At 45.3% G+C, this 60,948-nt stretch overlaps 2 protein-coding genes across 3 annotated transcripts; one reads left to right on the forward strand and one right to left on the reverse strand.

Annotated features, from left to right (window-relative positions):
• Nucleotides 1–21,883: 21,883 nt before the first annotated feature.
• On the reverse strand, nucleotides 21,884–46,849 carry BAG5 (BAG cochaperone 5). Its single transcript, XM_044272174.1, has 2 exons — nucleotides 46,714–46,849; nucleotides 21,884–26,113 (listed from the first exon to the last, which is right to left on the reverse strand). The coding sequence occupies exon 2, from the start codon at nucleotides 26,081–26,083 to the stop codon at nucleotides 24,725–24,727; it is 1,359 nt and encodes a 452-aa protein (XP_044128109.1). The 5' UTR covers nucleotides 26,084–26,113; nucleotides 46,714–46,849; the 3' UTR covers nucleotides 21,884–24,724.
• Nucleotides 46,829–58,556, forward strand: LOC122921881 (cytochrome c oxidase assembly factor 8). 2 transcript variants are annotated; one of them, XM_044272175.1, is made up of 5 exons: nucleotides 46,829–47,084; nucleotides 51,778–51,975; nucleotides 55,169–55,232; nucleotides 56,060–56,150; nucleotides 58,410–58,556. In XM_044272175.1, exons 1-5 carry the CDS (start codon nucleotides 46,974–46,976, stop codon nucleotides 58,495–58,497), a joined length of 552 nt encoding a protein of 183 aa, XP_044128110.1. In that variant the 5' UTR covers nucleotides 46,829–46,973; the 3' UTR covers nucleotides 58,498–58,556. The 2 variants fall into 2 exon arrangements, with proteins under 2 accessions (XP_044128110.1, XP_044128111.1); XM_044272176.1 differs by lacking the exon at nucleotides 56,060–56,150.
• The last annotated feature ends 2,392 nt before the right edge of the window (nucleotides 58,557–60,948 follow it).

Here is a 60,948-nt window from a genome sequence, read left to right on the forward strand (position 1 = left end):
TGCTGCACTGTGGTATTTACTACTGCTGAGGTAGTATACTGTGCTGCACTGTGGTCTTTACTACAGCTGAGGTAGTATACTGTGCTGCACTGTGGTCTTTACTACTGCTGAGGTAGTATACTGTGCTGCACTGTGGTCTTTACTACTGCTGAGGTAGTATACTGTGCTGCACTGTGGTCTTTACTACTGCTGAGGTAGTATACTGTGCTGCACTGTGGTCTTTACTACTGCTGAGGTAGTATACTGTGCTGCACTGTGGTCTTTACTACTGCTGAGGTAGTATACTGTGCTGCACTGTGGTATTTACTTCTGCTGAGGTAGTATACTGTGCTGCACTGTGGTATTTACTACTGCTGAGGTAGTATACTGTGCTGCACTGTGGTCTTTACTACTGCTGAGGTAGTATACTGTGCTGCACTGTGGTCTTTACTACTGCTGAGGTAGTATACTGTGCTGCACTGTGGTCTTTACTACTGCTGAGGTAGTATACTGTGCTGCACTGTGGTATCTGCTGGGGTAGTATACTGTGCTGCACTGTGGTATTTACTTCTGCTGAGGTAGTATACTGTGCTGCACTGTGGTATTTACTACTGCTGAGGTAGTATACTGTGCTGCACTGTGGTATTTACTACTGCTGAGGTAGTATACTGTGCTGCACTGTGGTATCTGCTGGGGTAGTATACTGTGCTGCACTGTGGTATTTACTTCTGCTGAGGTAGTATACTGTGCTGCACTGTGGTATTTACTACTGCTGAGGTAGTATACTGTGCTGCACTGTGGTCTTTACTACTGCTGAGGTAGTATACTGTGCTGCACTGTGGTCTTTACTACTGCTGAGGTAGTATACTGTGCTGCACTGTGGTCTTTACTACTGCTGAGGTAGTATACTGTGCTGCACTGTGGTATTTACTACTGCTGAGGTAGTATACTGTGCTGCACTGTGGTCTTTACTACTGCTGAGGTAGTATACTGTGCTGCACTGTGGTCTTTACTACTGCTGAGGTAGTATACTGTGCTGCACTGTGGTATTTACTACTGCTGAGGTAGTATACTGTGCTGCACTGTGGTCTTTACTACTGCTGAGGTAGTATACTGTGCTGCACTGTGGTATTTACTACTGCTGAGGTAGTATACTGTGCTGCACTGTGGTCTTTACTACAGCTGAGGTAGTATACTGTGCTGCACTGTGGTCTTTACTACTGCTGAGGTAGTATACTGTGCTGCACTGTGGTCTTTACTACTGCTGAGGTAGTATACTGTGCTGCACTGTGGTCTTTACTACTGCTGAGGTAGTATACTGTGCTGCACTGTGGTCTTTACTACTGCTGAGGTAGTATACTGTGCTGCACTGTGGTCTTTACTACTGCTGAGGTAGTATACTGTGCTGCACTGTGGTATTTACTTCTGCTGAGGTAGTATACTGTGCTGCACTGTGGTATTTACTACTGCTGAGGTAGTATACTGTGCTGCACTGTGGTCTTTACTACTGCTGAGGTAGTATACTGTGCTGCACTGTGGTCTTTACTACTGCTGAGGTAGTATACTGTGCTGCACTGTGGTCTTTACTACTGCTGAGGTAGTATACTGTGCTGCACTGTGGTATTTACTACTGCTGAGGTAGTATACTGTGCTGCACTGTGGTATTTGCTACTGCTGAGGTAGTATACTGTGCTGCACTGTGGTATTTGCTACTGCTGAGGTAGTATACTGTGCTGCACTGTGGTATTTACTACTGCTGAGGTAGTATACTGTGCTGCACTGTGGTCTTTACTACTGCTGAGGTAGTATACTGTGCTGCACTGTGGTCTTTACTACTGCTGAGGTAGTATACTGTGCTGCACTGTGGTCTTTACTACTGCTGAGGTAGTATACTGTGCTGCACTGTGGTCTTTACTACTGCTGAGGTAGTATACTGTGCTGCACTGTGGTCTTTACTACTGCTGAGGTAGTATACTGTGCTGCACTGTGGTCTTTACTACTGCTGGGGTAGTATACTGTGCTGCACTGTGGTCTTTACTACTGCTGAGGTAGTATACTGTGCTGCACTGTGGTCTTTACTACTGCTGAGGTAGTATACTGTGCTGCACTGTGGTCTTTACTACTGCTGAGGTAGTATACTGTGCTGCACTGTGGTCTTTACTACTGCTGAGGTAGTATACTGTGCTGCACTGTGGTCTTTACTACTGCTGAGGTAGTATACTGTGCTGCACTGTGGTATCTGCTGGGGTAGTATACTGTGCTGCACTGTGGTCTTTACTACTGCTGAGGTAGTATACTGTGCTGCACTGTGGTCTTTACTACTGCTGAGGTAGTATACTGTGCTGCACTGTGCGGGTTCCAGAGGTCATTAAAGGGATAACCCCTTTAATGACCTATTCTCAAGTTGGGTCATCAGTATCTGATCAGTCAATCAATTGACTCTGTGGCGCTTCGGTAATTACTGTGGCCTCTTCCTAGGCCAGTGATGCTCATCGGCGCAGCTTAGTCCCATTCATGTGAATGGGCCTGGGCTGCAATACCAAGCACAGCCACTGTACAATGAACGGCACTGTGCTTGGTATGATGTGAGGGGGCCACAGCACTCACAGGAGCACCGCGGCTTCTTCAAACAGCTGATCGGTGAGGGTACCATGAGCTGTATCCCCACAAATCAGATACTGATGATGAGACATCCTGCGGAGAGACCATTAATACTTTACTTCTGGTAAAACCCCTTTAATTGAATGGTAAATTTTGTTATCTTGGATCCAATGTTAGCATTGAATGAGGTTGTGCTCTTCTGGACCATTATAGTGTCCGAGCCTAGGCCTACTGGAAGAGGGTCTGGTACTTTGGAGGGTCAGTCTAACCTTGAAGTAAGGATTGAGGTCACTAGATTTCTTAAAAAAGGAAATATCCTCCCAGTTGACTTCCTCTCTAGGGCTGATGTCACCCGTCCAGTGACACGTACCATCCGAGTGTGGATGAGTTTATATGACTTTACCACTAGAAGTCAAGTATTATGTATTGGCTATAAGGGCCCAGTTCACACGACTGATTTTGAAAAACACGCTTAAAAAAATCAGCGCGGAATCCACATGACTTTTCAGCATGTTTTTGACACGTTTCTGATGCATTTTTTTTAACCAATAGGTTTAATACAAAGCTGAATTTTCAGCTTGAGGTTTTTGAAGCAGATCTGCGCTAAAAATGCATGGACTTACTTGGAGCTGTTTTTTTTTTCTGCTTCCTATTCATTTCAGTGGGAGAATCAGCGCTGATTCTGCCCCAGCTGCATCTTTTTTTCCACCTGTAAACAACGCGCTGCCTCTCATAGAAATGAATGGGTTGTTTTGAGGACTTTTTCAAGCAGATTTTGAGGCAGAAAGGCTTCAAAATCAGCGCCATGAATAGCCCAACCCTATGAATAGCCCAACCCTATGAATAGCCCAACCCTATGAATAGCCCAACCCTATGAATAGCCCAACCCTATGAATAGCCCAACCCTGCAATGCTTGCAACACAAGATAACGTGATTATATAGTTGACTGTATCATAGATAGAAATATCCATATTTTCTACGTCTAAGACTCCATGGACATCATTGATCTGTGCACATTGACCGGCGTGAGCTGGCAGGCGTCATTCATCTGCTCATGTTCACATATCCATAAAGATTAGCCTTCGCCAACAAAGACAGAGCTTCCTGAAAGGGAACCTTTCACCTCCTTTAGGCCTTCACGCGAGCGAGTCTTCCATCTGGACGCAATGCGTGTTGAGAACAGACAGCATCCGGACTGAATCCTGACCCATTTATTTCAATGGGTCTGTGCACATGCGTTTTTCATGCATCATCTCTGTTTTCAAGAAATTTAGCAGCTAGTTCTATATTGTATGTTTTTCTCGCAGCCTTGGCCCCATAGAAAAGAATAGTGCTTGCATAAAAAAAAGTAAGGCATCCGGATGCAATGCGCTTTTCACAGATGGTTGCCAGGAGATGTTGAGTGTTAGGCCTCATGCACGCACACCACCGTTGTTTTGGTCCACGTCCAAACTGCATTCACTTCAACGTCTCTGCAAAAGATGCAGACATTGCTCCGTAAAAACAAAAATAATAGAACATGTCCTATTCTTGTCTGTTTTGTGGAGAAGAATAAGCATTTCTATTATGGGCGGCAGACCGCAAAACACGGCACGGTCACGTGCATGTAGCCTTATTCTTCAGTTTTTTCAAGCGCTTGATAAACGGATTGCATCCACGTGGAAGAAAAAAAATCATAGACAAAACTGATTAAGGCTGGGTTCACACGGGCGTCACATTTTTGCTCAGGATGCGTCCCGGGTGCATTGCGGCAAACCCGCGTGAGTAGGTACGCAATTGCAGTCAGTTTTGACTGCGATTACGTTCCGTTGTTCAGTTTTTATCGCGCGGGTGCAATGCGTTTTGCACGCGCGTGATAAACTGAATGTGGTACCCAGACCCGAACTTCTTCACTGAAGTTTAGGTTTGGGTTCAAGGTTGTGTAGATGTAATTATTTTCCCTTATAACATGGTTATAAGGGAAAATAATAGCATTCTTTAATACAGAATGCTTAGTAGAATAAAATAGAAATTAACTCACCTCCTCAAATTGATCGCGTAGCTGCCGGTCTCCTGTCCTTTCTTCAGGACCTGTCAAAGGACCTGTGGTGACGTCACTGAGCTCATCAACTCACGCATCGCATCCGCGCTGAATACTTGCCCGTGTGAAAGGGGCCTTAGGCCTGTTTCGGAGGAGTGTGTCCAGTGTGGGAATCGCACTCCGTGTGTGAGCTTGATCCTCCGTATGATCCTGCAGAGGCACACAGCATTATAAATCAGTATAATGCTGTGCGCTCCTGCAAGAAGAGCCGTGTCCAGAACGGAGGATCACTGCGGACATGGAGCATAATTCCCAAACTGGACACGCTCGTCTGAAACAGCCCTTATACATTGCACACTGAAATCAGCGGTCTGTCACTTATCTGGTAAAGCCACACTGCTGCAGAGAACTTAGTTTAGTGGGGGCAGTCCACCGTCAGAGAGAAGCCATGAGCTCCCTCTCTCCTCACATCCTGCTGATGGTTGACAGCTCTCTACTTTGCATTCTCCCTAGGACCGAACTGTCAATTATCAGCAGGTGGGCAGGGAGAGAGGGAGCTCATGAATAAGCCGGACTCTTCTCTGACAGCACGTGACTTATCTCTGGTATGAGCTGATAGAATTAAAGGGGTTGTCCTTTTAATTTTCCTATTCATAGCATATCCTCGAGAAAGGCCATCAATAGCCGATCAGCAGGGAGTGCAGATTGTCAGGACCGTACTGATCAGATGTTCTGCAGGAGCTCAATCGCTGGAGCTACACAGCGCCATCCGTTGTGTAGTGGACGGAGCTGGGTCCTGCAGCACTGCTACCATTCACTGCAATGGAAGTAGCGTTGCATTAACCAGCTCCGTCCACTACACAATGGACAAAGTTGTGTAGTCCCGGCGCTGGAGCTATGTGGGAACAGCTAAAGGGTAGGGATATGGGATGTCGGACCCCCACCAATCAGACATTGATGACCTATTCTGAGGTGGCCACCTCTCACGGCTTGGATGCAACGGCCATCAGGGAACCCCTGTTATAGGGATAGGCCTTAGAGGTGGGACCTGTATCTATCTGACTTTTATGGCATATCCACATCTGAGATTATAATAAGCCTTTAATGCTGCTGTTGATTTTAGTAAGATACAAAATGGACATTGGAAAGCTTCCTTGTGCCGATATCATTGGCTTTCAGAAGCCTATAGCTCCCATATCCGTATAAGGAAGGTTCAGAAACCTCCTAAGCTATCAAAAATCCATCTAGTGTAAAACGGTAAATAGGGAGAGGAGGGGGATGCAGCTGCAGACATCTTATTGGCTGAGCGCACAGCGCAACGCCTACATCACACCAGAAGGGCCGGGCCACTCCTAAGGGAAAATGTGCCAAACCGGGGATGGTTAACATCCATGCCCCGTGTCCCAGGAGGCAGCGCACAGGGTGCCAGGAGGAGGGAATAAAGAGTATCAAGCTGGAGACTTATTGTAGATGCTTCAACTGGGTAGTGGCCACCAGAGAGGCGCTTTGTCCTTCTCATAACCCAGGAAATCTAACAGTCAAGCGAAACCCCTTTTTTCTACACAATGTGATTTGCTGAGACAAAGGCGATGTATTTTATGCAAAACCACAAAGCTTTTCCTACAAAGCCGGGCCTGGATTCCCCCCAACTATGTGACAGCTGCAGTCTACATGATTCGTTAGCTTCCCACTTGCTCCCCAGTCCTAGTGTAAGATGCTCAGTGAATACAGCTGGAAAGTGATGTATTGGGCCATGTGATGAATGGAAGCAAAACAAGGCGCATTATAGCAGGCCAGGAAACGTGGCGTCATACTGCCATCTGGTGGAGGAAACATGCACTAGCGATTACAAAATTAGACTGGTACAACGTAGAGGTCATCCATGATGAGCCAAAGCCTGAGATGCTCGTGCATAATCTACTTATCCTACAGCACAGCTCAACCTACCCAAAAAAAGTATATACTTGTGAGCAAAGCGGGTTTTCTGAGATCTTGATATTGATAGCCTTTCCTGGGGTCATTTAAAGCAGCCTCTTCCCAGATCAGTGACGTCGCCTTCATTGGCCACATAGCTTGGGCTTGAGCTGCAATACCAAGCATAGATGCCATCATGGATGGTGCTGTGAGTGGTAAGCTGTGAGGAGGCCCGAAGCACCACAGCCTCCTCAAACAGCGGATCAGCGGCGGTGCATACGAATGTCATTTTTGTAAGCATCCAATATACATTATTTGCAAGTCGGATGCGGACCCAGTCACTTCAACGGGGCCGCAAAAGATTCGGACAGCACTCCGTGTGTTCTCCACATCCGTATGCCTGTTCCATCCTCAAAAATATAGAACATGTCCTATCTTGTCCGCCTCAACGGACAAGGATAGGGCTGTTCGATTGGGGGCCAGACGTTCTGTTCCACAAAATGCGGAACACACACGGCCGGTATCCGTGTTTTGGGATCCACAATTTATGGACTGCAAAACAGCCAACGGTCGTGTGCATGAGCCCATACCGATCACATGTTGATGGACTATCCTGAGAATAGGCCAACAATATGAAAATCTTGAAAAACCCTATAAGGGGTGATTGACTGTAGCAGCTTGCTGACAGGTTTAGGCCTCTTTCACACTACCGTTTGTTCTGCGGGCCGTTTTTTGCGTTCCGTATACGGAACCATTCATTTCAATGGTTCCGCAAAAAAAACACGGAATGTACTCCGTATGCATTCCGTTTCCGTATTTCCGTTCCGTTGAAAGATAGAACATGTCCTATTATTGCCCCCAAATCACGGTCCGTGGCTCTATTCAAGTCAATGGGTCCGCAAAAAAAACGGAACACATACGGAAATGCATCCGTATGTCTTCCGTTTCCATTCCGTTTTTTCTGAACCATCTATTAAAATTGTTATGCCCAGCCCAATTTTTTCTATGTAATTACTGTATATGCCATATGGAAAAACGGAACGGAAACACAACGGAAGCAAAAAAACAGAACAACGGATCCGTAAAAAACGGACCGCAAAACACTGAAATAGCCATACGGTAACATGAAAGAGGCCTAACTGGTATATCTAAGGACAGTTTTTTTGTTTGTTTTTTGTGTGTTTAGAGGTGTAGTGTCCCTTTAAGCCAGGTTCACACAGTGCAGTTTTGGGACAAATTGGGATATGATTTTTTTTTTTACTAATGATTTATCCTCCAAACCTGACTTTTGATTGCTAATTTTAAATGTTTTTAAAGATGCAGAAATGAACTTGTCCTATCTTTTTGCGGAATGGACGGATCGCAGTCCCCATTCAAGTGAATGGGGTCGCGATCCGCATGCGGCTGGCCCACGGTCGGTGCCCGTGCATTGCGGACCGCAGCACGGGCAGGACATGTTCGTGTGCAAGAGGCCTTATACCTAATCTGTGTGAAGGCTTCACAATCACTGATGGAAATCAGTAACCAAAACACTGACGTGTGAATAAAGCCTAACCCTGGGTTCAGACCTGAGCGTTTTACAGCGCGTTCCTACGCGCTGTAAAACGCACAACAGGCAAGAACCAATGCTTCCCTATGGGAATGGTTCTCACCTGGGCGTTTTACAGCGCGTACGATCGTGCTGTAAAACGCCCGACGCTCAAACAAGTGCTTGAGCTTTTTTTTGGGCGTTTGTCGCGCGTTCCCGCACATAGAAATTCGGGAACGCGCGACAATGTGTGTACGCCTGTCTCTGTATGCGCGATTGTAAACGCCCGTACAATCGCGCATACAGAGCGCTCGTTTCAGAACGCTCAGGTCTGAACCCAGGGTTAGGCCTCTTTCACATGAGCGTTACGGATTCCGTCAGGAACTTTTCAGGAAAAAACTGATGGTTTTGCATGCAGGTTCAGTCAGTTTTGCCTGCGATTGCGTTCAGCGGTTCCATTTTTTCCACACGGGTGCAATCAGTTTTTGATGCGTTTTTAACATGTGTGAAAAAACCTGAAGAATAAAGATTCATTCACACATCAGTGTATTTGAGCCAAAACCAGGATTGGAGCCTCCACAGACAAAGTATAAAGGAAAGATCTGCACCTGTTCTGTGATTAGAGTCGCACCTGGTTTTGGCTCAAAATCACTGACCGAACACTGACGTGTGAATGAGGCTTATCAATCTACATCTCCTAGCAACCACCAGTGAAAAACGCATTACATCCGCATGCAATCCGTTTTTCAAGGAAGCAGCATTCACGTCTTTGAAGCCAGAGCTGTGTGAAAAACGCAGAATATAGAACATGCAATTTTTCCTGAATGCAAAAATGATGCGTGAAAAATGACACTTACGTGCACAGACCGACTGAAATAAATGGATCAAGATTCAGTCCGGATGTTACGCGTTTGCTTCACGCATCGCACCCTGACACTGGGTTCACACCTGAGCGTTCCGAAAGGAGCGCTCTGTATGCGCGATTGTACCGGCGTTTACAATCGCGCATACAGAGACAAGCGAACGCTTATTGTCGCGCGTTCCTGAATGTCTATGTACGGGAACGCGCGACGAAAACGCCACAAAGAAGCTCATGTACTTTTTTGAGCGTAGGGCGTTTTACAGCGCGATCGTACGCGCTGTAAAACGCCCAGGTGTGAACCATTCCCATAGGGAATCATTGGTTTCTCCTTGTTGAGCGTTTTACAGCGCGTAGGAACGTGCTGTAAAACGCTTAGGTGTGAACCCAGCCTGAAGGAAAACTCGCTTGTGTGAATGAGGCCTTAGGTGCAAAAGCATACACTGGGATTCAGATCTGTGCCCTCTGGACATTATAGAGAAAATTCCATTTTACACTGGCAATGGTATAGGTATAGGACTATCATGGGCCCATGGTGAGAGGACCGAACTGCTGACAGTTCAGTGAGATCCCATAGTGATTTAGGGTATTTTCACATATAGGGGTTAAAATTGCATAAAAACTGCATGCATTTTTTTCACCCCAGTTTGCTACAGGTTTCACCAGTAAAAACTGCACATGCAGTTTTTGTCTGATGCGATTTTCACTGCACCTCAACTGCTGAGTTTGAATATACCCTTATACAGCTCCCATTGAGTTCACTGCTAGCTGTATAAGGCCTAGTTCACACGTCCGTGTTTGTGAGCCCAAACCAGGTGCAGTTCAAAAACACAGAACAGGTGCAGATCTTTCTCTTATACCTTATGTCTGTGGAGGCTCCACTTCTGGTTTTGGTTCACAGTCACTGAAGTGTGAACTAAGCCCAACTCCATATGAAGAGGTGACTGCAGGCAGCCATAAAAGCAGCCATCCCCTAGAAATGTTATAGGGTTAATCAGAGTTACGTTGTGGCATTGAACACGTAATTCGCTGTAATAATACATTTTGCTTAGAGCTAGTGTTGAGCGAACTTGTGTTTTAAGTTCGGCGTCTAAAGTTCGGGTTATCGAAGAATCGCGTTATGGATTCCGCTACCCCGGACCATAACGGAATTTAGAATCCATAACGCGATTCTTCGATAACCCGAACTTTAGACGCCGAACTTAAAGCACAAGTTCGCTCAACACTACTTAGAGCCCTATGATTTCTGTTGAACATTGCTAAAAAGCCATTAGGGTTCTGCCGCTCTACATTTTTTCCTGGTGTGTCTTTTTGGTTTTAAAGAAAAAGTCACACAATTTATGCATAATTTTTTTATAAGTGTTTTTGTTGTGTTTTTCTTTAGACTTTATTTTTGTCCTAGAGAGAAGTCTATGGTAAAACGCCTGAAAAAACCGCCACACTCCCAGCATGCTGCGACTTTAAAAGGACTGTCAAGGGACCGAAAAAACACACCAAGAAACTGTTTTAAAACAAGATATAAATAAATATATATATATACACACACACACATCTATGCAAAGTTAGTCAAATTTTTTGAATTGCTCATAACACCCAAACCTCTGCATTTTTATGCCCCAATACCTGTTTCATGTTGTAGGACTGGTTTGTTCAGTTTCTAGCTTATTTTTTTTAATGGAACCCAGGATGCTTTGCAGTGTGGTCTGTCATCGGCCTGGCCCTACCCATTGGTCAGTCTGCACTAGCCCTTCCTCCTACACCTCCTCCGGCCATGTTGGTACACCCATACATGATCTCTGCTAGTCTCCTGTGTTTTCGGCTGCATAATCACATCACTAGGGCTATTACGTTAATATCTGGGCTACAGGCAGTCCGGTAGTCTAACAGACAATCCGGATAACACCGCACACTGCCGGATCCACAGTGACTGTGCAGGGTCCCCATTAGATCCCATTACAGTCAATGGGGATCCGACATTGTGCAGTGGTATCTGGGGTAGTCTTCTCCCATGCTGGAACAGACTACCGGATTACTTTTACCGCAGATGTGAACCTACCCCAACCCTAAGGGCTCTTTCACACGAGCGGATCCCATGCGTGGAAGAGAGCCAAGCCCCTCTCTGGACAGCAGAGACACGGAACAGTTAGGCTACATGCACACGTTCAGGATTCATGTGCGGAGAATCCGCACTGAAATCCGCAGGCAAATCTGTGCGGTCAATCCGCATTCATTGATGCGGATTTGCGTGCGGATTTTCCGCATTCGGATTTCATTAAGTGAATGAAGAAAATCCGGTCAGGAAAAAAAAAATTTATTGACATGTCGCGGATTTTAAAATCCGCACCGCAGGTCAAAATCCGTGCGGAAAAAATCTGCATTGTGTGCATTGAGAATTTCAAATTCTCATAGAATACAATGTACATGACCTATGGTGCGGATTTTCCGCGCGGAAAATCCGCACGCAATCCTGATCGTGTGCAGGGGGCCTAACATGGTTGATAATGCTCTTTGCCTCTCTGTGACCTTTTTACAGAAAAATCACGGTGACAACTTTATCTCACTGTGATTTTGTAGTAAAAAGATCACAGAGAGGCACGGAGCATTATCAGTCATGTTACTGCTCCGTGTCTCTGCTGTCCGGAGAGGGGCTTGGCTCTCTTTCACGCAGCAGATTACCCGCACAGGATCCGCTTGTGGGAAAGAGCCCTAAGGCCTCTTTCACAAGAGCGTGACGGATTAGGTCCGGATGCGTTCAGGGAAGCTCGCACCATTTTGCAAGCAAGTTAAGTCAGTTTTCTTTGCGCGGGTGCAATGCGTTTTGATGCATTTTTCACGCATGTTAAAAAAAACTGAAGGTTTACAAACAACATCTCTTAGCAACCATCAGTGAAAAACACATCGCATCCGGACACAATGCATTTTTCACTGATGGGGGGCCAGGGCTGCGTGAAAAACGCTGAATATAGAACATGCTGCGTTTTTAACGCAACGCAGAACTGATTTTTGAAAAAACCGCTTATGTGCACAGACCAATTCAAATAAATGGATCAGGATTCAGTGCAGGTGCTATGTGTTTACGTCACGCATCGCCCCTGCGACGAAAACTCGCTTGAGTGAACGGGGCCTAAGGCTGGGTTCACACCTGAGCGTTTTACAGCGCGTTCCTACGCGCTGTAAAACGCACAACAGGCAAGAACCAATGATTCCCTATGGGAATGGTTCTCACCTGGGCGTTTTACAGCGCGTACGATCGCGCTGTAAAACGCCCGACGCTCAAACAAGTGCTTGAGCTTTTTTTTGGGCGTTTGTCGCGCATAGATATTCGGGAACGCGCGACAATGTGCGCACGCCTGTCTCTGTATGCGCGATTGTAAACGCCCGTACAATCGTGCATACAGAGCGCTCGTTTCAGAACGCTCAGGTCTGAACCCAGCCTAAGGGTAAGGGGCCACAGGATCAGGTTTCTGCATGTATCTTATCTTCTCCATTCAGACCAGACCGCCATGATGGTTTGTTTTAGACATCTTTTGTCTCTGCAGAGTTTGACAGACATCTTAGGTACATACTTTTCCATCATCCACCCACATTCTGAACATCCCATCTTTCCACCCCCAATAATATACTGCATAAACAATCCCCTTAAAAATGCTAGTACCACACCACACATATAGTGGCCCCTTCAATAATTACTGGCACACAGTGTCCTAAAAAGTAACCCTGACACTAATAGCATAAGCATAATGTCCCCCAAAAATAATTGTGCTAAGCTGATACTGTGCCAGGGTGCCCCCCACAGTAATAATGCACCCCAAAGTGCCACCAATAGAAATAATTATCTTCCAGAGTGCATAGCGTTAAGCACTGTTAAGTGCCCCAAATAATAATAATGCCCCAATTGTGCCCATACTAGTAATCATGTTCCCCATAACCCCCAGGTATTAAAACTTCTGCTTATAATGTGTGTCGGTAGAAAAATGCTCCCTAATGTGTACCAGTACAAAACATACCACCTTACCTTTCAGATCAGACTCACTCCCATGTCAGATCCTCAGATCAGACCCCCATATCAGAACCTCAGATGAAAATTCCCTCAGACCTTCATGTTAGACCCCCCCCATATCAGACCCCCATATCCGACCTCAGATCAGACCCCTATTGTCAGACCGCCCCCAAAATATCAGACCTCAGATTAGGACTCCATGTCAGATACCTCCCATATTAGACCTCCGTGTCAGCCCCCCCCCATATCAGACCTCACACCTTAAAATAATTCAGTTACCTCTCCTGCTCCGACGCCCCTCTCCAGGTCCAGGGATCTCACGTACATTCTTTGCTCCCTGGAAGTGCTCACTAGTATTCGCTTTATAAGACGCACTGTGCCTGTATTTTATAAAGTAAAGAATACAGTAATTGGCAATGCACCACTGTTTATTGGGGGGGGTTCAGTGGGCCCCCCTGGCTTAGAGGCCAGGTCCAACTGCGACTGCTGCTAACCCTATAGCTACACCACTGCGAGCAACATGTGGCCTGGCATTATCCTGTTGAAATATGGCTCCTGGGACACTTTGGAGAAATTACTGTACCACTGGGTCCACGACCTAATCTATGTTACGCCGAGCTGTTAGTACCTGAAATGAAGACTAGAGGGTTCCTGCTACAGTACATGATTCACCCCACACCATAATCCCGGGAGTAGGACTGGTGTAATGTTCCCTTGTGAAGGCCTCTTTATGGCGTTGCCCATATGGTCTCCAGACCAATCTCCGGCTATCATTACGTCTGAGACAAAAGAGCATAGACCTCCATTCCAGCCCCATTGCCTCCTTGCTTTGCACCATGATCTCGTCTTTGAGAGCGGTGGTGTGAGCTCACTGGAACACCTGTACCTGGACGTCTGGCTCGTAGCCATTCTTCTAATCAGACGATCCGTCCAGGCAGAGTTTCGCCTCTCTGCACCTGCTGAAAAATCACGATTTGCCCGTGGCAGACCGCGCTGTCTAATCACGATCTGCTGCTGGCAAATACAGTCAGGTCCATAAATATTGGGACATCGACACAATTCTAAAATTTTTGGCTCTATACACCACCACAATGGATTTGAAATGAAACAAACAAGATGCGCTTTACCTGCAGACTGTCAGCTTTAATTTGAGGGCATTTACCTCCAAATCAGGTGAACGGTGCAGGAATTACAACAGTTTGCATATGTGCCTCCCACTTGTTAAGGGATTAAAAGTAATGGGACAATTGGCTTCTCAGCTGTTCCATGGCCAGGTGTGTGTTATTCCCTCATTATCCCAATTACAATGAGCAGATAAAAGGTCCAGAGTTCATTTCCAGTCTGCTATTTGCTATTTGCATTTGGAATCTGTTGCTGTCAACTCTCAAGATGAGATCCAAAGAGCTGTCACTATCAGTGAAGCAAGCCATCATTAGGCTGAAAAACAAAACAAACCCATCAGAGATAATAAAAACATTAGGCGTGGCCAAAACAACTGTTTGGAACATTCTTAAAAATAAGGAACGCACCGGTGAGCTAAGCAACACCAAAAGACCCAGAAGACCACGGAAAACCACTGTGGTGGATGACCGAAGAATTCTTTCCCTGGTGAAGAAAACACCCTTCACAACAGTTGGCCAGATCAAGAAGACTCTCCAGGAGGTAGGTGTATGTGTGTCAAAGCCAACAATCAAGAGAAGACTTCACCAGAGTGAATATAGAGGGTTCACCACAAGATGTAAACCATTGGTGAGCCTCAAAAACAGGAAGGCCAGATTAGAGTTTGCCAAACGACATCTAAAAAAGCCTTCACAGTTCTGGAATAACGTCCTATGGACAGATGAGACCGAGATCAACTTGTACCAGAGTGATGGGAAGAGAAGAGTATGGAGAAGGAGAGGAACTGCTCATGATCCTAAGCATACCACCTCATCAGTGAAGCATGGTGGTGGTAGTGTCATGGCGTGGGCATGTATGGCTGCCAATGGAACTGGTTCTCTTGTATTTATTGATGATGTGACTGCTGACAAAAGCCGCAGGATGAATTCTGAAGAGTTTCGGGCAATATTATCTGCTCATATTCAGCCAAATGCTTCAGAACTCATTGGACGCCGCTTCACAGTGCAGATGGACAATGACCCAAAGCATACTGCAAAAGCAACCACAGAGTTTTTTAGGGGAAAGAAGTGGAAGGTTATGCAATGGCCGAGTCACTCACCGGACCTGAATCAGATTGAGCTGCATTTCACTTGCTGAAGACAAAACTGAAGGGAAAATGCCCCAAGAACAAGCAGGAGCTGAAGACAGTTGCAGTAGAGGCCGGGCAGAGCATCACCAGGGATGAAACCCAGCGTCTGGTGATGTCTATGCGTTCCAGACTTCAGGCTGTAATTGACTGCAAAGGATTTGCAACCAAGTATTAAAAAGTGAAAGTTTGATTTATGATTATTATTCAGTCCCATAACTGTAATTCCTGCACCGTTCACCTGATTTGGATGTAAATAATTAAAGCTGACAGTCTGCAGTTAAAGCACATCTTGTTCGTTTTATTTCAAATCCATTGTGGAGGTGTATAGAGCCCAAAATGTTAGAATTGTGTTTATGTCCCAATATTTATGGACCTGACTGTGAATAGAGAGCATGGGGGCAAGCAATGGCATAACGATGGCTCCTCACCATGCAGTGGAGGAGATCGGTGCATGAAATAACAGCGGTCCCCTCTGCTAGCTAGCAGGAGATTGCTGGGAAGGAACCCTTCATTCCTAAAAAAAAAAAAAATCGCCTGCAGAATATGGCAACCATAACTCTTGTGCAGATCGGCATGCCCCCTCCTATACTGCTGTAGATACACTGCCAACTTTTTATCTCCTGCATTTTGCAGAGCATTGATCCTGGCCTCATTACTCAAGGTTATGGCTGGCTTCAGGTGTAACGCTTCATCCTTCTCCCCTTGCTGGCTTCCATCTTTTTTTATTTTAATACTAGAACGATGCCTCAAAAACAACTCAGCCGCTCTGCATAGTTGTCAGGGGAACAGCAAACCTTATAATTTACAACCATGTATTTTCTATTGTTTACAGTATGGCATGTACTGTCCTTGTACAAGGCCCCCACCCACTCCGCGTGCAGTCCTAATGTAACAGATGTGATAAGGGACAAGCTGTCCATATGGTACAACCATTTCCTGGGTCACTGTGATACCTGTTAACAGGTCATAGATCTTCTCAGGCGAACGTGGCATCTTCCAGCAGACTCTCCCTGCATACAGCCAGTATAAAGCTCACCCATAGTAACTGAAGACAAAGGAAGGAGGAGAGGAGGGGATGAAGCTGCAGTTCCTTAACCTCAAATTAAGGGCCCATTCAGGCGACCGTAGTGTTTTGCGGATCTGCAAAAATAAAAAAGATGCCGGCACGTGTGCATTCCGCAATTTGCAGACCGAACATGGCCGGCACTATCATAGAAAATGCCTATTCTTGTCTGCAATTGCGGACAAGAATAGGATATGTTCTATATTTTTTTGCGCCACTACAGCTGCGGACAGCATATGGTGTTCTGTCCGCATCTTTTGCGGCCCTATTTAAATTAATACGGCTGTGTGAATGGGTCCTAAGGCCTCATGCACGCGGCCGTATTCATTTCAATAGGGCCAGAAAAGATGCGGGAGCCGGCCTGGTGGTGGCTAGACCGGAGTACTCCAGCCACCACCTTGCTGGGCTCCGTTCTCGATATAGGTGTGGGTCCCAGCGGTGGGACCCGCATGTATAAGACAATGGGGGGCATATCCTAGTGATCTGCCCTCATTGTCCATGATGAGACAACCCCTTTAAAGAGTCACTGTACTTTCACACAATTTAATTTCACTTAATAGAGAATGGCGTAACTAGCAAATTGCGGTCCACAATGCATGGGCAACGACCGTGTGCCTGCCGTCTGTGGACGCAAACCCATTCACTTGAATGGGGTCCGCGATCGTTAACCGGCGGTCCGCACTGCATAAGGCCTAAATCTGATTGGTCACAGCACACAGAGCAGCCGATATCACAGCAGGCGGACTGCCTGCTCAACACCAACGGAGAGAGAACACTTACACTTACAGAAATTATGTAGAGGGGAAAAAAAGTCCTAAGATATGGAGGTTATACTCATCCACCTATATCTATTTCCAAAATGACAGGGAACTTTTAAATGGGTTTTCTGGGATTATAGCCCTTTTTAACTAGCTGCAGAGCATGTAGTACCATATGTAAAAATCATACTCACCTATACCCTGCAGCACCGTTCTGGCTCCCTAGATCAGTCTGGTGATCTTCTGATCTCCGGCCTGTTTATTTCCATCTGGGATCATGTGCACCGCTGCAGCCAATGACTGGCCTCAGAGGTAACGTGTCCCTAAGTGGCATGTGACCCACCATGCTGCTTAGGGACACGTCACTGCTGAGGCCAGTTATTGGCTGCAGTGGCACTTGTGACCTCATCTGTACCCCGGCTGGAAGTAAATAGGCTAGGGCCTGGAAGATCACAAGACGAAGCGTAGAGGAGCAGGGGAGCGTGCTATTTTTATTAGCTTCCACACACTCCAGGGGCTAGTAAAAACAAGCAATCCGGGGGAAAAAAAATATCTAATGACCTATAAACCTTTTATAAAATGTGTGTATCCAGCTTTAAAGGGAATCTGTGACTGCATACAGTACTGGCAGAAGGGAGATTCCCCTGCTTCTGAAATAAATGCATCTAGCTGTGCAGCAGAAAGACAGAATAATATGGTTGAAAGTCTCAGGTATGCCCAAAAAACACCAGTTCATTCACAGTTATGATTGTACAAAGAAGCACAGCCATTATGCAACCTTTTTTTTAAGCTCAGGTATGCTTTAAAGGGTTTCTACCACTTAGGCGTCACATATTTGGCTGTCAGACACTAGCGATCCGCTAGTGTCTGCTCTGGCCAACCATCCTAATATAATTGCTTTTGGGACGGTGGTTTGGCTAAAAAAAACTACTTTTATTAATATGCTAATGAGCCTCTAGGTGCTATGGGGGCGTCATTAGCACCTAGAGGCTCCGTCTACCTTCAGAAACTGCCGCCGCCGAGCGCGTCCCTCCAGCCCGCCCATCTCCTCCTGAATGCGATCCTCGTATGTATTCTGCGCATGCGCAGTGAATGTCTGACCGCTTCCTTGCTCAGACATCTCCACTGCGCCTGCGCGATGACGCCATAGTGCTCCGAGGAACAGGCGCAGTGGAGATGTCTGAGCAGGGAAGCTGTCAGACATTTACTGCGCATGCGCAGAATACATACGAGGATCGCATTCAGGAGGAGATGGGCGGGCTGGAGGGACGCGCTGGGGGCGGCGGTTTCTGAAGGTAGACGGAGCCTCTAGGTGCTAATGACGCCCCCATAGCACCTAGAGGCTCATTAGCATATTAATAAAAGTAGTTTTTTTAGCCAAACCACCGTCCCAAAAGCAATTATATTAGGATGGTTGGCCAGAGCAGACACTAGCGGATCGCTAGTGTCTGACAGCCAAATATGTGACGCCTAAGTGGTAGAAACCCTTTAAAGGGACACTGACAGGCCGAATAAGCATAATTAGCTGTCTATACAGTACAGACCAAAAGTTTGGACACACCTTCTCATTCAAAGAGTTTTCTTTATTTTCATGACTTTGAAGGAATCAAAACTATGAATTAACACATGTGGAATTATATACATAACAAACAAGTGTGAAACAACTGAAAAGATGTCATATTCTAGGTTCTTCAAAGTAGCCACCTTTTGCTTTGATTACTGCTTTGCACACTCTTGGCATTCTCTTGATGAGCTTCAAGAGGTTGTCACCTGAAATAGTCTTCCAACAGTCTTGAAGGAGTTCCCAGAGATGCTTAGCACTTGTTGGCCCCTTTGCCTTCACTCTGCGGTCCAGCTCACCCCAAACCATCTCGATTGGGTTCAGGTCCGGTGACTGTGGAGGCCAGGTCATCTGGCGCAGCACCCTATCACTCTCCTTCATGGTCAAATAGCCCTTACACAGCCTGGAGGTGTGTTTGGGCTCATTGTCCTGTTGAAAAATAAATGATGGTCCAACTAAACGCAAACCGGATGGAATAGCATGCCGCTGCAAGATGCTGTGGTAGCCATGCTGGTTCAGTATGCCTTCAATTCTAAATAAATCCCCAACAGTGTCACCAGCAAAGCACCCCCACACCATCACACCTCCTCCTCCATGCTTCACGGTGGGAACCAGGCATGTAGAGTCCATCCGTTCACCTTTTCTGCGTCGCACAAAGACACGGTGGTTGGAACCAAAGATCAGACCAAAGCACAGATTTCCACTGATCTAGTGTCCATTCCTTGTGTTCTTTAGCCCAAACAAGTCTCTTCTGCTTGTCGCCTGTCCTTAGCAGTGGTTTCCTAGCAGATATTCTACCATGAAGGCCTGATTCACACAGTCTCCTCTTAACAGTTGTTCTAGAGATGTGTCTGCTGCTAGAACTCTGTGTGGCATTGACCTGGTCTCTAATCTGAGCTGCTGTTAACCTGCGATTTCTGAGGCTGGTGACTCAGATGAACTTATCCTCCGCAGCAGAGGTGACTCTTGGTCTTCCTTTCCTGGGGCGGTCCGCATGTGAGCCAGTTTCTTTGTAGCGCTTGATGGTTTTCGTGACTGCACTTGGGGACACTTTCAAAGTTTTCCCAATTTTTCGGACTGACTGACCTTCATTTCTTAAAGTAATGATGGCCACTCGTTTTTCTTTACTTAGCTGCTTTTTTCTTGCCATAATACAAATTCTAACAGTCTATTCAGTAGGACTATCAGCTGTGTATCCACCTGACTTCTCCACAACGCAACTGATGGTCCCAACCCCATTTATAAGGCAAGAAATCCCACTTATTAAACCTGACAGGGCACACCTGTGAAGTGAATACCATTTCAGGTGACTACCTCTTGAAGCTCATCAAGAGAATGCCAAGAGTGTGCAAAGCAGTAATCAAAGCAAAAGGTGGCTACTTTGAAGAACCTAGAATAGGACATATTTTCAGTTGTTTCACACTTTTGTGTTACGTATAAAATTGCACATGTGTTAATTCATAGTTTTGATGCCTTTAGTGTGAATCTACAATTTTCATAGTCATGAAAATTAAGAAAACTTTTTGAATGAGAAGGTGTGTCCAAACTTTTGGTCTGTACTGTGTGTATGTACAGGTCTTCTATTGTGTAATAAAAACATATAAGTTTATCCCCTGTCCACCTTATAAAGACTGTAAAATGATGTTTTATAACCTGATAGAATTGCTCGTCTTTCTGCCCAAGGGGCGGCGTTTCAGCTTTACTTCTGCCCAGGCAGCCTCCCCCCAACCGCCGTTCTGAAGCGCCGCCCAGCTCATCAATATTCACTTCGCTAGGCGGCTTCTGCTGTCCCCGACGTTCCGAGATCCGGCGCATGCGCCCGGCACCCTCACTGGCCGGGATCACATCGCGCCTGCGTCCCCTCTGCTTTGAGGCCGCGTCAGCCTCTGCGTTCTGCGCCGGGCACTTTTCTCAGCAGCGCAGAAGCCGCCCAGCGAAGGGAATATTGATGAGCTGGACGGCGCTTCAGAACGGCGGTTGGGGGAGGCTGCCTGGGCAGAAGTAAAGCTGAAACGCCGCCCCTTGGGCAGAAAGACGAGCAATTCTATCAGGTTATAAAACATCATTTTACAGTCTTCATAAGGTGGACAGGGGGTAAACTTATATGTTTTTATTACACAATAGAAGACCTGTGCATACATATATACAGCTAATTATGCTTATTCGGCCTGTCAGTGTCCCTTTAAGCCTGTGCCCCTCAGCCTTTTCCCAGTTAAAAATGGAAGACATCAGCAGAAAATAATCCTTGTCCTAGGGTTTCTACAAGACTGTTTCTGGCTCCTGTAGCATATGCTACAGGACAACAGACCTGTATAATTCATTTATTCTTTATGTTCCTTTCATAGTCCTACCACTTTACAAATCATTAGTCAGACCACACATGGAGGACTGTGTACAGTTCTGGGCTCCTGTGAACAAGGCAGACATAGCAGAGCTGGAGAGGGTCCAGAGGAGGGCAACTAAAGTAATAACTGAAATGGGGCAACTACAGTACCCTGAATGATTATCAACATTAGGGTTATTCACTTTGGAAAAAAGACGACTGAGGGGAGATCTAATTACTATGTATAAATATATCAGGGGTCAGTACAGAGATCTCTCCCATCTATCTATCCCCAGGACTGTGACGAGGGGACATCCTATGCGTCTGGAGGAAAGAAGGTTTGTACACAAACATAGAAGAGGATTCTTTACGGTAAGAGCAGTGAGACTATGGAGCTCTCTGCCTGAGGAGGTGGTGATGGTGGAGTTACTAAAAGAGTTCAAGAGGAGCCTGAATGTATTTCTGGAGCGCAATAATATTACAGGCTATAGTTATTATTGATCCAGGGAGTTATTCTGATTGCCTGATTGGAGTCGGAAAGGAATTTTTCCCCCCTTAAGTGGGGAAAATTGGCTTCTACCTCACAGGGTTTTTGTTTGCCTTCCTCTGACTGGGTCAACTTAGAGGATAACAGGTCGAACTGGATGGACAAATGTCTTTTTTCGGCCTTATATACTATATATGTTACTATACACTCATGGCATATTACAGTGCCCTCTACTAATTGCTAGAGCATAGCCCTGTGCCCCTGCAGCTCCATTTGGCTTTTCTGGGCCTAGACTATAAATACCCGAGCAGAACAGACAAGAACTGAAGAGGTACCGGGCTTACCTTGCATTGCTGCCACTTCGTTACGGCAATTATCCGAGGTCACATCAGTCGCGCCCCCACTTATCATTAAGTGGGAAAACTCAAAAAAGCATAAAAAAAGTCACACTCTGGAGACATGATAGCAATGCTGCAAAAGCATAACTACCTAAAACTTTATTGAACTTGTATAACAAGAAAACTCAAAATAGACACCCATCAAAACAATGCATCTTTTAATGGCGGATAAGGTCAGTACAGTTGCTGGTTCCAGATTAGCGGCCCAAAAAATAAATAAAAATACAATCATTAATAGACAAGAGTTGCACAATAATGCTGCAGGCCATACAATAAGCCAAGAGCTGCAATGTGAGAGCACATTTATACTTTTTTTTTCCAGCACAGTCAACTTTTTTGCTGTTTTTAATGTTCGCCACCTCCCCGGAGTACTGCGCGGTACAACATACTTTACAAGTAAAATAGCCCATAGATCCCTCATAGGCCAGCAGGTATTGCCTTACAAAAAAATAAATAAAAAATTCCTGTAAAGAAACACTTCAAACACATCATGCAATATGAATGGGTGCGGGTTTACTTTAAGGAAAGTCTCCTACCTTATTAGCATTTGTATTAGGATATGTTTTCACTCTGTGGTCATAGATATGCTGGTGAATAAAAAGGATTTCCCTCAACCTGCTGTATAAACAAGAATATGGTCCCCTTTAAATCAGGGCATTTGAAATTAAAGGTGTTGTTTAATATTGTTGGTCTATCCTCAGGGTAGGTCATAAATATCTTACTGGCGAGGGTCCAACACCGAGCACCCCCGCCATTCAGCTGTTCCTAAACAGCTTCTACACAGCTCCACCCATTGTGTAGTGCAGGGATCAGCAACCTTTGGCACTACAGCTACTATGAAACTACAACTCCTAGTATGCACACTTGCTCATCTGTTCTTATAACTCCCATAGAAGTGAATGGAGGATTCTGGGAGTGGCGGGGGATGCTGATCCCTGGTGTAGTGGATGGAGCTGATTACTGCAGTGCTGCAGTACAAACTCAGTGAAAGGGAGCAGAGCTGCAGTACTAACTCTGTCCACTGTGTAGATCTGGCGCCGCACCTACATGTAAACACCTGATTGGTGGGTGTGTGGAGAGTCAGACCGCAGAGAATCAGACATTGATGGTCTATCCTGAGGATAGGCCATCAATATTGAAGTACTGGAAAACCAAGCTAAAGTAGGGGGTAAAATAAGGCTATGTACACCTTTGGATGCATTTTTTAAATAATTGCATTTTACTAATTTTTGGCTAAAAAATATTTTTTCAATTGGTCTTTATTAAAAATATTGAGCCATTCTGTCACAAGGGGTTAACAGTTTTTCTGTGTGGCTGGTACTTTCACTTTGTGCCAGGTCATTTAAAAACTGTTATCTCTTAACTACTGAGAGGTCATAAACACTTATTTAAGCCACACGCTTATCAGTAAGATAAGGACTGAACTTTAATAAGCGTTTATAACGTGAGAGAGCAAAGATAAGGAGTCCGTCTGCTCCTCAGATGACGGAAAAGACAGAAAATCCACAGGCTGCTGCTAGAGTATCTAAGCTCTGTACAGAAAAAAGGATTCCATATTGTTAATAACGATCAATTGAAAAATTATTTTTAGCTCAAAATAAGTGCAATGCAGTAATACAAAAATTGCCCCTAAAGGTGTACATAGCCTTTAAAGGGTCAGATACACTGTATTATAAAAGACCCTTTTTTTTCCCCCAACCTTGTATCACCCTGAAACAGCAGCCTAGAGAAGGAGGCCCCAAAGGAGGAGAAGAAAGAATGATATGCTTTATGTGATGTGCCAAGATGTCAACTCATCTCCTTCTGCTGGGACCCCCACCAAAAGAATGGGGGTCCTGTGTATGCCAAATGAATGGAGCGACAGTCACACATGTGTACTGTATCTCTGGTTGCCTCCATAGGACTGACATTAAGTGCTGATTACAGTGTTTTCTGTAATCTTCGGCAGCCCCACAGAGATGAACGGAGAGGGAGCACACATGCTCGACCGTTTCTCTATTCATATGCAGGACAAAGAGCCACAACCATAATGAAATAAAAAAAAAAATAAAACATTACTCATCTAATCAATCCTTGGCCAATCCAGCAGACTCAATGACGCTCCACCCTGCCTTTGTTAATAAAAGGGCAGGATGTGACTGCTGCAGCCAAGCAGTGGCTTCAGAGGTCATGTACCATACTATAGGCATCACGGTTCCCATCTCTAAGCGATGATGCAAGTAGTACGACTGACGGTTGCTGCCATTGATTGGCTGCTGCTGTCATGTGTCAGCCACTTGTAATTCATTACAAGGTCAGAGGTGGAATGAGCGAGAGAGTGAAGAGGTGAGTTTTCTTTTTCTAGCATTTGCAGCTCTAATTTTTCAGAAACCAGAAATACAGTGCACAATTTTGATAAGAATAATGTAATGCTTCATATTGCCTCTGGAGGCACTGTAAGAAACAAAAAAATTGCTGTCAGATTCCCTACCGATCACAAATGATTGCTGAATGTGATAAGTGATCGGTTTATTGTGGAGGCACCCTTCTAAAAAAGGATGGTCCAAAGTGCACAACCCCTTTATAATGAGAATTATGTCTATTCCTCTCCAACAGCTACAGAATAACAGAACTGAATATGATAAACAATCAATAAAGTGGCAGCAAAAATCACATGCCGCAAACGACAGCGAACAACACTGAACTTCTAGAAACCAATGGCTTATTGGCTAGAACCCAATAATTATGAAACCCCACGTCCCATAAGGTTGTCGCGTACATGGGCTTATATGTTACTAACTAGCTTTTTGGATATGTTCTGGTTGAGCATCTCCGTCATACTGTATATGTGGAGGAATGCTTCTTTGGGACAATAAAGACAGAAAAAAAAACCCACAATGTTTTATAAAGAAAATACGGTTTTGCACCCAGTTTTGGTGCACCAATTTGTATAAACTTGACCACCTACAATCATAAATGTTGTACAAGCTTCGTTAAAGCAAGTCCTAATATTCCCATTCGTCTGTCTTCATATCCAGGTAGCTCAGGATATTATTGGCAAACTTTACCGCTTGTTTCCTTGCAATTTTTGAACGTTCATCGCCCTGTGAGTCAATGGCATCTAGGGCGAGTAGCTGCTTGGTGAGGAGCTCTTCTAGCAGCTTGTAATTTTTATCTGCTCTGCTGCCATCAAATGACAGGACCTCTTTCTGAAGCTCAGATAGGCTCCCAAGAACTTTCCATACAGCAACGTGAGATAGGTGTTCTGGAATGACCGGATCGCCAAGGTTGTGCCTCCTTTCAAGAGCTTCCTTGAGGTCAATGTACGTGATGACAGTCTGTACCTCCACCACCGCTCTCCTTCTTGCCTCTCGAATGCAAGGGTTCTTCTCTACGCTCACTTCGTCCAACTGAGCAATAAGACTCTGAAGTTCGGACTTGGTCCCCAAGTGAATTTCAGACATGTTAATTTGTTTTTCGAAGAGCCTGGCTTTTATGTCGGCCAATCGTCCGCGAATGGTTTCTATCTGTACTATGGACTGATTCGTGGCCAGATCATAGGCGCTGGTGAAGTGGGCTTCCTCTTCAAGGTCCAGGTACTTGAGCAAGTTGTTAATTTCTTTAACCACCTCTTTTCTGTATGTCCTAACTTCTACGTGGCCGGAAACATCTAATGCATCCAGTTCTGCTATGAACCCAGAAAGTACACAAGATAAGTGTCTGTAGGTTTCACATTCATTGACACCGGCAAGAAGAGCAATCAGGCTGGCCCGAGCCTTGTTGACTTCGCACATAATGCAATTAATTTTAGATATGGATGGATGAGCATCGGTGAAGAGGGGAAGAGCCAGGACCTGTTGCTTCAAACAATTTTCAAGTATCTCTTGAATGGCGAGAACTTTAGTTAAAGTGCGATATCTGGCTTTTCTTAAAGAAGCTTTTCCTTCTGTCTTGACTTGAGTAAGTCTCATAAGAATGGTCTGAACGCCTTCTTCAAACTCCTCTGTGATACATCCTCTCCCTCCATACAAGGGACCTATTTGTTGAGCTACAAGATTCTGCATCTCCTTGAAAATCTTCTCGATCTCCAGCCGACATGGATGGTTTGCAGTCTTCTCCAGTTCTTTATGAAGCCTCTCCACATCCTCGGTTGCTCTTCGGCGGGCTTGCTGAATGTTCCCCTTTCCTTCTGTGTCTATAGATTCAATCTCAAAAAGCTGTTTGGTCAGAGCTTTCTCTAATCTTTTGTACTCTAGGTCACTCTGTAAGCCACTGAAGCTAGCCACATTCTGCTCAAGGTCTTTGATCTTCCGTTGAATCTCCTGAAGGGCTGTGATCGAAGCATGTTGATTACCCATATCCATACTCCAATAATCATCCGCTTATAATCTGAACTGTAAGACAGAAGAAGAGTTTTGAGTAACAAGACAATCACATAGGCCATACCTCCTTGCATTTAAATTATCTCAAAAGGGTAATTCCAATCAGTGCTGGTAAATATTACTTGCCAGTCCAAAAGATGAATGGGCTTGAAGTGTCAACCTTCTTTATAACAAAACGCTTCTGCCTACAGCAATTTTAAAGGGGCTGTGCCATAAAATACTTTTCGTCCTTTTTTTATTTATTTATTTTTTCTAATTTACCTCATTAGCAATTTTCTCTTATCCCCCATGCTTAAATCCTACTTTCTGGTTTGTCATGTGTCTGCTGTCCCATCATGCCTTAGGGCAGTGACATGTGTCCTGACATAGCAGATCATGTGACACTAACCACACCCCTTTTTCTTACCAATGAGGCTTCCTACATCCTACATTACAAGTCTCAAATGCAGGACGTACCCAACAGCAATTGAATATCCAAACAGATTGGCCGCATAGCACAATGATAGGATAATAACTTTACAATAAGGCAGTTTTGATAAATGGTGGTAATTGGGTGAAGTGATATAACAGCAATATCTGCTGGGCGGGATACATTTACATTAGTGGCACAACCCCTTAGACTTTGGTAACTCCACTACTCTTCATAGCAGAGGTTATTTACATCAGCCATGGTATCACAATGGACGTAAGATACGCAAGAAAGCTCAAGGCACCAAGAGCGCTACCGGCTGCAAAGACTCAATATTTCCAGAGTTGATCCTTTTTTTCCAAAGACTTCTGCAGTTTGTCCAGGCATGCTATCAGCTTCTGGGCCAAATCCTGACTGATGGATGGCAAGCCACTCTTGTGTAAATCAGTGATTAGAGTTTATTACAATTTCTGTGGTTTTGATTGTCCATCTGCTTTTTGAGGATTGACCACAGGTTTCCAATGGGATTGAGATCTGGAGAATTTCTTGGCCTTGAACCCAAAAATTCAAGGTTTTGTTCACTGAGCCACTTAGTTCTCACTGTTGGTGCTCCATCATGCTGGTAAAGCATTGTTAATCACCAAATTGCTCCTGCATGGTTGGGAGAAGTTGCTCCTCGATGGTTGGGAGAAGTTGCTCCAGGAGGATGTTTTGATAGGCAAAAAGGCAAAAGTGAAAAGTGGCTCGCTGAACAAAATCTTGACATTTTGGGTCCATGGACAGAAAACTGTGCCTCCTTTCAAGAGCTTTCCAAACCGTGGTCAATCCTCAGAAAGTGGGTGGACAAAAAAAATTAAATCAAAAATACAGAAATAGAACTGATTAGGCAGGAAAGCGTTGCCATCAGTCAGGATTTGGCCCAGAAGCTGATATCCAGCATGCCATAAGTCTTAAAAAAGAAGGGTCAGCACTGGAAATATTGAGTCTTTGCGTAAACTTGATGGATTTGTCAATAGCTAAAAAAACTCATAAATGTTTATAATTACACTTCAGTATACAAAAGAAACATCTGACAAAAAGATCTAAAAACACTAAAGCAGAAAACTGTGAAAACCTAAATTTGTGTCAGCCTGCCGAATCTCTTTGCATTCTGGCATTGCTGTCCAGCTCCATTCACTATAATGGGGACTGGCGGAGAGTGAAAAGAGACAGCAGGCTACTAGAGAATCTCAAGGCTGTACAGAGACAAGGGCTCAGAATTTTTCATAATGACCAATTGAAAAAATGATTTTTAGCTAGTACAATGCAATAATAATAAAAAAAATGCCTGCAAAGGTTTAAATAGCCTTCAACTCTCTCCATATAAAACTCATGCACGCTAGGTCAAGTTGAACCATGGGAGGTCGGGAGGGATAGCTACTGAACGGTCAACATTAGTGACTTGGCCACAGATGTCTTCTCTATGAAGAGCTACCGACAAACATTCTTTCCAAGCAGCCGCTTTGTTACTAGCTCAGCTTGATTTATAGGACAATTGTACTTTTTGAGTGAAGTATCTCTTTAATTTGCAGATAATAGTACCGTTTTCCTAGAGGAACACCCACAGTAAGTAATCAGCTGCATATTACATTCAGAAAGCTCCTCAATCTATATTCCTGATTGGAGGGGCGGGGGGGAATTAAAAGCCTCAACCAAGCCGACCAGAAGTAGCTGAGGCGGCTGCTCTGCCGGTGACTGTGAGCTTGCCTGGAATCTGACTGCAGCAGCGAGCTCTTAGTCTGCAGGCTATGACTGAGGCTAGGAATACTTCACCACATAAACCTCTCACCGCAGAGCACACGCAGCATCGGCCGAGAGCAGCTGTTCCCCTAACAAGCCGGAACAGCAACATCTAGTCCTTACTGAGGGAGTCCTGGGCAAGACACTATTTTATAGCAGTTAGGTGCCCTTTGTTAGTCTTTAGTAGACCTAGTATTTGTGTGGCATAGAACCAGCCTCATCATGTCTGCAAAATGTACTGCAAAAATATATAACCAAAAAAAAAAGAGGGGTGCAGTATGTTCAGATTTGTAGGGTATGTGCCAAAAAGTTAGGAATCCGCTGCAAATTAATAGCCATATTGGATCCCTGGCTCCTAGGACTGTCCAGTCCAGTACTGCCTAAGGCCTCATGCACATGACTGTACTCTTGGTCTGTGTCCGATCTGCATTTTTTGCAGAACTCACATGGACCCATTCATTTCCAAGGGTATGCAAAAAAAACTAAAATGGATAGTACACGGATGTCATCTGGGAGCTGTTCACATTCATGTGGCCAGGCTGCATATAATAAAACCTGTCCTTTTGGTGGGATGCATATGGATAGGATCCGCAATTTGCGGACCACAAAACAGATACGGTCGTGTGCAGGAGGCTTTAAGGCCCCTCAACATGGCCAATGATGGGGGGGGCAATTATCAGGAAATAGCTTGTTCCCAATAATTGAGTAAAGGAGCACATGACAGGATGTTAACCGCATGGCAACTCCAAGTAGTGGCATCCACCAGTAGTTTCCACTTGATCAGATTATGGGACTACTTGGAACCACAACCCAAGAACTAACGTAGTATATATAATACTGCTCCAGATCAAGGTCTAGAAAGCATTTACACCGCGTGAACAGAATAAAGTTTTCTGTCTATTGTGCTGCAGGAAAATAACCATTGATGACTAAGATTCTGCTGGAAGTCTGATCTCCACGCAGGCGATTGAAACCAAAGAAATTCTGCTAATAACCATTTATTCCATTCCTAATGTACAGATATAGGTTCAGTACAGAGCTACAGGTGAACAAGTGGCTCGGATACGACCTCTCACAGACACAGGAATCTGCTAGACTGTGATAAGTAGAAGGATTAGGAGCTGCACGTTTAGCATGATATTACTAGCGTAGGAATGTCCTGTATGATATGAACACGCTGTCAGGTTAATAAAAATATCTACATAGACGCTGCCTAACCTACCTGTAAAGAGCGTCCCAGGAGTTCTCCTTCAAATGTTGTTATGGAAGGACTCTCTTAGTGGCGTCACGATGTGTATGAACTGGTCCTCCCCCCAGTATACTTCCTACACCCAAGAGGATGCTTCCACCTTGCGCCCCGGCATGCATGGGAGTACAGAAGAGCAAATATTTCCTAATTCAAGGTAGACAATGGACTTGTCTTACATGAAGAGGGTGAGGCCTCAGTTGGGGCGGAGTATGAAGAGCACAAGTAATTATAGAAGTGTATGTGGTTACCTTAAAGACATTCAAACACACTCAAAGTCTCTGAAAACCCTCTATGTATCATGGATAGGAAGAAAAACTAAGACAGTCCTACCGGTAATTGGTTTTCCAGGAGTCTGACATGACAGCACACACTGGAGGATGTCCTATTGGTCTCTGTAGGGACAGGAGGCGAGAGAGATTAAAAGGCCCCTACCCACCCCCACTCTCCAGTGTTCTTCCAACTTTAGTACACCGGATAGGAGCCAACTTATTTATTGAAATCACAATGTTTAACCTCACATTGTTACAAAAATTTCAGATCAAATAGATCATGTACAAGAACATAACAAGGGGGGGGGGGGGGGGTAATATCGGGTGCTGTCATGTCGTACTCCTGGAAAACCATTTACCAGTAGGGCTAAATCTTAGTTTCCAGGACGTCCCTCCATGACAGCACCCACTGGAGAACTATCAACTTAAACAGAAAACTAGGGGGATCACCGCCTGGAGAACCTTCCATCCGAATGCCAGGTCTTGGTTTGCTAGGGAATCTAGCCTATAGTGTTTAGCGAAAGTCAAGAAACTAGCTCATGTTGCGGCCTTGCAAATCTGATCAACCATAGCCTCGGCTTTCTCCGCCCACTATGCTGCCGTGGCTCTGGTTGAGTGGGCTTTTATAGAGGACAGACAATATTTTGCAGTCTGTAGCATTCTCTGATAGTCTCTTTAATCCATTGGGCTAAGGTATGTTTTGACACCTTGTCGCCTTTATTCCTCCCACCGAACTGAATGAAGAGGTTAGCCGATTTCCTCCAGGATCTTGTTCTTTGAAGGTAGGCCATGACTGCTCTTCTAACATCCAGACAATGGAATCGTTCCTCCTGTATGTTTTTGGGTGAGGTACAAAATGAAGAAAGCATTATTTCCTGGTCCCTATGAAAAGGGAGACTACCTTAGGCAAGAAGGATGGGTCCAGTTTCAGTATTATATGGTCATCTTAAATTTTTAAATATGGCTCTATTATGGAAAGGGCTTGGATTTCCCCTATTCTGCAAGCTGTAGTTATCGCTACCAGGAACACCGCCTTAAGGGACAACATTGTGTCCGATATCTAATCAATCGGTTCAAAAGGAGGGTTACAAAGGCCATTTACAGACGTGGACAAAATTGTTGGTACCCTTTGGTCAATGAAAGAAAAAGTCACAATGGTCACAGAAATAACTTTAATCTGACAAAAGTAATAATAAATTAAAATTCTATAAATGTTAACCAATGAAAGTCAGACATTGTTTTTCAACCATGCTTCAACAGAATTATGTAAAAAAATAAACTCATGAAACAGGCATGGACAAAAATGATGGTACCCCTAGAAAACACAGAACATAATGTGACCAAAGGGACATGTTAATTCAAGGTGTGTCCACTAATTAGCATCACAGGTGTCTACAACCTTGTAATCAGCCATTGGGCCTATATATGGCTCCAGGTAATCACTGTGTTGTTTGGTGATATGGTGTGTACCACACTCGACATGGACCAGAGGAAGCAAAGGAAAGAGCTGTCTCAAGAGATCAGAAAGAAAATTATAGACAAGCATGTTAAAGGTAAAGGCTATAAGACCATCTCCAAGCAACTAGATGTTCCTGTGAGTACAGTTGCACATATTATTCATAAGTTTAAGATCCATGGGACTGTAGCCAACCTCCCTGGACGTGGCCGCAGGAGGAAAATTGATGACAAATCTAAGAGACGGATAATCCGAATGGTAACAAAAGAGCCTAGAAAGACTTCTAAAGAGATTCAAGGTGAACTTCATGCTCAAGGAACATCAGTGTCAGATCGCACCATCCGTCGTTGTTTGAGCCAAAGTGGACTACATGGGAGACGACCAAGGAGGACACCATTGTTGAAAACGAATCATAAAAAAGCAAGACTGGAATATGCCAAACTACATGTTGACAAGCCACAAAGCTTCTGGGAGAATGTCCTGTGGACAGATGAGACAAAAATCGAAGTTTTTGCCAAGGCACATCAGCTGTATGTTCACAGACGAAAAAATGAAGCATATCAAGAAAAGAACACTGTCCCTACTGTGAAACATGGAGGAGGCTCTGTTATGTTCTGGGGCTGCTTTGCTGCGTCTGGCACAGGGTGTCTTGAATCTGTGCAGGGTACAATGAAATCTCAAGACTATCAAGGAATTCTAGAGAGAAATGTACTAGCCAGTGTCAGAAAGCTTGGTCTCAGTCGCAGGTCATGGGTCTTGCAACAGGACAATGACCCAAAACACACCGCTAAAAACACCCAAGAATGGCTAAGAGGAAAAAATTGGACTATTCTAAAGTGGCCTTCTATGAGCCCTGACCTCAATCCTATTGAGCATCTTTGGAAGGAGCTGAAACATGCAGTCTGGAAAAGGCACCCTTCAAACCGGACACAACTGGAGCAGTTTGCTCATGAGGAGTGGGCCAAAATACCTGCTGAGAGGTGCAGATGTCTCATTGACAGTTACAGGAAGCGTTTGATTGCAGTGATTGCCTCAAAAGGTTGCGCAACAAAATATTAAGTTAGGGGTACCATCATTTTTGTCCATGCCTGTTTCATGAGTTTATTTTTTTACATAATTCTGTTGAAGCATGGTTGAAAAACAATGTCTGACTTTCATTGGTTAACATTTATAGAATTTTAATTTATTATTACTTTTGTCAGATTAAAGTTATTTCTGTGACCATTGTGACTTTTTCTTTCATTGACCAAAGGGTACCAACAATTTTGTCCACGTCTGTAGAACTATATTTAAGTCCAAAGGGGGAACTGACTGTCTAAAGGTAGGTCTCATCCTGGTCACCGCCTTTACAAATCTTTTTATCCATCTGTGGTCTGCCAATGGGGTGTCTCGAAAACAACCTAATGCAGAAATCTGCACTTTAAGGGTACTAGGTTTTAGACCCATATTAAAGCCCATCTGAAGGAAATCCAGAATGCGATCAATTGACAGAGAGGTGTCATCTGGATGAGTCAGGGATAGCCATGAAGAGAACTTCTTCCATATTTTGCTATATATGGCTGAAGTTACTGGTTTTCCACATTTTTGTAATGTTGAAAGGCCCTTTTTCTTTAGAGCTTGCCTCTCAGGATCCAGTCTATTAGATTCAATTTCTCGAGATTCTGATGTTCTAGGGGACCTTGTAGCAGAAGATCTCGTCATTTTGGGAGGGATATTGGAACCTCTATCGACCTCTCCTTCAAAATGGGAAACCAGCCTCTCTTGGGCCATGCTGGTGCTATCAGAATTAGAGTTGTTGAACTCACTCAAATTTTTTTTTTAAACCGCCGGAATCAGAGGCAGTGGCGGGAATGCATAGGCCAGGGCCATATTCCATTCCTGGGCTAAAGCATTCACTCCCCTCGGATTGTCTCTTGGATTTAGCGAATAGAAACAATCCAGCTTAGCATTCTCTTTTGACGCGAACAGGTCTATTTGTGGGACGCCCCACCTGTGGCAAATCATTTGAAATACTTCTTTGTTGAGCCTCTATTCTCCTTGGTTGAAGTTGTGTCGATTCAGGAAATCTGCCGTGGAGTTTAAAGGCCCCCTTTAGGTGAATAGATGAAATGGAAAGAATTTTCTTTTCCGCCTATGTGAATATTTGACTTGACAGACTTTGAAGTAGAGGGCTTCTGGTTCCCCCCTGACGCTTCAGATAGCAGACCGTGGTCATATTGTCTGACAATATTTTGATGTGTTGACCCCGAATCAGATGCTCCGCAGCCTTTAGTGTCTCCAGTACCGCTTTCAATTCTCTGAAGTTTGATGACCTCCGGCTGTCCTGTATGGACCATCTTCCCTGAAAGAAATGATCTTTTAAATGGGCGCCCCGGCCTTTCTGACTTGCGTCTGTGGTAATCAGTATTTCCCGAGCCATGTTCCATGTGCTTCCCTTCTTCAGGATCTCCGGGTTCACCGACCAGGACAACGAGTCCTTTACATTCTGCGAACGGATTATCCTGGAGTTGAGGGAGCGATGGTCTTTGTCCCAAGATGAGAGCACTGCGTCCTGCAATGTTCTTGAGTGGAACTGAGCCCATGGTAGAAATTGAAATGCATGAAGTCATTAGACCCAGGATTTGCATGGACTCCCTTAAGGTGTGACCCTTTTTCTTCCTGAAGGATTCCATCCGATCCTTCCTCTTATATTTTCCTGCTTTATCTCTGGGAGATAGGAATGTTGCTCTCCTGAATCCAGCAGGGTTCCCAGGAACTTTTTCCTGGTATCCGGATGCAGGTCCGACTTCTTGTAATTTATAATCCATTCCAACTCTGTTAGGAGGGATAGAGTTTGTTGAATATGATCCTCCAGACGCTGTTCTGACTCTGCTATGAGCAAGAAATAGTCTAGGTAGGGTACTATTAGTATTTGCCTTTGTCGTAAATAAGCCATCATTTCCATGATCACTTTTGTGAATATGCGCGGGGCTGAGGATACCCCGAACGGCAGGCATTGAAACTGGTAATGATAGATTTTTTCCCTGTGTCTGATCGCAAACCTCAGATATTGTTGGTGATAGTGATGTATGGGGATGTGGTAGTATGAGTCCTTTAGATCAGTGTTTCCCAACCAGTGTGCCTCCAGCTGTTGCAAAACTACAACTCCCAGCATGCCCGCACAACCAAAAACTGTCCGGGCATGCTGGGAGTTGTAGTTTTTCAACAGCTGGAGGCACACTGGTTGGGAAACACTGATCTAAAGGACTCATACTACCACATCCCCATACATCACTATCACCAACAATATCTGAGGTTTGCGATGTATGGAGATGTGGTAGTATGAGTCCTTTAGATCAGTGTTTCCCAACCAGTGTGCCTCCAGCTGTTGAAAAACTACAACTCCCAGCATGCCCGGACAGTTTTTGGTTGTGCAAGCATGCTGGGAGTTGTAGTTTTGCAACAGCTGGAGGCACACTGGTTGGAAAACACTGCTTGAGATCTATGGTGCAAAGGAACGCACCCGGGGTTATGAGCGGAGTTGTCGACCGTATTGATTCCATTTTGAACTTGTGATACACTAACCACTTGTTCAAGAATTTCAGATTGAATATTGTTCTGATTGACCCGTCTGGTTTCTTTAAAAAGAACAGCTTTGAATTCCTGAGGGTGAGGTACTTGAATTATTGCTCCCAGATTTACCAGTTTTTCTACATCTGCCAGAAGCTGAATCTGCAGAGTCTCCGACTGAAACTCCGTGATCCGAAACACTTGGGGAGGAGGACAACGGAACTCTATTCTGAAACCCTGGCAGATGGAATCTAGAATCCATTGATTTTGAGTGATTCTTGTCCATTTCTGCCAGAAGTAGCGTAGTCTTCCCCCCACCGGCCTGGCGTCATTATTTTCCTGCATTTGCGTTGGGGTTGAAGAGAAAGCCTCTTCCTCCCTTAGGGTAGCTCCATCTACCTGTCTTACCCTTTCCTCTAGCCGTTATGTTCTGGGACTGTCTGAAGGGCTTCCGAAAGGACTGCAGCTTTTTTTATTTTTCTTCTGGAAACCCTTTTTTCCTATCTTCCGCACTTTCTAGAATAGAATCCAGAACTGGGCCAAACAGGTGAGAACCAGCAAAGGGGATTGCATCTCTTCCCAAAGTTTCGTCTTTTCTGGGTCAAAAAGCAATCTGCTTTTGAACTCCCGAGGTACAAAAAGCTTATTTTCAGCTTCCTCCCATTCATCTTTTATTAACCCCAGATTGGAATTAACTGGGAAAAGTTTTTTCTTCTTTGCTCTCAGGCTCCCAAACATTTTGTCCTGGATGATACGGGCCTGCTCCTCATCCTCAACAGCCATCGTTTGTCTCATTACTGTTAGGAGGGGATCTAGGTCCTCACCAGAAAATACAAATCTTCGTAGCTCCTCCCTGATAGAGGAGGGGGGATGAACTTCCTCTTCTGAATAATATAGACCCTCGTCCTCAGAATCAGAGTCTATCTGAACCCTGAGTCACTTGGAGGGCGGAGGAGAGGGGACTGGGGTGGAGACTTGATTTGATCCCGCCGCCTGGACCTCTTCTCTTATCATAGCCCTCAATTCAGACATAAAAGAAGGTAGTTCCTCTTTAAGGATATTAGACAAGCAGTCCGGACATAGGGATTGGGACATGGGACCTGTGTCCTGTCTCTTTCTCAGCCTAAATTGGAAAAGAGAGAGATAGAAATAGAGATAAGGTAGCTAGATACCTATAGCAAACCCAACTATACCGCGGCCTCCAGCATGTTTTTTTGATGCCCGCCAACTAACCCACATGCGATGCGCGCCGCCATCTTCTTCCGGCGCACGCATCCGGTCACGTGATCCGCTCTGCCAGCTTCGCAGGGTGCCTAGAGGACCGCAAGAGCCGCAGCCGAGCCCAGAGCTCCCCCACGAGAAAAGCGGCGTCCTCGATACCGTGGCAACCATCATAAGAAGGAATGGAGTCCAGAACGGAACCCGGACCCCAGGTATCAGGGGAAAGCTAGGGGACCTCTTCCCAGAGGGGTGCTAGCATAGGCTACCAGAGGCTGAGAGGATAGGTAAACCCCCCCGACCCGGCCTCAGCCTTTCTACCCCCATCCGGGGGCTTGCATGTTTGTCTTCATCCCAAGCAGGGACTCCTCTCTACTCCTATCCCTGTATGGACAGGAAGAACACTGGAGAGTGGAGGTGGGGAGGGGCCTTTTAATCTCTCTCGCCTCCTGTCCCTACAGAGACCAATAGGACATCCTCCAGTGGGTGCTGTCATGAAGGGACGTCCTGGAAAACCTATTGAAAACCTTTATTATGCCAAAACTATTATATGTACTACAAATGCTTCCTATCTTCTTGCCCAGTTCTCTTTTCTCTCAAGTAAGGAAGGTCTTTTCCAATTTCCTATGGAATGGGAGGAGACCTAGAGTGGCTTACCATAGACTAATAATGAGGAAAGAGCATGGAGGATTTGGCCTTCCAGATGCCCTTACTTATTATAGAGCAATACATCTGAAAACATGGCTCCAAATCCAAGTTCCTGATTTTCGGGCACTGGGCAATAAACTGGAGCAGGTATACCTCACACATAAACAGAGCAGGGCTATGGTGCCTCACTACTACGCCCTTAGATGATAACCCACTCCCGAGGGGAACAGCATCAGTGATTAGAACCCTGAATAAAGAATATGGCCTTCTGAGTAGTCCCTCACTGAATATGCAAGTTGACCTTATTCCTCTATTTGTAAGGCCAGGAGTGAAAGATATTGCTCCGACGTGGGATAAACTCAGAGAGTACACGGTAGAAACGTTTCTTGGAGGCTTACCATATGGAGGGGGGTCCTGCAGAGCATCCCACAGGTTCCCAGGGGCAGCAACTTCATGGATGCCTCAGAACTTAACTCCACCAGTAAATTATTACATAAACAAATAGGTGAGAAAAGGGAGAGGATGGGATTCGAGAAATTAATGGATAAAGGGAACCTCCCAAGGAAACTGATATCGTATTTATACTAACTCCGAGGAGTAAGGTTACGCCCAATTATATTCAGCACTGGACGACAGAATTGGGTAGAAAATTTTCTGAAACAGACATTATGCGCTTACACTCTCATTCACATGGGTTCTCGAGGTGTATTCAGGTACAAGAACATTCTTATAAGGTTTTAACACATTGGTACAAAACCCCCAAACAGTTGTATGTAAGAGGTCTCCAAAACTCTGATAAATGTTAGAGGTGTGGGGCTGAGGCGAGAACATTGAGTCATATTTTCTGGTACTTACCTTCTGGTCAGCAATCCATTCAGAATATATCAAACCGTTCTATGGTTCTAACTCCAGAGTCTGTCCTGCTCTGGCTGCCCACGCCGACCTGGCAACCGAACCTTCCAAAAGGGATTTGATCACCCATCTGATTCAAGCAGCGAGACTGATAATACCACTGAAATGGCTCAGCGTGGAGCAGTGGAAAGACCAAGTCCATCTAATGTATACGTTGGAGAAGTTGGCAAGTTGGGAGGATAGAGCACATGACAGATTCCTGGAATTGTGGAAACCATGGAGGTCTTGTAGGTTGGGGGACCCCTCATAAAGTGGTTCTAGAAAATATATCCCCCTTTTGATTGAGATTATGATAATGCAAAAGTAGAATAAATTGGCTCCACTAAAAACTCCTCAGCAACAGGTCTTTTTGTCACGAACAGAAGCTAAAAATAACTGATAACCTACAGTATATAGTCAGTTTTGATATGTGGCCCCGAGGGAGGGCAAAGAGCCCCCCCCCTCTCTACTCGTCCCCTCATCCAGTCCCACACTCTCCCTACTCCCTCCCGCCTGTCTCATTATTCCTTAAAACTGTTCTATACATTCAACATTTCAATTTAACCTTACTGTTATATGTAATAAAGGTACTATACTAACTCCTGGAAACTGTATGACACGATATGTGCTGTACCCATTTGTCTTGCATTATGTTACTTTATACTGCGTACTGGGGTCGGAAATGTAGCATTCCTTATCTTATCTAATAAAAATAAATTTGAAAGAAGTGTATGTGGTTACATTGTTTTTCGGGAAGAAGCCTTTCAGATGGCCAGCAATGTACTGCCATTTAGTGTCACTAACATGTTGTACCAAGTGTTATCTATCTCCACAGGAATAACTGAAAGAGTATTGATGACGTTAGGCTGGGTTGGTCAAACTCCACCAACATGTTGGAAGATAAAAACCAGGGCCAAAACTTAAAGGGAACCTGTCACCTCCAAAACACATTTTAAACCGACATCATTACCTTACAGTAGCCCCCAGTGTGTTCCTAATCATGTCTTTCATTCCTCCACTGGTTGTTGTATACTTTATAAAAACGCAGTTTTAATCTGTGTTTTCGCTATCCTCGGAGCCAGCGGCCTTCTTGCTTCAAGTCAAGCTAAGCCCGCCCCTCCTCCCTTCACTGTGATTGACATCCTGCTGTGAGGCGGTGCGCTCCTTGTCACTGCGGGATCCCGTCTCTGGCTCCCGCACTCAGCCGGCCGCTTTCATCTCTCTGCGCATGCGCCGAGTGCACGCACGATAGAAAAGCCCGTCGCAGAGAGAGAAAAGCGGCTGGCTGAGTGCGGGAGCCGTGGACGGGATCGTGCAGTGACAAGGAGTGCACCGCGCATGCGCGAGACTCTGAGGATAGAGAAAACGCAGATTAAAACAGCGTTTTTCTAAAGTATACAACAACCAGTGGAGGAATAAAAAACATGATTAGGAACACACTGGGGACTACTGTAAGGTAATGATGTTGGTTTAAAATATGTTTTGGAGGTGACAGGTTCCCTTTAAATGATTTAAAATCGCCGCCAGCAACCTGTTCTAGAATGTGAGCAGGACTGGTTGCCACAATTAGTAGAGCTGCCTATAGGGGTGAGGAAGCGGTGCCTCACTACACTGCTCTACAATAAATGGTAATAATGTGATCCTGCCTACCATATGCCATCATGGCTGAGCAGCCTAACAGGAATGCTCACCAACATGTAGTATATGCAAGTGCCAGAGTGTAATGTATACTGGGGCCCAACTCCCTCACACTCCTAGGCAGCTCTACAAGTGGAGGCAACTAGTCCTGCTCACATTCTAGGACAGGTTGCTGGTGGCCACTTTAAATCATTCCTGGAGAACCCCTTTAAAGGTGTTTTTCCAGAGTAGAATACTGAATTCCTATCCGCAGGATAGGTAATCATTATCAGATTGTTGGGGGGTCCAACAGCCAGCACTGCCACTGATCAGCTTGTTTGAAGAGGCCACAGGCGGCGAGTGCTGCAGCCTCACTCACCACAGTGACATGGCCTCTTCAAACAGCTAATCGGCAGTGTGTCGGGAATTGGACCTCTACTGATCAGATATTAAAGGGGTTATTCAAAGTATAAAATATTCCCCCATATAGATTATACTTACCTCGCTCCCCGTCACCCGCGTCGCTCCTGATCCCCGCACGGCCGCTGCTGCATCACCTTGCGTCACCCACGATGCTAGAGAGACCTGTCCCCAATGTCATGGCCCGCTATTGGCTGCTCTTCCCGTTGCTGGATGTTTTAATCTGCGTGACGAGGACATGCGGCGGCCGTGCGGAGATCAGGAGCGATGCGAGTGTTGTGGAGCGGGGGAAGTATAATCTATATGAGGGGCCCGGCCATTGGGGAGCATGTTTTATACTTTGGATAACCGATTTAATCAGCTATCCAGAGGATTGGTCATCAATATTCTAGTCCAGTAAAACCCCTTTAATGGTTATGGACACCTTTGGGGGAATTCTTTTAAATATTGAATTCTACTTTCTTGGGCTAAAAATGATTTTTCCTGTTGGTCTTTATTAAAAATGTTCAACAGTTTGTCTTCTATAGCTTTCAGTTTCACTGCCTATGCAGACTGTTTCTCCTCCTTACCAATGAACTCCATTAGAGAACTGCTCTGCCGGCTCGATCTGTAGCCCTTATCTCTAGTGTCCTGACAGCTCATAAACACTCATTTAAGGCTCCTTTACACGGGCCTATACACAATAGCGGACAACAATAGGCATTTCTATAGGGGTGTCGGCCCGCGGATCCGCAATACACTACGGACGTGTGAATGGACCCTAAGGCCTCTTGCACACGGACGTTTTTGTTTTCCGTTCCGTTTTTTGTGTTCCGTATACGGACCTTATTTGGAACCATTAATTTCAATGGATCCGCAAAAAAAACAGAAGGTACTCCGTATGCATTCCGCTTCCGTATTTCCGTTCAAGGATAGAACATGTCCTATTATTGTCCGCATAGCGGACAAGGATAGGACTGTTCTATTAGGGTCCATTCACACGTCCGTAAATAGGTCTGCATCCGTTCCGCAATATCAGGAACGGGTGCAGATCCATTCATTCTCAATGGGGCAGGAATGGATGCGGAGAGCACACTATGTGCTCTCCGCATCCGCATTTCCAGTGCACGGCCCGAACGTCCGGGCTTCGGCCCTGAACTTCCGGGCCGCGGCTCCGCCAAAAAAATAGAACATGTCCTATTCTTGTCCGCAATTGGGGGGTGCCGGCCGGGTGTATTGCGGATCCACAATACACTACGGACGTGTGAATGGACCCTTAGGGGCCAGATGTTCCGTTCCGCAAAAAAACGGAATGCACACGGATGTCATCCGTATTTTTTGCGGGCCGCAAAATACTGAAAAAGACATACGGTCGTGTGCAAGAGGCCTTACTGGGATGGAACTGAACGTGTCAGATAATTGTATGGTTATCAGCGGAGATGAAAGCTGCATTTACAATATAATGAGAAATGGCTACCGCGGTCATTCATCCCCATACTCATTCACACATGATATTGGGAGCCGTATCAACGATGCTTCCACCTGGTGAATGAACGTTTGCTGGCGATCGGTGGCACCTGTACAAAATGCAATTAGGCTACTTTCACATCTGCATGTTTGCTGGATCTGTCATGGGTTCAGCAAAAACACATATGGTATAAAATACAACCGTCTGCATCTGTTTAGAATGGATCCGGTTGTATTATATCCCAAAAGAACAAGACGGATCTGTCTGGATCATTTTTTTTTTTCATGTCCAAAGAAACGGATCCATCACCATTGATCCGTCTTGATCAGTATCCCCTGACGCACTCAAAAACGTTGCTTGCAGCACTTTTGTGTGTGTCATGGGAACGCAATGAAACTGAATGCATTCTGGTGCACGCCGTTCCGTTTTGTCCCGATTGACAATGAATGGGGACAGAACTGAAGCATTTTTCTCCGCTTTTGAGATACTATGACGGATCTCAATAGCGTTAAGGGAAAGCGCAGGTGTGCAAGTAGCCTTATCAGGAACGAGTGTTTGAATGGCTTTTAAGCTAAGTTCTTATCAAACTGATAAGAATTTTTAGCTTAACCCCTTAAGGACTCAGCCCTATTTCACCTTATGGACTTTTTGTAAATCTGACCAGTGTCACTTTAACCCTGGGTTCACACCTGAGCGTTTCTGAGACGCGAGTTTTACGCGCATATTTGTCACACGTTTTTAGCAATAGTAAACGCGCGTTTGATGCGCGTTTGTGTGATTGACTGCAGTGTTGTCCAATGAGTCTATGGCCAAAACGCGCGACAAACGCCCCAAAAAAAGCTCAAGAACTTGTTTATGCGTCGGGTGTTTTACAGCGCGTTCAAACGCGCTGTAAAACGCTCAGGTGTGAACTTAGGGTAAGTGCTGATAACTTTAAAAACGCTTTGACTTATCCAGGCCATTCTGAAATTGTTTTTTCGTCACATATTGTACTTCATGACACTGGTAAAATGAAGTAAAAAAAATTTCATTTTTATTTATAAAAAAAATACCAAATTTACCAATCTTTTTTTTTAAATGTACAAGTTTCAATTTCTCTACTTCTATAAATATATAGTAATACCTCCCAAAATAGTTATTACTTTAGATTCCCCATATGTCTACTTCATGTTTGGATCATTTTGGGAATGATATTTTATTTTTTGGGGATGTTACAAGGTTTAGAAGCAAATCTTGACATTTTTCAGAAATTTTCAAAAACCCAATTTTTAGGGACCAGTTCAGGTCTGAAGTCACTTTGCGAGGGTTACATAATAGAAACCACCCAAAAATGACCCCATTCTAGAAACTACCCCCCTCAAGGTATTCAAAACTGATTTTACAAACTTTGTTAACCCTTTAGGTGTTCCACAAGAATTAATGGAAAATAGATTTTCAAAATTTCACTTTTTTGGCAGATTTTCCATTTTAATAATTTTTTTACAAAGCAAGGGTTAACAGCCAAACCAAACTCAATATTTTTGGTGGTAGTTTACAGAAACACCCCATATTGGGTCGTAAACTACTGTACGGGCACACGGCAGGGCGCAGAAGGAAAGGAATGCCATACGGATTTTGGAAACCAGATTTTGCTGGACTGTTTTTTTTGACACCATGTCCCATTTGAAGCCCCCTGATGCAACCCTAGAGTAGAAACTCCATAAAAGTGACCCCATCTAAGAAACTACACCCCTCAAAGTATTCAAAACTGATTTTACAAACATCGTTAACCCTTTAGGTGTTCCACAAGAGTTATTGGCAAATGGAGATGAAATTTCAGAATTAAAAGTTTTGGGCAAATTTTCAATTTTAATCCATTTTTCCCAGTAACAAAGCAAGGGTTAACAGCCAAACAAAACTCAATATTTATGGCCCTGATTCTGTAGTTTACAGAAACACCCCATATGTGGTCGTAAACAGCTGTATGGGCACACGGCAGGGCGCAGAAGGAAAGGAATGCCATACGGTTTTTGGAAGGCAGATTTTGCTGGACTGTTTTATTTTACACCATGTCCCATTTGAAGCCCCCCTGATGAGTAGAAACTCCAAAAAAGTGGCCTCATTTTAGAAACTACGGGATAGGGTGGGGGTATTGTTGGTACTAGTTTAGGGTACATATGATTTTTGGTTGCTCTATATTACACTTTTTGTGAGGCAAGATAACAAGAATTAGCTGTTTTGGCACAGTTTTTATTTTTTGTTATTTACAACATTCATCTGACAGGTAGATCATGTGGTATTTTTATAGACCAGGTTGTCACGGATGCGGCGATACCTAATATGTATACTTTTTTTTATTTATGTAAGTTTTACACAAGGATTTCTTTTTTGAAGCAAAATAAAATTATGATGTTTTAGTGTTTCCATAGTCTGAGAGACATAATTTTTTCAGTTTTTGGGCGATTACCTTGGGTAGGGTATGATTTTTGCGGGATGAGATGACGGTTTTATTGGCACTATTTTGGGGTGCGTGTGACTTTTTGATCGCTTGCTATTACACTTTTTGTGATGTAAGATGACAAAAAATTGTTTATTTAGCCCAGTTTTTATTTTTACGGTGTTCATCTGAGGGTTTAGGTCATGTGATATTTTTATAGAGCCGGTCGATACGAACGCGGCGATACCAAATATGTATACTTTTTTTTTTATTTATGTAAGTTTTACACAATAACAGCTTTTTTAAAACAAAAAAAATGATGTTTTAGTGTCTCCATATTCTGAGCTATATTTTTTTTTATTTTTTGGGCAATTGTCTCAGGTAGGGGCTCAATTTTTGCGGGATTGGGCGACGGTTAGATTGGTACTATTTTGGTGGGCAAACGCCTTTTTGATCGCTTGCTGTTGTACTTTTTGTGATGTAAGGTGACAGAAAAATGGCTTATTTAGCACAGTTTTTATTTTTTACGGTGTTCATCTGAGGGGTTAGGTTATGTGATATGGTTATAGAGCCGGTCGATACGGACGCGGCGATACCCAATATGTATACTTTTTTTTCCCCCCCTATTTTTTTTCACTTTATTTGGGGAAAATGACGTTTTGTTTATTTTTACTTGAAACTTAATTTTTTTGGGGGGGAAACTTTACTTTTTCAACTTTTTTTTTCACTTTATTTTTTGTCCCACTTTGGGACTTGAACTTTTGGGGGGTCTGATCCTTTACAATGCATTCCAATACTTCTGTATTGGAATGCATTGGCTGTATGAGTAATACAGTGAGTATTACTCATACAGCTTCCGGCCTGTGAGATCCAGGGGGCTGGATTTCACAGGCTCGTCACCGGAAGGCAGCGCGATGCCTTCCTTAGACATCGCGCTGCCTTCCATGCCATCGGGTCCACCTACAGCAGCACGGGGACCCGATCGCCGCAATCTATTTTTAAACTTAGGACGTACCGGTACGTCCTGAGTCCTTAAGGGGTTAAAGAGGACCTTTCTTTTTTTTTTGTTCTAGATAATTACGTTTCCTTGCAGGGTACTGCAGCTGATGCTGCCACCCTGTCTGTTTTTTTTTTTTTTTCAATATCGCTCCTACGCCCCCCTGTTTTCCCGCTCAGTATGTTAATACTGAGCATCAGTACATGTTTTGCTATAGAGCCTGATACTCACATGTGTTCCTGACTTGTACTTCGTTCCTGGATTCTGCTAACCGTCTGATCCCTGCCTGCTTGCCTTGACTCTCCTGTTGCCGACCTGTACCTGTGCCTCCTGCCCTGACCTTTTTCCTGCCTGACTATGCTTGTACTTCTGGTACCTTTCCCTGGTACCTCCTGGACCAGCTGCCTCGTGTGCCTATCCTCCTGAAGAGGTAGCGACCTGGTGTTCCCCTCGGGAAAGTCTATCCCCACCATCAGGGGTACTGTGAAGAATTGAGGGGTTCACTTAGACAACACCCTTAGAGGAGGTAGGACACGTGGCACAGGGGGTTCACACCTGCTGGTTCATGACAGAAGGTGAGCTTTTTATTTCCTTCTCCCTGGCTGTGACGATCTCCGCTGTGATTGGATCGCTGCACAGCCAGGGAGAAGGAGACGCCCATTGAGAAACCCTGGCGTTTCCTGCTCCCTGTAGTGATGCCCAGGGGCGTAGCTATAGGGGGTGCAGAGGTAGCAGTCGCTACCGGGCCCAGGAGCCTGAGGGGGCCCAACGACACTTGTGCTGCATATGAAGACACCAGTATTATAGAAAGTGCATGTTGTTCAAGTTAGACCTCTGACTGGAGGGAAGGGGTTAGGTCAAGCAATGTGCTTCCCTGCCCCTGGCCACAAAGCACTGAGGGAAGGGGGGCCCAAGCTGAACTCTTGCACGAGGGCCCATGAGCCTTTAGCTACGCCCCTGGTGATGCTCAGTATTAACATACTGAGCGGGAAGACCTCGGGGGGCACCGAAGGGCGTAGGAGCCATATTTAAAAAAAGACAAAACAAAAAAACAGGCAGGGTGGCAGCATCAGTGGGGGGGTACCCTGCAAGGAAATGTATTTATCTAGAATTAAAAAAAAAAAACATGAAAGGTCCGCTTTTCTCAGAGAACTAGAGGTAAGGGCTACAGATCGAGCCGTCAGAGCAGCTCCGTGACGGAATTCAGTGAGACTGAGAAGCAACAGATGTTGCCGTGTTGGATCTTTAAACCCCACAACAAAAAAAAAGCTGATGTGAAAGTAGCCTAAATCAGGCACAAAATAAGTCGCACCTACTTAAATAGGTTGGAAAATAGGCACAAAAGTTAGAAAACTTCTGAATTAGTCTAAAAAAATTAAATTAAAAAAAATTGGCGAACGAAGCGCAAATGCTACCAAAAGGGACACATTCTCAGTAGTAATTAACAAGGCAGTCTAAGCATTTTTATGCCTAAAAACAGGCGCAGACACTATAGTAAATGGGCCCCATTGGGGAAGGGGGGGGAGGGTTCGGATATCTGGGTCCTAGAAGCCCTGGCACCTGTATGTGCAAGCCAACCAACCAGTACATGGAGATGCCATGTGGACCTTACCTATGGGCCAAGTGGATCCAGAGCGCACGTGTGGAACCTGTCCCCCTCCAGCTGGTGGACCTGGCGGCCATTATTCTGCAGTAGGCATGTAGTGTAGGTGTTGTATGACCATGTGGGCACCTGTGTGTGTACAGTCAGTAGCTGGGCACAGTATGGTACTCCGAGCAGTGTGGTATGCGCCATGTCTTTGGGCACTGTGTACGGTGGGCAGCGCATGGCGGTACAATCCTATAGGAATACAGGCGCTACAAGGGGCAGAAGCGAAATATGGTGCACATTGCCAACTCTCCAGGAAAGCGTGGTACAGGGCAGAGCCTGGCACGAGGGGTTGAGCGCCAATTGTCGGTCGTATAACTACGTTAATAATTATCATTATTAATTATTCATCTAAAAACGGACCCTTCTTAACGATAATCGTTGCGTATAGGATAGCGATGGATATCTGCACTGTGGCGACTGGATATACCCCACAGGGCACAATGTCAGAGTGGCTACGGCCTGACTGACCACAGCGGGCACACAATCCTCTCCATCCTGGTGACACTCCATGAAATTGGGCAGAATCAGGTCCCTCCTCATCTCAGTCCTGACCACAAGGCAATGACAGGCAGATGACAACATGGCAGGTGACTAACCTGTGGCCCCAGGCGCGGGGGGAGGAGGGGGCCTGGTCAGCACGGCTCTTCCCAGCTGCAGGCTCTGCCACGCCCCTCTTCGGGCTCTCGGAGTCCCCACACAGTGGGCCCCGGGTTAGTGACGGGTCACTATGGCCCAGTCGTCTCCCTGGAAGATGCCGTCAAAAGCACTCCTACGTTGCCATGGCGATGGCGGAAGTGACGTCCTGCCGTAAAGCTGCGCCAGGGAACGACCGGCGCCGCCATCTTTGAAGGGGGTAATGGCGGCGTCCTGCGCTCGGTTGACCCTTCTTCGCCCTCACCCTGTACGGCTGCTCTCCTCCCGCACTCGGCACTCCGGAGGCTCAGACACTAGAGCGGGCGCCGCCAAGGTGACGTCATCAGAGCGCCTGCGTCATGCTTGTCCTCTAAGGTTTCGCTTAGCTCCCAGAATGCTTTGCGACCACTGCAGTCTACAGAGATGTGAGGGGGTCATTGCTGTGATGCTAGGGCTGGACCACAGTGCCCACAGAGCGGGCCTCAACCAGACCCCACACACCAAATCTCTAGTGCAGTATTGCAAGGAGAGCACCAAAAAAATATTTGTATTAATTGCCCTTAAAATCCACGTTCCCTCTGCCGGTGCACACAGCCATTTATTTTAAAAAATGTTGTGCTTGTGGTCATTCCTAAATTTTGCAAACGGTGACCAATATAAGGTTACGCGGTAACTGGTTCTGCTGGGGCGGTATTTTATGAAGCACTGTGGTGTCTGGTTCTGCTGGGGCGGTATTTTATGACGCACTGTGGTGTCTGGTTCTGCTGGGGCGGTATTTTATGACGCACTGTGGTGTCTGGTTCTGCTGGGGCGGTATTTTATGACGCACTGTGGTGTCTGGTTCTGCTGGGGCGGTATTTTATGACGCACTGTGGTGTCTGGTTCTGCTGGGGCGGTATTTTATGACGCACTGTGGTGTCTGGTTCTGCTGGGGCGGTATTTTATGACGCACTGTGGTGTCTGGTTCTGCTGGGGCGGTATTTTATGACGCACTGTGGCGTCTGGTTCTGCTGGGGCGGTATTTTATGACGCACTGTGGTGTCTGGTTCTGCTGGGGCGGTATTTTATGACGCACTGTGGCGTCTGGTTCTGCTGGGGCGGTATTTTATGACGTGAGGCGCGGATTGTAGAGATGTTTCAAATTGAGTAAAATCCACAGCAACATTTCGGACAGACTGAGTTTTCCTTTCCGGTATTGAGATCCGTCATAGGGCCAGCTTCAGTTTTGTCCCCATTCATTGTCAATGGGGAGAAAACGTAACTGAATGGAATGGAGAGCACCAGAATGCGTTCCGTTTTGTTGCGTTCCCATGACGCACACATAAGGGCTGCAAGCGGCGTTTTTTTGTGCGCATCACGGGATGTGGAGCAAGACGAATCCAGCATGAAACACAATGTAAGGCCTCATGCACACGACCGTTGTTGTGTTCCGTTCCGCAAAATGGGGTTCCGTGATCCGTTTTTGTTTCCGTGTGTCTTCCTTTATTTTTGGAGGATGACCAGACATGAAGGAAAGTGAAAAAAAATCTAAGTCAAGTTTGCCATCCAAATGATAGGAAAAAAACGGACGCGGACGACAATCTTGTGTGCCTCCGCGTTTTCTCACGGACCCATTGACTTGAATGGGTCCGTGAACTGTTTTCCGTGAAAAAAATAAGACGGGTTATATTTTTTTGGACGGACTGGAATCACGGACGCGGATGACAAACGGTGCATTAGCCGAGTTTTCAACGGACCCATTGAAAGTCAATGTGTCCGCAGAAAAACGGAACAACGGACACGGAATGAAACAACGGTCGTGTGCATGAGGCCTAAGTCAATGATGCCGGATCCGTTTTCTCAGACACAAAAGAAAACAAATCCAGCGCCCATTGACTTACAATAGTTTTAGAGACGGATCCATCTTGGTTATTACAACCGGATCTGTTCATAACTTGACGGATGCAGCAAAAGCGCAGATGTGAAAGTAGTCTTACATGTCATTCAAACGGATTTTGCCAAGCGTTCCCTTAAAGAGGTCCTTTCACCGTTCCGGAAATTATCATAGAAATAGCTGGCAGGGTAGGGCATACTGATGGCATGTTACAGCGCTTACTATGCTTCCTATGCCATGCTTTGTTCGCTCACTGTGCCCCCCGTATTGGTTTCCCGCTTGGCATGTAAATTCATACCATCGGTACAGGGAAGAGGAGATGGCAGCTTTTCTCAATGGGCGTCTCCTTCTCCCTGTACCTCATAGTATGAATTAACATACCAGATGGGAAACCAGAACGGGGGGGCACAGCGGGCGATGACCAATCGATATGAAAATACCGGAAAACCCCTTTAAAGCAGAATTCCGTTCACAATACACGTTTGAAACAATTGATGAAATTCAGTTTTTTCCCCCCCGAATGCTATAACATGCCTTGTCCAGCAGGGGACACTGTTGCTATAGACTTTTATGAAACACTTTATATGGTGCAATTTGTTTATTGCGACAGATGGACCTGATGTGACCCATTGTAAAACATCAAAAAGTTATCGAAAAGTAAGAGGAGAGGGCACCCAAAATATAGTGCTCAATACTAAAAAAAATATTGAGGAGCCATTGGCTCCTAAACTGAAAGATTTAGGAGCCAAATTTAATTTTTAGTTGCCAAATTTAAAATGCATATAATTACAGTATAATAATAAAAAGACATGTCTTAGGCTACTTTCACACTAGCGGCAGGACGGATCTGACAGGCTGTTCACCCTGTCGGATCCGTCCTGCCGCTATTTCGCTGTGCCGCCCGAGCTCCAGCGCAGCATGGCGAGAGGCCGCCGGATAAAAAAGTTGGACATGCAGTACTTTTAGTCCGGCTGCCTTTTGCCGTGCACTGCTGCCCTGCCCTGGAGCCCCGCCCCCGTCCCCATTATAGTCAATCGGGACGGAGTGGCGGCACAGCGAAATAGCGGCAGGACGGATCCGACAGGGTGAACTAGCGTGAAAGTACCCTTACCTTGTGTAGTTGCCCATTTGTCTCTCCTTTTGATTAGTTCTTCTAGCCCCATCAATATTGAGTCTCACCGTACTTCATTACACCCCCTCACTGTTCCTCCATTAAAACCCCCACCTACTCTCACCCACATGGCTACCGTAGTGTTACAATAAAAATAAGAAAAAAAATAAGCTGGGAGGTCGTTACGGATGCAGCGATTACTAATCTGTCTATTTTTATTTTGGTTTTACACAATAAAAGTATTTTTGAAAAAAATAAATAAATAAACATTTTTGTGTCTCCATATTCTGAAAAACATATTTTTTTTATTCATTGGGCGATTCTCTTAGGTAGGGTGTTATTTTTTGTGAGATGAAGTGACGGTTTCATTGGTACTATTTTGGGGTACATATGACTTTTTGATCGCTTGGTATTACACTTTTTGTGATGTAAGGTGAAAAAAAATTGCTTTTTTGGCCCTTTTTTTTTTTTTTTGGGTGTTCACCTGAGGGGTTAGGTCATGTGATATTTTTATAGAGCTGGTTGTTGCTGACGTGGCAATACCTATTATGTCTACTTTTTTAAATTTATTTCACTTTAACACAATAAAAGCATTTTTGAAAACAAAAACGTTTTTGTGTCTCCATTTTCTGAAGGCCAAATTTTGTAAAAATTTTGGGCGATTGTCTCATGTAGGGGCTCATTTTTTGTGGGATGAGGTGACGGTTTGATTGGTACCATTTTAGGGTACATATAACTTTTTTGATACCTTTTTTGGGGGGAAGTGAGGTGGGAAAAATTTCAATTCCATCATAGTTTTTATTTTATTTATTTTTATGGCGTTCACCGTGCGGGGAAAGTAACATGACCCTTTCATAGATCAGGTCGTTATGAACGCAGTGATATCAAACATGTGTAGTGTATTTTTTTATTTTTATATTTAATCAATTATTAATGTGCGGCTAAGAAATTAGAGTTTTGTTTTTTTTTTTATCCAGACCCACTTGGTTCTTGAAAATCCAGTATGTCTAATGCCTCTATAATACACTACAGTACCCTATATAGTGTGCTGCAGTGTATTGTGACTTTACACAGCCTGATCAGCCTCCTGCCTTTAGCAGGAGCCTGATCAGGCTTAGGGTACTTTCACACTTACGGCAGAGTGATCTGGCAATCTGCATGCAAACGGACAGCATTTGTAGACGGATGCGGATCCGTCTCACAAATGCATTGCAAGAACAGATCCATCTGTCCGTTTGTCATACAGACAAACTGATCCGTTCCTATATTTTTTTTTCACATTAGCTATACCATGGCAAGCCGGAAGCCTGTGAAGCCGCCTGGTTGCCGTGGTAACCATCGGGACGCTGCCGCAGCCCGATGGGGAAGGGAGGGAGCTCGCTCCCTGTTAACCCTTTTCATACAGCGGTTCCTATGGACTGCGGCATGGAAGGGGTTAAACGGCTGACATCGGTGCCAGCACCGATGTCAGCCGTTTCAAGCAAAGTGTCAGCTGTATGCTGACACTCTGCTAACCACTCCGGCCATCCTGAAAATGGGGGGTGGGGGGGTTGCACGCCCGCTGAGCCATCCTGAAATGGGACACATCAGGAGATGTGGGGGAGTAATAAAACAAATATATATATATACAGTAACTACCTACATATTTAATAAGGTTCTGATCCCCACAGTCACGGATCCTGTGATTGGCTAGTCTGTACAGACTAGCCAATCTGAGCGATCGCCGGCCTGGGACCGCCCTCATTGGTCCCGGCCCGGTAAGCTGAGATCACTGTCTGTAATGCCATGATGTGTATACTAGTCATGGAGCACCTAGTAGCAATGCTCCATGACGATTATACACGTCAAAGAACAGCAGAGGGTCGAGGCGCAAATGGCGAAAAGACTACAAAGTCCTGTCGCCATTTTGCAATTCTAAGTCGCATTGGCGACCATTTTGGTCGCCATCTGGAGCCCTGAGTGCTATGTTTTCCAGTCTTAACAGTGCTTTGCAAGTTTTTGCATCTTCAGACAGTTTATGTGTATTTTTTCTTTTCTTTTTAGGCTATCAGCTTCTGCCCACCTGTAGACTCCAAATATGACTGGATTGGTCCCCCCGATAGATATTCCAATATTCGACCAATAAAATACTTTGTCCCAGCAGACGAGTCTCCTTTGGAAAGAAAACTCCGGGAATTGCGCCAGGAAACACAAGATTGGAATCAAAAGTTCTGGGCAAATCAGAATCTGACTTTCATTAAGGTAAAAATTCACTTCTGGAAACGTTCGTATTAAAGGGCTGCCATAGGTCGGCATCTTGGGCTGCAGCTGCTTCTACATGGAATTCATGGTGACATGCAGTTTGCCCATGTTTGTAGTGCTGTGTCACCAGCATATGCCATATCCACGCTGTACTGGCTGCAGGACTAGTTCAAGTGATAACCTATCCTGAGGATAGTCCATAAGTGTCTAATTGGAGGGGTTTCGACACCCTGCACTCCTGCTGATCCGCTGTTTTCCACTAGCAGGGCTAGGTGCTGACTTAAAGGGGTTATCCGAAGTCTAAAAGACACCCCCCCCCCCTTAATGCCCAGGCCCCTCATATACATTAGCTAGATGCTAGGGAGGCTCTGGAGATGTAGCGGCGGCCGTGCGGGGATCCGGAGTGATGTGGGTGCTGGGGAGCAGGTAAGCATATTGTATACAAGGGGCCCGGGCATTGGGGGGGGATCGTTTTAGACTTTGGATAACCCCTTTAAGGCAGGTTTACACCGCACCATGTTACAGCAGATTGTCGAGACGGAAGCGTTCCTTCCCAACAGTCGGCTGCGTGTTCAGTGAAGGAGACCGTTGCATTTACATGCAGCGATCTCCTTCACAGTATGAGGAAACCATTGTTTCTGGGCAGCAGATCGCTGTTTAGACAGTACGATCTGCTGCACAGAAACTATGATCAGTGGTGCCTGCCCGAGCGACAGGATCACCGGATGAGCGAGAGTTTCACTCGTTCATCGGGCGATTGGCAGCGCATTTAGATGGGCAGATTGTCGGGAGTGAGCGTTCGCAGGAACGGTCGTTTCTGATAATCTGCCTGAAAATCAAGCAGTCTAAATTCACCTTTAGAGCGTCAGAGCTACTGCAGAACAGATTGTCAGACCACCGATGAGCAGACATCAATATCAAAATACTGGACAAACCCTTTAACCTTATTTTCATCATGAAGTCCTTTTCACTAAAATGTAGTTGGATTGCAATTTTCACTACACTGTCTGAGTGGGAGAAGTGCTGCATAGTGTATAAAGCGGAAGAGACTGCGGCGCCTTCATTCGAGGACTTGGTGGGGATCCCTGAGGTGTATCATATAAGGCCTCAGGCACACGTCTGTATCCACAAATCGCGAATTTACCAAATACGGAGGCGATCCGTGGTCTGTCTGCCTTTCTTTTTTTTTTTTTGCAGCCTAAATTGACTTTAGTGGGTCTGTGTTCTTCATTTTGCAGACATATGGGTGCGGAAATCACACGGATCCATGTGTCCAGTCCGCAAAAAGATAGAACATGTCCTATACTTGGCCGCAAAATGCGACCACAGACCCATTGAAGTCAACGGGTCTGCAAAAAAATGCATATGCAATGCGAAAGGTATCTGTACTTTGCGGATCTGCAATTTGCAGACTGCAAACAACATACGGTCGTGTGCGTGAAGCCTTCATCTAAGAAATGCCATACGGTTTAAGAATGTCACTGATCTGTGCAGAGAAAATCGCAGAATATTTTATCTTGGTCTGATTTTCCTGCAAGACTCCGTCATTCAAGTTGATGGGTCTGCGGGAAAAACGGACCGCACACCGACAATATGTATGTGCTGTCTATATAAAAAGCATCCGTGTTTCCATCCAGAACACGGACTAGTTTCATATCGCTTGTCCTGAAAGCAAAGAAAAATCCAAAGGATTGCTCCCTCTAGGTCCTTAGTGGGACCAAGAATAAAAAATAAAATAAAATGAAGTTTTGATTTAGAAAAAGTCCTCCAAAAAAATTACTTTTATATTACATAAAAAAAAAAAAGATTCACCATAAAATACTAATATTTGGTATCGCTGCAATTGCAACAACCTGTAGAATAAAGTTACCCAGAAAGATGCAAATAAACAACTGCAGAAATACATTTTTTTCCTTGCCTCCCCCAAATGAATTAAAAACGATGAATAAATAATTTGTACCCGAAAACCTTGCCACTAAAACATAGAACTCGTCCTGCAAAAGAAACAATCAAGTCCTCATATGGCTGTATTGGCGGGAAATGAAAAAAAGTTATGGGTCTTGGAATGTGAGGATGAGCAAACAAAAAATACTTGGTCCTAAAGTTCCAAAATACAGTAGACTGATCCTTAAATGGCTATTCTCTAGGATATGGCCCCATTGTCTGATAGTTGCGGGTCCCACCCCTGTATCCTACACCGAAAACAGAGCGGGTAAGTTGGTGGCCGGAAGACACCACCAAGCGCTCTCCCACCGGCCACCGCTCCCATTAATTTCTATAGGGCTGACACTCGGCTATTTTCGACAGTGCGCCATCCACAGCTTTCAGCAATCCGTAGGTGTGGGTCCCAGAGGTGGGACCCGCACCTATGAGTCCATAAGGGCATAGCCTATTCTTGTGATATGCCCCCATTGTCTTAGATGGGATTACCCTTTTAAAGGAGTTGTCCAGCTTCAAGCCCAGGCAGCTGTAACTATTAAAAAAATCATACTCGCCTGCTCGCTGCCTCTCCACTCCGGCTCCCTTCTGCGGTCGTCCAGTCCCCAACCTGTAAACTTACGGATGGTTGGGTTCATGCACCACTACACCGCTAATGACTGGCTTGAGCAGTGATGTGTACTGAAGCGGCGCATGATCCGGCGGAGAAGTTCTGCTTGTCGACACATCACTGCTGAGGCCAGTCATTGGCTGCAGCGGCGCACGTCAACCTCTCCATCCGAACCTGGCCAAAGATCTCTAAAGAGGAGCAGGTATGGATAGTTTTGTATGCAGGTACAGCAGCCTCTGCTCGAAATTTAAAAAAGTGCGCAAAGCTGGAAACCCCCTTTAAGCGGTTAATAGCCTTAGTAACTTCCATAGGTTGAGATGCAGAATTACTTGAAGATGGAGTGCCGCAGCCTCTTCAAAGAGCGGATTGGGGAAGGGGGGGGGGGTGTAGAGTTATCGACTCCCCCACTGATCAGATGTTGATTACCTTTCCTAAGGATAGCGTTAAATAATGTTTTTATTTTACTATTGCTTTATTTTATATTTATTTGTCGCTGTGTCTTATCCTCCCACAATTCCCTGCTGTGTATCTCGGTTTCCGTCACTCACCAATCTCATGGGCAGCTTTGTTCACCTTCTATACCGAATCCGGGTCTGTAATGCCGTCCTCTCATCCACATTATTGAATGTGTTTCTTTATTTTTAGGAAAAAGAAGAATTTATCATCTTAAAACTTCGTGCCTTGGGTTTGGGGCAGAGAGATGAAGAAGGTGAGACCTCCTGCACACGTACTGTCCTTTACCTCCCATTGCTTTGTGATTCTGATTCATCTAGTAGAGGGATGCTCAACCTGTGTCTCTCCAGCTGTTGCAAAACTACAACTCCCAACATGCCCTAATAGATAAAGGTTGTCCAGGCATGCTGGGAGTTGCAGATTTGCAACAGCTGGAGGGCCGCAGGTTGGGCATCCCTGATCTAGTATCATCAATGCCCAAGTAAACTGTACCCTGACAAGTTGACAATCTGGACAATTCCTTGGATGTGGGCTGCCTTTGGGGGGAGACGTGGATCCAGCGGGGTCCCATCCCTGCCCTAATGGGTTATATGGTTATAGATGCAAGGTAACTCCTCACCAGTCATCAGCGCAGGGCTCCTGTGTCCTCCGTTGCAATGGTGTGATGATTGAGCCTGAACGCCGCCCCTCCAGTACAAACTCTGTGGCACTGTCGGAGGGATCCGGAATACATTGCTCAGCGGTCCCATAGAGCCTGAATAGAGCGGCAGTGCGAATGTTGAACCACTGGCCGACTCAAATAGTAGACACGCATGCAGCATCACAAATATGATTACATAGTAAATCTCGAATTGGCCGCTCCCCAGCTGAGACAAGTCTATAACTCCTAGCATGCTGGGAGTTGTAGTTTTGCAATAGCTGCAGAGCCGCTGGTCGGCTGATGATTCAAGGTGACAGCAATATGTTTATAACGATCATAAGGTCGGTATATTGTGATAACTGTTCTCACATTGCTGTCTAATCATAATGATTAATGCATGCTACAAATGAGTCCTTGCCAAAAATCCTCTCTGCCCTTCACAGGACGTAAAAGGACATTGGACGCAGATGTGATGGCAGATTTTTATAAGAATTTCCTCGGCAAGAACTTTTCAAAACATGCTCAGTATAACAGGTACCTGTATCCCTTGACCCCACCATAGACTTACGGTACACAGGTTACAGTATATAATGGGATGTCCATCAGCTGGCCAGGTGGATGCCATGCCATCCCGTGGTTGCATCCTCTCTCCTCAGCACAGACCACTCCTACCCCAACACTGCTGTGTGCCTGACCACTCCTACCCTAACACTGCTGTGTGCCTGACCACTCCTACCCCAACACTGCTGTGTGCCTGACCACTCCTACCCTAACACTGCTGTGTGCCTGACCACTCCTACCCCAACACTGCTGTGTGCCTGACCACTCCTACCCCAACACTGCTGTGTGCCTGACCACTCCTACCCCAACACTGCTGTGTGCCTGACCACTCCTACCCTAACACTGCTGTGTGCCTGACCACTCCTACCCTAACGCTGCTGTGTGCCTGACCACTCCTACCCTAACGCTGCTGTGTGCCTGACCACTCCTACCCCAACGCTGCTGTGTGCCTGACCACTCCTACCCCAACACTGCTGTGTGCCTGACCACTCCTACCCCAACACTGCTGTGTGCCTGACCACTCCTACCCCAACACTGCTGTGTGCCTGACCACTCCTACCCCAACACTGCTGTGTGCCTGACCACTCCTACCCCAACACTGCTGTGTGCCTGACCACTCCTACCCCAACACTGCTGTGTGCCTGACCACTCCTACCCCAACACCGCTGTGTGCCTGACCACTCCTACCCCAACACCGCTGTGTGCCTGACCACTCCTACCCCAACACTGCTGTGTGCCTGACCACTCCTACCCCAACACTGCTGTGTGCCTGACCACTCCTACCCCAACACTGCTGTGTGCCTGACCACTCCTACCCCAACACTGCTGTGTGCCTGACCACTCCAGAACTCATAATTATCTTTGTATTAGTCCACTGTAGCTATGAGCCTTCGTTAACACCCCTGTTAATATTGTTTCTCTATATAAAACAATCTTTTTATTGTCTCCCCGGGCCTTCATGAGGTGCGGAAACAAATATAAAAATACAGCGCCAAGTGCCACATAGCGTAATACAGTATAATAATAGCACTGGTGTAGTTATAGGTATTGCTCTCAACTTTAATGGTATTGAAGAGTCACAACCACTATATATGAATATAGTCCAAAGACAGAGTCAGGATGGCAGCAGGTTGCAGATCCTCTCCAGGATGCCGGACGTCAGATAATTGCAGAGCAGAGGTTTGGGACACGTATGTTTCTTACCCCAATGGAGAAAAGAAGCAGCGCCGGACTCCAAGATTCTTTGGATAAATTCCCCAAACTATCCATTGTCTGTCTGTATGAAGAAGTTTTAGAATAGAAGATGAAGTTACCCAGAGAATCTTGGAATCCGGCGCTGGTTCATTTTTCGATTTGTCTATGACACAGATGAGTCCCAAACCTCTGCTCTGGACCTTAAAGAGGACCTTTCATGGCATTATGGGTTACAAACTGTTATTTCTTACCAAATAGGATGGCCCCTACAGATGCCAGCACTTTTTTTTTTTTTTCCTTCCTAAAATACCCCTCTATTCCGGCGCTGTGTCCCCTTGCTGCTGTTGGCGCCTGCTATGTTAATTTAGAGTAGCGGTACAGAGAGGAGGAGACGGCCGGGTTTCTCAATGGGCGTCTCCTTCTCCCTGGCTGTAGCTGGTCCAATTACAGCGGAGAGAAACCAGGCAGTCTCCTCCTCCCAGGAGCGGTACTCTAAATTAACATATCAGGCGCCAAAAACAGTGGGGGACACGGCGCCGGAACAGAGGGGGTATTTTAGGAAGAAAAAAAAAAGTGCTGGCATCTGAAAGGGCCGTCCTATGTGGTAAGCAGGGGCGTAGCTAAAGGCTCATGGGCCCTGGTGCGAGAGTTCATCTTGGGTCCCCCCAGGCTCCTGGGCCCGGTAGCTACCTTTGTACCACCTATAGCTACGCCCCTGGTGGTAAGCATACCCGTTTATAACCCATAATCCCATCTAATGATTCCTTAGTATGATTGCTTTTTATATGTGAATACCAGCAGCAATCACAAATCGAGCAGGTTATCTTTTTGCCATACATCGATAGGTTACGTATATTTAGATTCTATTGACCATGTATTTATAGGGATTTTATTGAGGACATTACCGTCTTGAAGACTTTTGCCAGTGAAGGAAAGCTATTACATAATTTATACGACACAAATCAATGCTGTATATTGAGGCGGGTGTGCAGTATATACACTAAGTGAATCTTCTATTATATTGCCTTTGTCTTTCAGAGAATGGTACAAGAGGAATTTTACCATCACATTTCTCATGGGGCAAGTCACATTACAGAGAGCGTTGAAGAAGATTGGCTGGAGATAGACTACACTGAAAAAAAAAAAAAAAGTTTTTTATTAAAAACAATCGTAATGTAAAAAAAATACAGGGATTTATTGGTATTCTTTTATTTGTTTGAAGAGCAATTTTATGTTGCATCTCAAAGATCTTCCAAAATCATTGTGTTCAGCATATCCAGGTACCTTTTCTTTAGCTGCCTTTGCATGCACTATTAGAATGCTATACTTTTTAATTTAAAAATCGCCATATTTTATAGCTATTCTCTTCTAGATTGTTCACCCCATAGAAATGTATGGAAATACAAAGAGGAGGAGTTTGCATTGGTAGCTCCTTGGCCATGCACTGCTATGTGGGAGCAACACACATAGGCTTGATGCACACTGGCGTTTTGGTTTCCGTTTGTGAGATCCGTTCAGGGCTCTCACACGCGGTCCAAAACGGATCCGTTTTGCCCCAATGCATTCTGAATGGATCAGGATCCGCTCAGAATGCATCAGTTTGCCTCCATTCAGCCTCCATTCTGCTTTGGAGACAAACGCCAAAACGCTGCCTGCAGTGTTTGGTGTCCGTCTGATGAAACTGAGCCAAACGGATTCGTTCTGACACACAATGCAAGTCAATGGGGACGGATCCGTTTTCACTGGCACAATAGAAAACGGATCCGTCCTCCATTGACTTTCAATGGAGTTCATGACGGATCCGTCTTGGCAATGTTACAGATAATACAATCGGATCCGTTCTAAACAGATGCAGACGGTTGTATTATCTGAACAGATGCGTTTGTGCAGATCCATGACGGAGCCGCACCAAACGCGAGTGTGAAAGTAGCCTAAGCTGAGAGAAGGCTGCGGGACCCCTGCTGATCAGATACTGATGACTTATCCAGTTAAAAAAAATTGGATTACCCCTTTTAAAGGGAACCTGTCTTTTTAGGCTGCTTTCACACTAGCGTTCGGGGCTCCGCTTGTGAGTTCCGTTTGAAGGCTCACAAGCGGCCCCGAACGCATCCGTCCAGCCCTAATGCATTCTGAATGGATGCGGATCCGCTCAGAATGCATCAGTCTGGCAGCGTTTGGGCTCCGCTCAGCAGGCGGACAACTGAATGCTGCTTGCAGCGTTCGGGTGTCCGCCTGGCCGTGCGGAGGCAAACGGATCCGTCCAGACTTACAATGTAAGTCAATAGGGGCAGATCCGTTTGAATTTGACACAATATGGCTCAATTTTCAAACGGATCCGTCCCCCATTGACTTTCAATGTAAAGTCTGGACGGATCCGTCTGCGGCTACTTTCACACTTTCAGAATTTTTTTTACACTATAATGCAGACGGATCCGTTCTGAACGGATCCACCGTCTGCATTATATGAGCGGATCCGTCTCAGACGGATCCGCTCTGAATGCAAATGTGAAAGTAGCCTTAGCCTCCTAAATCAACACTATGCCATGATACATGACCTCTGCTTGTGTTCGCAAAGATGCCCCTACTTTTTAAGGCTTATGCACAGGAATGTATATTTTTTTTTTCTGTGTCCGTTACGTTTTTTTGCGGCCCATATGCAAAACCATTCACTTGAGAGGTGCCGCAAAAAAACGTAAATTACTCTGCGCATTCCGTTCCTTATGTGCGTTCTGCAAAAAAAAATGTCCTAATATGGAATGCACACGGCCGGTATCTGTGTTTTGCGGATCTGCAATTTACACATTGCGAAACGTCCAACGGTCATGTGCATGAGCCCTTAAAAGGGCTTGCCTAGTTTGCAAATTACCAAGCAGGAGTCATGCCGCTATGAGGAAGAGTCAGACTGTCTGGTCTGGAGACACATGCTGCGTTATCTCCTCCTATGTGCTGGAGGTACACCACAGTGCAGTGTGGTATTGACTCTTCATTACACAGATTGAAGGGATTGTCTGGGTTTAGGAAGACACTGAACAACACGTGCCTACCTACACACTCCACGCTGACACTCTGGCTCCACCAGCCGGCTCCATAGGCTCTGACATAGCACAGCCTATGGAGCTTCAGTCAAGCCTTAAGGGGTTGTGCCACTTCAGCAAGTGGCAGGTATCATGTAGAGAAAGTTAATACAAGCCACTAACTAATGTTATGTTATTATCCATATTGCTTCCTTTGCTGGCTGGATTCATTTTTCCATCACATTATACACCGCTCGTTTCCATGGTTACGACCACCCTGCAATCCAGCAGCGGTGGTCGTGCTTGCACACTATAGGAAAAAGCACCAGCCTATGAGCACTCCCGTGGTCTTGGCCACCAGAGAGGCTGGCACTTTTTCCTAGAGCGTGCTAGCACGGTCACCGCTGATGGATTGCAGGGTGGTCATAACCAGGGAAACAAGCAGTGTATAATGTTATGGAAAAATGAATCCGGCCAGGAGGAAGGAAGTAATATGGATAATAACAATACATACGTGCCACTTGTTGAAGTGACACAACCCCTTTAAGGATATGCCTTTGAAC

Source organism: Bufo gargarizans, chromosome 11 (assembly GCF_014858855.1).
Source record: "Bufo gargarizans isolate SCDJY-AF-19 chromosome 11, ASM1485885v1, whole genome shotgun sequence".
In the NCBI taxonomy this organism is placed as follows: Eukaryota; Metazoa; Chordata; class Amphibia; order Anura; family Bufonidae; genus Bufo; species Bufo gargarizans.

Coding starts and splice junctions, on each gene's coding strand:
- BAG5 (XM_044272174.1), bottom strand. CDS start 26,083: ATGGATATGGGTAATCAACATGCTTCGATCACAGCCCTTCAGGAGATT.
- LOC122921881 (XM_044272175.1), top strand. CDS start 46,974: ATGGCGGCGTCCTGCGCTCGGTTGACCCTTCTTCGCCCTCACCCTGTA. Junction 51,976..55,168: donor AGAATCTGACTTTCATTAAG/GTAAAAATTCAC, acceptor CTTTATTTTTAG/GAAAAAGAAGAATTTATCAT. Junction 55,233..56,059: donor GGGGCAGAGAGATGAAGAAG/GTGAGACCTCCT, acceptor TGCCCTTCACAG/GACGTAAAAGGACATTGGAC.